The sequence below is a fragment of the Sorex fumeus genome, unplaced genomic scaffold (assembly GCF_029834395.1).
Source record: "Sorex fumeus unplaced genomic scaffold, SorFum_2.1 ptg000019l, whole genome shotgun sequence".
Taxonomy (NCBI): Eukaryota; Metazoa; Chordata; class Mammalia; order Eulipotyphla; family Soricidae; genus Sorex; species Sorex fumeus.
In genome coordinates this window covers 12,965,653-13,026,600 of record NW_026606076.1, presented here as the reverse complement: position 1 = coordinate 13,026,600, position 60,948 = coordinate 12,965,653, and the positions used below count along the sequence as shown (strand labels likewise).

Sequence of the window (60,948 nt, the reverse complement as noted above, 5' to 3'; positions counted from 1 at the left end):
GGAGCCGGAGTGATAGATAATCCAGCAGGGAGGGTGTTTGCCTTGCACACAGACAACCAGGTTCGATCCAGGCGATCGGGTTCAATTCCCGACCGGGTTCGATTCCCGGCATCCAATAAAGGGTTCCCCCAAGCCCTACCAGGAGTGATGCCTGAGTACAGAGTCAGGAGGAACCCCTGAGCATTGCCGGGTGTGACCCAAAAAACAAACCCAAAGAAGAAGCAGCACCACTGAACTCAGAAGAGGTTGAGGACTTCTGATAAGACAGGCCCTGGCTTGGATCCTTGCAGCAACAGGAGAGAAATGGGGAGGGCAGGGAAGGAGAGGAAGCAGGGGGGAGGGGAAAGGGGAGGGAAGGGGAGGGTGGCAGGAGGAAGAAGGGCGCCCAGAGAGAGGTATATGGGTGGGGAGGCAGCACCCCAGTTTGTATCTGGGGTCCTGGAGGAGAACATCTGGTTCCCCAGGGAGGTAGGGCACTCTGGGGGTGTGCTGGGGTCCAGGCAGCACTGAACCCCTTAATCATTGACTCAGGAGTGCTCATCCTCCTGGAGAGGTCTGAGTTCCTGCATTTTTAGGGTGCCCCTAAATGGGTGCTGTCCACTAGCTGGAGAGGCTGTTCCTTCTCCTCATTTGTGAAGCACTTGCTGTTGACCTGGTCCTGGAGATCCAAACAGGCTCCACAAGTTCCAAGGAGAATAAGACAAAGACCCACGATTGTGATAATACGGAAACAGAAGCGAGGCTAGAGGGGGCCCCAACGAGAACAGTGCTGAAGTGACTGTCCAGGGGACTTTCTCAGGAGGTGGCCTTTGAGGGAAGGCCGGAAGGCCAGGTAGCAAGGAATAGTGATTCAGGCAAGGCACAGCCTGTGCAAAGGCCCTGGGGCAGGCTGATGCTGCTCCCTGGCATGGGCTGTGGGGAGGAGGAGAAAGTTTTCCTGTGAAAGAAGGGATGCAGGGAACTCTCCCTGCAACACAACACACAGACCACACATTCATGCTACACACCAAAAACATACAAACATACACCACACACATACCTGCCCAGCCAAACACGCAGACACACCAGCTACATATGTACCACACTCCCACATATCAGGCAGGCCGAACATATCACACCAAATACACACCTGCCAAACATACACACTACACCCGGACACACTGTACACAGCATGCATGCACACAAACATACACACACACCACACACAGATATATGACATGGGACAAACGCATGCACGTCATCATACTCATGCGTGCCACACCCCCATACATATATCACATGCATATACACGCAAACATCACAGACCATACATACACCCCACACAGACACCTATACCAAACACATCAATGATACACACCACACAGATACCCCCTAAACACATACACACTATGATCAACACCGTGTACACACAACACCACCATACCACACACATGCACGCATACACAGCACACATACCACACAGACTACACAGACCACAAAACACACAGCACACACACAACACACAGTACACACATATGCAGCACACACGTACACAATACACAGCACAGGCACAGCAAACAGCACATACACAGCACATACAGCACACAGTAAATGCACAGCACACAGACAGCCACAGCACACACACACACAGCCACAGCACACACCACACACACATACCACACATCCACAGGTTCCCAAGACTTTCCTTTTTTAGTTTATCTGGGGGCCGCACCTGGCGATGCTCAGGGTTGACCCCTGGCTCTGCACTCAGGAATCACTCCAGGTGGTGCTCGGGGGACCCTACGGGATCATGGGAATCAAACCCAGGTTGGCCATGTGCAAAGCAAGCGCTGTCCCCTGTGTCCTATGTCTCGTTTTTTGAGTCACACCTAGCAGCAGTGCTCAGGGCTGACTCCTGGCTCTGCACTCAGGCATGACTCCTGGGGGGGGGGGGTCCAGGGGATCCTATGGGATGCAGGGGATCGAACCTGGGTTAGCCGCATGCAAGGCAAGAGCCCTCCCAAGCACCCTCCCCGCTGTGCTGTTGCTCCAGCCCTGAGAAAATGTTTTGATTTCACTTTGGGGCCACACCTGGCCTTGCTCAGGGTCAACCCCTGACTCAGTGCTCTGGGATCACTCCTGGTAGGGCTCGGGGGACGCTATGGAGTTCCCAGTGCAAGGCAAACACCATCCCCACTGTCCCATTGCTCTGGCCCCAGGACCTCGAGTCGAGTCTCTGCTTCCCTCACCCCCAGGGTCGACCTCCAGACACCCCATGCTGGAGGCTCCCTCTTGTTATTCTCACTGCTCCGGAAACTCTGGCTTATTTATTTATTTATTTATTTATTTTTGCTTTTTGGGTCACACCTGGCAATGCTCAGGGGTTCCTCCTGGCTTTGCACTCAGGATCACTTCTGGCTGTGCTCTGGGACCCTATGGGATGCTGGGACTGGAACCCAGGTTGGATGCGTGCAAGGCAAACGCCCTCCCCGCTGTGCTATGGCTCCAGCCCTGGAAACTCTGGCGTTGATGCTCCAACAATCCCACTGCCGCTGAACTCAGCCTGGCATGGGCTGGGTCCCTCCTGCGGTGCCTCAAAGTGCCCTGTGGTGAGGTTAGAGCTCCCCTGCCCCAGACAAAAACTGGGAGCAGACCCGGGGCAGACTGAGGGTTGGTCTGTGTCAACAGGTCCCAGCTCCAATCTGTGATTGTTTGCTCGTTGACTGACTCAGCGACCTTGAGGTTTGGCTTTAGTCCAGCCAGCCGGGGACCAAGGACAAGGGCGGCATCCTGCCTCCAAGCCTGTGCCGGCATTGGGGTGGATGTGGATGGAGCCCCCAGCCCGTCTGTCTTCTAGGAGCAGCATCTGTCTCTCGGGGAGTTGCGTGTGCGCCCCGACTGTCCTCCTGTCTTGGGGTTCATCGGATGCCAGACTGCCCTTCTTTTTGCTTTTTCTTTTTTGCTTTTTGGGTCACACCCAGCGATGCTCAGGGGTTACTCCTGACTTTTGCACTCAGGAATTACCCCTGGTGGTGCTCAGAGGACCAAATGGGATGCTGGGAATCGAACCTGGGTCAGCTTCGTGCAAGGCAAACGTCCTACTCGCTGTGCTATTGCTCCAGCCCCTGCTTTTTTTCATTTTAAGACTTTCTGGGGCTAGAGCGATAGTACAGGGGGAGGGCTTTTGCCTTGCACATGGCCGACCTGGGTTTGATTCCCAGCATCCCATGGGGTCCCCCGAGCACCACCAGGAGTGATTCCTGAGTGCAGAGCCAGGAGGAAGCCCTGAGCACAGCTGGGTGTCACCCAAGAAGCCAAAATAAATAAATAAATAAATAAATAAACTTTCTCAGGTTTGGGGGCCATACCCAGCAGTGCCCAGGGCTTCCTCCTGGCTCTGTGCTTGAGGGTCCCTCCTGGCGGGTCTCAGGGATCCCAGCGCATGCCTGGGACAGAACCGGGCCTGGTATGTGCATGCCTCCTCCTTTCAAACCAGTCCCCTTGGGGCCACTCCGCAGATGCGAAGACTGAGACCCAGAGGGGCTGAGGTTCTGGTTCTGCCTCCCAGGGGTCCCCCTTTTCCTGGGGTTCAGGGGTGCAACACCCCTTTTCCCTCTGGGCGCCCTGCACTTCCTGCCAGCTGTTGGCGGGGAGGCTGAGTGTTCCCCCAGTTCTCAGGTGGGCCTCCAGTGTCTCTTCCTCAGAAAGGCCTTTCGTGACCCCCCCAACTGCTCCCCTACCACCTGCGGTAACTAAGTATTTATTGGTTTCCTGGTCCCTGTCCCCTGCGGGAAGCGGGGAGGTGGGGGGCAGGGGGCAGGAGCGCCCGGAGGGGTGCAGGCGAGGAGGAGTGGGGGGAGCACGGAGGAGGAGCTGCGCCCGAGCCTCAGTTTCCCCAGCGGGCGCCCGCGGCAGCGAGTGGGTGGGCTCCCGGGGGCGGCGCGCGGGGTGGGCGGGCCGGGCCGTGCGTGTGTTGGGGGGGCGGCGGCGCCACCTTAAGGCGGCTCAGCCCGCGGCTCCCAGCCGAGCCCCGCCGGAGGGAGGCGGCTCCGCGCGGGGCCCGCCCGCTGCACCGGCCGCTGCTCGGCCGCCCTCGCCGCCCCCTGCGCCCCGCTCCGGGAAGGGGGTCTGGGCGCCCCCGGACCGCGCTCGCGCTCCCGGGGGGCGCCGGGGACTCCCGGGTCCCTGCCCCAGCCACCCGCCCCCCACCGTCGCCCCTTTTCTTCGGGCAGCCCCTGCCCGCACCCCTGCCACCCCGCTATCGCCGGGCTCCCGGATCGGCAGGATGTACCCCCAGGGAAGGCACCCGGTAAGAGTGGGGTCCGGGCTGCCGCGGGTGCGGGGAGCCCCCGGGGGTGCCCCCCTTCCTCACCGCTCCCCGTGCCCCCAGACCCCGCTCCAGTCGAGCCAACCCTTCAAGTTCTCGATCTTGGAGATCTGCGACCGCATCAAAGAGGAATTTCAGTTTCTGCAGGCGCAGTACCACAGGTGAGGGGCCTGGGCACCCCGCAGGGGCACCCGGGAGTTCGTCCGCGGGCCCGGGGGAGCCGCTGGACCCCGCAGGGGTGAAGGGCGTGGCTACGGGCGCGGGGGCGTGGTCGTGGAGACAGGCGGGCGTGGCCATGCGTGTTGAGGGCGTGGTTATGGGGTAAAGGCGTGGCCATGGGGCGGGGGTGGCGAGGGCTTGGGGGCGTGGTCATTGGGTATGTGGGGCGGGGCATGGACTGAGGTCCTAGTCTAGGGGAGGGGGGAAGCGGGAGCGGGGGCCAGAGGTGTGGGTAGGGTAGGGACAGTTCATGGTAGGACCCTGGGAGCCAGGGATGGAGCAGGGGGCATTGGGACCCTGTGGGGGGGGGGGGCAGGCACGGGAGAACCAAGACTTTCCTTAGAGGATCTGCCCCTAAGGGGCTGGGGTGCAGAACCAGAGGGATCTCTGTGCTCCTTGTGCCTCCCCAAGCCTCAAGCTGGAGTGTGAGAAGTTGGCAAGTGAGAAGACAGAAATGCAGCGACATTATGTTATGGTGAGGGGGTGGCCCGAGGGTTGGGGGTTTGAGAGGGGCACACACTGCTTGTCTGGGGCCCAACCCTCTCCCACTCCCTGCCTGGCGCTCGCCTCTGGCTGCCATCTCTCCCGGGGTCAGCGCCCTGGCATGACCTCCTGCCCCCTCCCTGGAAAGGGGCGCAGCTTTCTCCTCTGGGCTTCCTGGGGGATGCCATGGAATGCAGTGGGGGATCCCAGAAGACCCAGGGGCCCCGGGCCAGGCTGAGCACCTGTCCCTGTCGTTCCTTCCAGTACTACGAGATGTCTTACGGACTCAACATCGAAATGCACAAACAGGTGAGGAGGGGAGGGTCTCCAGGGTGGGCGATGCCGGGCTAGGGTCCCAGGGGCTTCTCCAGGAAGCGCTTGGACCAGGGTGAGGGTTCAGCCTTCTGCAAAGAAACGGGTTCTGAGATTCCAGCGCGCTGGGCCCGACAGACAGGGGCAGGCGAGAGCTGACTGGATGGAAGGAGGATGTGTGGGTGGACAGACAAATAGATGGAGCAAAGGAAAGATTGAAGAAAGGAAGGATGGATGGATGGTTGGGCGGATGGGTGGGTGGGAGGATGTGTGGGTGGATGGACGGACAGATGGGTGGACAGATGGATGAATGGATCAATGGATAGATGGGTGAATGTGAGAGACGGATGGATGGACGGGTAGATGAGTAGATGGACTATGGACAGACAGGAATCTGGAAGGTCACTTCCGGTGCAGCAGCAAGGTTGGCGGGTCTGGGTCCAGGGTGCCTGCTGGCGTGAGGGTCGGAGATTATCCAGTGTAGGGTGAGTCCAAGACTGTCCTCAAATCTGGGAGGGGGTGTTTGTTTGGGGGCTGGAACCCGGGCTCGCACTCAGCCCTGTGCATCTCCCCCGCCCTGGCCCTCGCTGGACCCCGAGTCCACTCTGGGTGCTGAGGTAGACCCACTTGCTTCTCACAAACCCCAAGATCCTGGACTCAGGGTCCTCCAGCAGCTTCTGAAGGGGTGGACGGAGAGATTCGGAGGGTGATGGGGTCACTTTCCGGCAGCTCCCGAGGGCGAGCGAAGAAGAGGGGTATCTTTGGGGGTATCCCCCGCCTTGGCATGCTCTTCCGGTATATGTGGGCTCTGCCATGTCCTGGGGGGGGGGACAGCCGTGTCTGGCCTGCCTGCAGCCCAGTGTGGTCTCCTGAGAGCCCCGGAATAGGCTGTTTATGGGGGATCCAGGCCTGGGAACCTGGCTCTGCCTTCCTGTGTGTGTGTGTATGGGGGGCACCCAGCCTGCCAGACACACAGCACGTGGCACCCCCGTAACTTCCAAGCAGGGGCTGATGTCGCCTTCCCCCTGCGCCCAACGTTTGCGGGCCGCCTGTGCCCATTGCCTGCTCTGGGGAACCCACGGTTTGCTGGGAACCTACGGTCAGCTGCCCTGCCCTACTACCAGGGTGGTCGGGGCTCCCCACGTTTTCCTTGGGGGTTGCTCCTGGCAGTGCCAGATCCCAGCCATCCCCTCACGCAGAGCCTTGCTCAGCCCTCAGGGTCCTTCCTGGCCCTTCACACGCCGGGTTGCGCCACCTCGGCCTCTGCTCGGTGCCCCCAGTACTATGCTCCCCAAAGGGGCTGTCCTCCAGCTCCTCCCTGGGACAGTGCTGGAGCCCTCGGGAAGAGGCTTATCTCATCCCCATTCATGAGAAAACTTCAGGGGGGTCATCGGAAGAAAGAGTGGCACTGGGCAGGGTGCCCTGTGAGCAGGGGTGAAGTAGGAGGGTGTGCTGTGCAGGCAGGATAGCGGGCAGGGTGTGTTGTCCGCAGGGGTGTAGGGAGTAGGGTGTGTTGTGGGCAGGGGTGTAGGGGCAGGGTGTATAGAGGCTGCGTGCAGGGGTATAGCGGGCAGGGTGTCCTGTGGGCAGGGGTGCAGTGGGCAGGGTATGCAGTGGGCAGGGGTGTAATGGGTGAGTGTGTTGGGGGGCGGGGTGTGCTGTGGGCGAGGGTGTAGAGTCTGGCTGTGCTGTGGGCAGGAGTATAGCGGGTGAGCGTGCTGTGTGCAGGGGTGTAGTGGGCAGAGCCAGGAGTGCTCCCTGAGCACCAGTTGTGGCCCAGTGAAAAAGCCCAGAGCCCAGAGTGATGCTCTCCCCCCAGGCAATATGTAGGGGTGGCAGGGGGACCCCTGAGCTGGCCGCCTCCTCCCAGGCCCTCTGCTCCCTGGTCCCCATTTACAGTATAAGGGGATCCCCCCATCCCGCCCCGAAATTTTGCAGACTCTTGAGGTTCTGGGGCTGCTGGCAAGCCCAGCAGCTGAAAGAGCCTGTCTAGGTGTCCTCCCGAGGGAGCCTTGGGCCTCACCCCCCCTGGCCCCCAGGCCCCCCCTGCCCGCTAGGAGCCAGCCCTGAGCACAGGGCCAGGAGCAGCCCCTGAGCCCAGCTGGGTGTGGCCCCCCCCAAACCCGAACCCAAACTAACCTGCTGCTCCCGCAGGCGGAGATCGTGAAGCGGCTTAGCGGCATCTGTGCCCAGATCATCCCTTTCCTGACCCAGGAGGTGAGCTAGCGCCCTGGGGCGGGGTGGGGGGGGGCAGGGGGCTCCAGGCCCTGAGGTGCCTGCTGGCCTCAGACCCTGGCTGCTGTGTGCCTTGGGGAGGCCGCTGGCCCTCTCTGAGCCATGTCAGCACCTCCAGAGTCTGCCCTGATTGAGGCCCCGTGCTGCCCCCATCCCGGCTTTTATTTTGCCAGTGTTGGGGTGGGGGGGAATGTGTTCAGAACCACACGCGGCGGCGCTCCGGACTGATTGGGTGGTGGCCTGGGATCGAACCCCGGTCGGCTGTGTCCCGGGCGAGTCCCCACCCACATGCTGTCTCTCTGGGTCTTTTCTCCCATTTCTGGATTGAAGGTGGGAGAAACCACAAGAACTGGGTGGGTGGGGCTCCCCGGAGTCCCTGTGTACCCCCTGAGCCCCCCTGAGCTCCGTGTCCCCCCGCCGCGCCCCCCAGCCCCGTGTCCCGCCCCCTGTGCCCCCTGAGCCCCTGTCCCACCCCCATGAGCCCCGTGTCCCGCCCTCCTCAACCCCCTGAGCCCATGTCCCACCCCATGCCCCCATGAGCTCTGTGTCCCGCACCCTGCGACCCCCTGAATCCCGTGCCCAACCCCCGCGAGTCCCTGAGCCCCCGCCCCGCCCCCCGCGACCCCCTGAGCCCCCTGCTCCGCCCCATCCAGCACCAGCAGCAGGTCCTGCAGGCCGTGGACCGCGCCAAGCAGGTGACCGTGGGGGAGCTGAACAGCCTCATTGGGGTGAGTCGCGCCGAGTGTGGGGGCTCTCTCGGCCCCCGGGGGTCCCGTGGGGGGGTCCCCCGCTGGGCCCGGGCCCACCCGTCTCCTCTCCAGCAGCAGCAGCTCCAGCCTCTGTCCCACCACGCCCCCGCGGTACCCCTGACGCCCCGCCCGGCCGGACTGGTGGGCAGCAGCGCCACGGGGCTGCTGGCCCTGTCCGGGGCTTTGTCCGGAGCCCTGTCGGGGGCCCTGGCGGCCCAGGCCCAGCTGGCTACCGCGGCCAAGGAAGACCGAGGCAGCGTGGAGGCCGAGGGCTCCCGAGGTGAGTGAGCAGGTGGAGGGGGGCGTCCCTGAACGGAGGGCACGGTGGAGAGAGGGGTACAGCTGCTCAGCCCTGGGAGGGAGGCGGCCGGGGACCCTGACATCCCACCTGGTTCCCTTCCTGCTGTGTGTCCTGAGGCAAGTCACTCAACCTCTCTGGGCACCTGCCAGAGTGGCTCAGGCTCCGTCTCATCCACTCCCGGTGGGGGTGTGAGGAGGAGAGTGATGCTAAGCTTCCTGACTGCTGGGCCCCCTTTGGCACTGTGGGATGAAAACTGGGGGGCTAGCAGGGGGCTCTGTCGCCATGTGGGGGGTCTCTGCCGGTCCCTGGGGGTCCTGTGTGAGGGTCTCTTGCCTGGCTGAGTGATAGCACAGCCAGGAGAGTGCTTGCCTTGCACGTGGCCAGCACGAGTTCAGCACCCCATAAGGTCCCTTGAGCCCGGCCAGGAGTGATCCCCGAGCCCAGAGCCCCGAGTAACCGCCGAGCATTACCGGGTGTGGCCCCCCCAAACGAAAACAAAACCAAAACAGAAAGGGAAAATGAAATGAGAAAAAGGACCCAGGGCTGGAGCAACAGACCTGTCTTGCACGCAGCCCATTTGGGTTCAATCCCCGGCATCCCATAGGGTCTCCTTGAGCACTGCCAGGCGTGACCCCTGAGCACAGAGTCAGGAGTCAGCCCTGAGCATCGACGGGTGTGGCCTCAACCAAACCAAACCAAACCAAAAGACAGAGAGAGAGACAGAGAGAGGGAGAGAGACAGAGACAGAGAGAGACTGCAAACGATCCTCTCTCTGGAGCATTCTGATGAGCCATGGAGCTGGGAAGGGAGGAGGATGATTTGGGGGAGCTCTGGAGGGACCCTGGGGCAGGGGTGTGGGGGGATGGGCGGGCACGACACCAATCCAGTGTGCGGTGGGGTTGGGCCAGCCCCGCAAGTGTGCACAGTGATTTCAGTACAAACCTGAGACTCCAAACGTGGATGTGAATCGCTGAGAATGAAACCCTCGCCCCCTTCCCTTCCCTTCTCTCTGTCCCGCCCTCACCTGGAATCCGCCAGTGGAGAGAGCCCAAAGCAGGGTGAGTGAAGGGGTGCGCCGGGCTCTCCCCTCTTTCCTGAGAGTTGTTTTCTGTTTGCTTGTGGCTGATGAGCCTGGGGCTGAGCTGATGGGGGGAGGCCCAGAAGGGGACACCAGGGGCCCTGCCCTCACACGGGGCAGGTGGGGGGCTTTGCATGTGGGAACACACTTCTTTTTTTTTTTTTTGCTTTTGGGTCACACCGGCGATGCACAGGTGTTACTCCTGGCTCATGCACTCAGGAATTACTCCGAGGTGCTCGGGGGACGCTATGGGATGCTGGGAATTGAACCCAGGTTGGCTGTGTGCAAGGCAAATGCCCTAACCGTTGTCCCCGGGGAACACACTTATAAACTAGCTTCTGATTATATTTTTGCTTCTTTTGGGGGGGGTAGAGGGCATCTCTCAAGTGGGCTTAAAGGCTCTGGTCAGCAGGTCACTACCAGGGCCACTTGCTACTGCCCTGAAGTCCAGGCCCCACCCCCCAGAACTCAGAGCCAGGCAGAGCTGGGAATGTAACCCAGGTAGAAGACTGGAGCCCAGTAGCCCAGCGGGAGGGTGCTGGCCTTGCATGTGGCTGACCTGGGTTCGATCCCCGGCATCAATTGACCTTTGTGTCTTTGCCCAGCCCACTGATCTGTCGTTTTGCCTCCCATTCATGGACCAGTCAGACCCCATCCTCCCTCCCTCCTCTCTCCTCTCTCTCGCTCTCCCTCTTGTACTCTCTCCCTTTCCCTCTTTCTCTCTCTTCCTCTCTCTTCTCTCTCCCTTCTCCCTCTCTCCCCCTCCCTCTCCTGTCCCTCTCTCCCCGCCCTCCCTCCCCCACCCACCTCTCTCTTTTTAGTTTTTGGTCACACCTGCTGGTGCTCATTGGTGCTCCCAGTGCAGTGCTCCATTGTCGTGCTGTCTCTTCTGCCCCTCTGTGCCCTCAGTCGTGTGCTGCCCCCGGAGCTGCCCTGATTGGGTCCCTACCAGCCCTGAGACCAGCTTGGCAGATCCGGGTTCTGCCCCGGACAGCCCGTGCTGGGCTCGGCACCGCCAGGCTCCCAGGGGCCGGGCTGTGTCCTAGTGCCAGCCTGTGTCTGGCTGGGTAGTGCCCAGGGCGTATCTGCCTCCCTCAAGACTGTTCCCCTTGGCATCTGGTGTGCTTACTGAGGGAGTACTCAGGGCTGACTCCCGGCTCTGTGCTCAGGGCTCACTCCTGGCTCTGTGCTCAGGCCTGACTTCTGACTCTGTGCTCAGGGCTGACTCCCGGCTCTGTGCTGAGGCCTGACTGCCGGCTCTGTGCTCAGGCCTGACTTCCAGCTCTGTGCTCAGGGCTGACTCCCAGCTCTGTGCTCAGGGCTGACTTCTGGCTCTGTGCTCAGGCCTGATTTCTGGCTCTGTGCTCAGGGCTGACTCCCGGCTCTGTGCTGAGGCCTGACTTCTGGCTCTGTGCTCAGGGTTGACTCCCGGCTCTGTGCTCAGGACTGACTCCCGGTTCTGTGCTCAGGGCTGACTCTTGGCTCTGTGCTCAGGGCTGATTCCCGGCTCTGTGCTCAGGAATGACTCCTGGCTCTGTGCTCAGGAATGACTCCTGGCTCTCTGCTTAGGGCTGACTCCTGACTGCATGCAGGACCAGCTCCTCACAGGCTGTGTGTGTGTCCAGCTGTTATTGGGCTGGGATGCGGGTGCTGCCTGGCCACGACGCATCCGTTGTCCCCTTGTTGCAGAGCGTGTCCCCCTCACCCCCAGAGTCGGTGGATGAAGAGCGACCGAGCGGCCTGGGGGGCAGCGGGAAACCGAGAGTGGAGGAGAAGGAAGTGGCGGGGCCCTACGTGAGTGGGGGGCTGGTGGGGGCTGGGGGTTATCTGCAGGCTTGGGCTTATCTCTCTCCTCTCCCAACTTGGGGCCCCCTGAATCGTCATGTGCTGAGACCCCAGAATCCGGCACACCAGGGAGGGGGCACTCTGAATGGGTCCCTGCACCCTGTCTCAGATGTCGGGGGGCCTCTGACCAGGATGCCCCCCCTCTGCCACCCCTCCCCTCCAGGAAAGTGACGAAGACAAGAGTGATTATAACCTGGTGGTGGACGAGGTCAGTGGAACGGAGGGCTCAGGGGAAAAGGGGCAAAATTCCTGAGTTGTGGGGGGATCCCTGGTCCCCTCCCTACGGTGGGGGGTGTGAGGGGGAGTAAGGAGGATGCAGGACCCTCCCCAGGGCGATGGAGGCCTGTTCACAGTGCAACTGGGGAAACTGAGGCCCGGCAGTGATCAGACGTGGGCTGCAGCCTTGGCGAGGTGGCTCAGGTTGTGCAGGCGGGCGCCCCGAGTTCTGTCCTCGGCATCCCCTTCCGGGTCTGGCTCCCTGTGTGACCTTGAGGGTGTGGACCCCCATTGCCCCCACTGTGGGTGTTGGTCCAGGGCACTGTCATACCCATCATGCAGATGGTAAACTGAGTCACGGAGCTTCCCACAGCCATGGTGGGTGCCTGATCTACAGATTTATGTGGGGTTGGGGGGTGCTTGGGGGCTAGGGGAGGACCTCTCCTTTCTACTTCCTTGCCCACGTCATCGCCTCAAACCCAAGGACCAGCCCTCAGAGCCCCCAAGCCCAGCCACCACCCCCTGCGGAAAGGTGCCCCCCTGCGTCCCCACGCGGCGTGACCTCGTGGACAGTCCGGCTTCCTTGGCCTCCAGCCTCGGCTCCCCGCTCCCCAGAACCAAGGAACTTGTCCTGGTAAGGAGGAGTGGGCGCGGCGGGGTATGACACCCACACGTTTGTTGGGGTGGGGGTGTCCGGAAACAGATTCTGGCTCCCCTTAGCCACGAGGCGGTGAGGGACCACCAGGGCTGGTCTGGGGGCTCTGTTGGGGTTCCCAGCACCCCAAGGGCCTATGAGCACAGCCAGGACACCTGCTTAGCACAGACCTGGGAATTAGCCCCCAGGGACTGTGAAATGTGGCCCCAAGTCAGAACCACAAGGAGAGGGAGATGGTAAGGAGACCCGGATCAGGGTCAGAGCAGTAGCACAGCAGGGAGGGCGCTTGCCCTGCACGTGGCCAACCTGGGTTCCATCCCCGGCACCCTGTAGGGTTCCCTGAACCCCACCAGGAGTGATCCCTGAGTGCAGAGCCAAGAGTCAGCCCTGAGCACTGCCGGCTGTGGTCCCCAAACCAGATCAAAGCCCAACCCAACCTCTCCCTACCTTCCCAGGAAACCAAGTGCCCCACACCAATTGGAAATGCTTGGGAAATATTAGCACTTGATTAAGGAGCCACACCCAGAAGTGCTCAGGGATGACTCCTGGTTCTGTGCTCAGGGGATGCTAGGCAGCGCCGGAGACTGAGCCTGGGTGGATCATGGGCAGGGCAAGTCCCCCAAGCCCACTGCCCAGTGCTCTTTCTCCAGCCCTCAGTTGCCTTCTTTAGGGGACCCCATCTCCCCTATGGGCACATCCCCTCTGGTACCCCCGGGATTCCACACTGCAAGCCTGTGCAATTCTTTTGGTTGGTTTTGTTTTGGGGTCACATCCAGCAGTGCTCAGGGCTGACTCCTGGCTCTGCACTCAGGGGTCACTCCTGGTGGTGCTCAGGGGACCCTGTGGGTTGCTGGGGATTGAACCTGGGTCGGCTGCTTGCAAGACCAGTGCCCTCCTCGCTGTGCTATGGCTCCTACTTTGAGTGTGTGTGTGGATGTGATTGTGTGTGAGTGAATGACTGTGAGTCTATGTGTGTGTATTTGTGTTAGTGTGTGTGATTGTGTGTGAGTTGTGTGAGTGTGATTGTGTGTGAGTTGTGTGTGTGATTGTAAGTTGTGTGTGAATGAGTGTGGATGTGTGTGAGATTGTGTGATTATTTGTGAGTTGTGTGTGTGAATGAGTGTGTGAGTGTGTGTTTGTGTGTATGTGTGAGTGTTTGTGTGTCAGTGAAAGTGTGAGTGTGAATGAGTGTGTGTATGTGTGTGTTTGTGTGTTAGTGGTTGTTATTGTGTGTGCATATGTGTTTGTGTATGAGTGTGTGTGAATGAGTGTGTGTATGTGTGTTTGTGTGTGTTTGTGTGTGTGCTTGTGTGTGTGTGTGTGTGTGTGTGTGTGTGAAGGGGGAGAGGCCCACTCCTGGCAGTGCTCACGGCTTCCTCCTGATTTCTGTGCTCGGCATTTAGGCGCCTCCAGCCCCCTACCCGGTTCGGCCGGCCGGGCTGCAGGCACGTGCAGCGCGCCCTGTCTCCTTGTCTCCGCAGAGTGACCTTCCCGCCGGCACCCCTGCCCCCAAGTCCTGCGACTCCTCCCCGCCCCAGGAGGCGTCCACGCCCGGGCCCAGCTCTGCCAGCCAGCTCCGCCAGCTCGCCGCCAAGCCCATGCCCTCCACGGAGAGCGTCGGTGGGTGCCGCCCGCAGTACCCCCCCACCTGCTAGCTGTGTGTGGGCCTCCCGCCCAGCCTCCTCAGAAGTGGTCTGGGAGCCGGGTGGGAGGTGGGAGGCGTGCGATGGCACCTCTGTCCCAGCTGCCAGAGCGACACTTGCCTTGCCCAGATGATGAGGGCCCTGGGTTCCATCCACCACATCGCCACCAAGGAAACCAAAGAGAGGCTGGAGCAATAGTACAGTGGGGGAGGGCGCTGGCCTTGCTCGTGGCCCACTTGGGTTCGATCCCTGGCATCCCATAGCATCCCCCACGCGCAGCCAGGAGTAATTCCCAAGTGCAGAGCCCTGCGTTCTCCTGAGCATTGCTGGGTGTGACCCAAAAAGCCTGTAGCACTGTCCTCCCATTGTTCATCAATTTGCTCAAGTGGGCCGAGTAACGTCTCCATTGTAAGACTTGTTGTTACTGTGTTTTGGCATATCGAATACATCACGGGGAGCTTGCCAGGCTCTGCCGTGAGGGCAAGGTAGCTTCCCGGGCTCTCTGAGAGGGGCAGAGGAATCAAACCCGGGTTGGCCGGGTCCGCTGCGTGCAAGGCAAACGCCCTACCCCCGTGCTATTACTCCAGGCAAACTCAAAAAGCCTAAATTAATAAATTTTTTTTTAAAAGAGGGAAAAACAAACAGAGACACCTCCCCTCGGGGGGCTGCCTTCCCATGCTGTTTCCTGGTCTAGGCTGGATGTGTGAGGAAACTGAGTCCCTGAGAGGGGAAAGTGCTAGAAGGACAAGACTTCTTTTGCTGAGGGGGGCCTCACACCAGGCAGTGCTCAGGGCTGACTCCTGGCTCTGTGCTCAGGGATCACTCCTGGCGGTGCTCGGGGTGAACCTATGGGATGCCGGGGATCAAACCCAGGTCAGCCTCATGCAAGGCCAGAGCCCTCCCTACTTGCCTATTATTTCGGTCCCTAAAAGGATGAGCTTTCTTTGTTTATATTTGACTCTGGGGGCCAAGTGAGGTGGTGCTCAGGACAAAGTGCTCCCTGCTCTTGATGCATGCGAGTCACTCCTGGTTGTGCCAGGGATTGAATCCAGGTCCCCTGCGCTCCAGCCCTGGGGGTAATCTCTCGGACTCCTCTGAAGACAAGCTTTGCATCAGACAGGCAACAGCCTCGCAGAAACTGTGATCTAGTCCCTCTGCGTCAGTTTCCCCAGCTGTAATATGGAGAGGATGATGCAATTTCTGATGGTTGTAGGGCCTGACTGTTGGTTCTGGGCATTCAGAAGATCAGTCCCCTGAAACCTGCCCCTTCAGAATCTTGTTGGTGGAGGAGGAGGAAATTCTCCCCTAACTTCTCCCTCAATGCAACACTCCCACCATTAACTCTGCAAAATACAAAAAGATCAACAAAGCAACAGTCTCAGAGCCTTGTATATAGAACAGAGACTGGGTCCAGATGGGCTGGGTCAGGGCTGACAGGTGAGCAGACAGGTGTGAGAATGTCCCAAAATGCTGCCAGTTATCATCGTTGTTTTTTTTTTTTTTTTGCTTTCTGGGTCACACCCGGTGATGCACAGGGGTTACTCCTGGCTCATGCACTCAGGAATTAACTCCTGGCGGTGCTCAGGGGACCATATGGGATGCTGGGAATCGAACTCGGGTCGGCCGCATGCAAGGCAAACGTCCTACTCGCTGTGCTATTGCTCCAGCCCCTCTGGTTTGGGTTTTGAGGGATAAGTAGGAGTTCGTTTTTTTTTGCTGGAGGGGTAGGGAGCAGCGGGTGTCTCCCCAGAAAGACCCAGGGGCTGTCCCCCAGGGCTGTGGGAAGTGAGAGCAGGTGTCTGAACACTCTCTGTCTCCCCTTCCTCAGCCCTGAGGAGCCCCCTGACCCTGGCCAGCCCCTTCACCACGTCCTTCAGCCTGGCCTCCCACAGTGCTCTTAATGGAGACCTCTCTGTGCCCAGCTCCTATGTGAGTCTCCACCTGTCCCCACAGGCCAGCACCTCTGTGGTCTATGGACGCTCCCCCATGGTGAGTCTGGGTCGAGGGACGCCTGCAGGGTCCAGGCACTGGGGCGACTAAGGGAGACCAGTCCCACAAGGACGGGCCACGGGCTGGGCAAGGGGATATGAGAGGAAGGTCTGAAGGTCTTAGTGGCTCCACGAGCTTGTCCCATCCTTCCACGGGGAATAGAGTGCCTGGCACTGGAGACCGGGTGGGCATTTGGGAGGGATGTGGTCAAAAAAGGGGTTGGCAAAGGTTCTCTGTAATGCATCAGAGAGAAAGTATTCTTGGCAGACCCCAGCTGTCGGTACTCAGAACACTGCCTGCCAGTGGAGTCATGTGTCAATAAAACTTTATTGACAAAACAAGCAGGGAGCCAACGTTTGCTGATTCATTCTGAGCACCCTCAGAAGGCTGCAGGAAGGCTGGAGCAGTAGTATGTTTGAGGATGGGGCCAGGGGTAGCAAAAAGGCTTTCTGATTCTTTTTGTTTGGGGGCCACACCAGGGCTTATTCCTGGCTCTGTGCTCAGGGATCATTCCTGGCAAGCTTGGGGGACCTTATGGGGGGCCGGAGAGCAAACCTGGGTCGGTCTCATGCAAGACGGGTAGCCACCCCGCTGTACTACTCTTGCTCCATCCCTGACTTCATGATTCCAGCCGCTGGAGTATGGCTAGAAAAGGAACATTTTGCTCTCAGGGGAAGGAGGGGTAGACAGATGGGGGAAGGCGGGGGTTGAGCAACAGGGTGTGCATCCATACCTACCACCACAAACGGGTGGATATGTGAGGGTACACGAGGGTTGGAGTCACCCGCCCTGTTACCCCCACTTTGGCGTCTTGACAGATGGCATTTGAGTCTCACCCACATCTCCGCGGATCATCCATCTCTTCCTCCCTGCCCACTATCCCTGGCGGCAAGCCGTGAGTACCGGGTGAGGTGGGGGATACTACTCAACATCCTACAGGGCTCCCCACAACCCCCTAGAAAGCACACTGCCTCCAAATACCCCCAGAACTCTGCCCTGCGGGGAATGTTCTCCACCCTCCTGGCGGTAGGTGCTGAATGCCATCTGAACTGCCTCTCGCATGCCTCTCGCAATGGCAGTGCCCAGAGGAGGGCACATTTCCTCGAGGTTGCCCCCGGGTTTCCAGCAGCTGCATCTCCTGGAGGTGCTGCCTGCCCCTCCCCCCTCCTGTGTTCCCCCACATTAATGACCGCTGAACTAGGCACCCCCCAGCCCAGCAGCAGGCGCACCTCCTGCTTCCTGGACCCCACCCTTGCAGCATGACCCTCCCCAGCAGGGCCTACTCCTTCCACGTGTCGGCAGACGGCCAGATGCAGCCCGTGCCCTTCCCATCTGACGCGCTGGTGGGCACGGGCATCCCGCGGCACGCGCGGCAGCTGCACACGCTGGCCCATGGCGAAGTGGTGTGCGCCGTCACCATCAGCGGCTCCACGCAGCACGTGTACACGGGTGGCAAGGGCTGCGTGAAGGTGTGGGACGTGGGCCAGCCTGGAGCCAAGACCCCGGTGGCCCAGCTGGACTGCCTGGTGAGAGGGGCGGAGCCTGCCGGGCAAAGGGGCAGGGCGTATGGGAAAGGGGCGGAGTTATACGAAAGGGGGCGGGGCTTGCAGAGCACCGGCCCTTTGCAGGCAATGGGACTGCTGATCTTACAGTGAAGAGGAGCGGGGCTTAGGGGGAAGAGGGCGTGGTTACAAGGAAGTTGGGCAGGGCGTGTAGTGGAATGGGTGGGGCTGCAGGAAAATGGGTGGGGTCACAGAAGAGTGGCCGGGTTTCCAGGGCATAGGCTCTTTCAAGGCAATGGGGCAGGGCTTAAATCACAGGGGGGCGGGGTTTAAAGGAAAGAGGGCGGGGTCAAAAGGAAGTTCAACTCAATGGGTGGGGTTTACAGTGCGAGGGGCGGGGTGTGCAGTGAAGGAGGGTGGGGTCACAAAGGAGAAGGGCGGGGCTTGTAGGGCAGAAGCCCTTTCAAGGCAATGGGGCGGGGCTTGAGAAGTGGGGCGGGGCTTGCAGGATTGACAGTACAGAGGGGCTTACTTGGCAGGGGTCCTGACATGGCAATGGGGTGGGCCTGCATTGATGTGGAGGCTTCAGGTCCCAGGAAAAGGAGTGGCAGAACAGTGGAGAGGGGTCTGGATGGCAGTGACAGGGCAAATGGGGTGGGGCGGGACTTATAGACCATGGGGGTGGGGCCTTCGGATAAAAGGGTGGGGCCATAGGAAAGCAATGGGTGGGGCGTCCTTTGACACAGGAGACCAGGCTGGCCAAGGTTCCTGCTGGGCATTAAGTTCGGGGATCCAACCCCCCACTCCCTCCCTCCCCTCACCGCCCCAGAACCGGGACAACTACATCCGTTCGTGCAAGCTGCTGCCGGACGGCCGGAGTCTGATCGTGGGCGGTGAGGCCAGTACCTTGTCCATTTGGGACCTGGCGGCGCCCACCCCCCGCATCAAGGCCGAGCTGACCTCCTCAGCCCCGGCCTGCTACGCCCTGGCTGTCAGCCCGGACGCCAAGGTCTGCTTCTCCTGCTGCAGCGACGGCAACATCGTGGTCTGGGACCTGCAGAACCAGACCATGGTCAGGTACCGGTCATCCCTGGCGGGGGGCGGGGGGTGATGGAGGGGACGATAGGGCTGTGGTGGGGGGCATGGTGGCAGGGCTCAAGCGAGCCCCTCGCCATTCCCTGGGATGCTTTTGCGGGGGGTGCCCGTGGCTGGCGAGGAACATTTCTGGGCTCTTCTCCACCAGGCAGTTCCAGGGCCACACGGATGGTGCCAGCTGTATCGATATTTCCGACTATGGTACACGGCTCTGGACAGGGGGCCTGGACAACACAGTCCGCTGCTGGGACCTGCGGGAGGGCCGCCAGCTGCAGCAACACGACTTCAGCTCCCAGGTGCCACCTGCGGACGGAAGCCTGGGAGAGGTTCCCTCCTCACCTTCTGGGCCCCTGGGGGGCAAAGGCTGGTTCCATCTACCCCTGTCACAGCCTGAGGGCTCCCCCTGGCATGCCCGAGGGCGCACGTGGGAAACCCAAAGCGTCCCAAAGTGTCTAATTCTTTCTGGGTTTTGTTTTCGGGGCCACACCCAAGTATGCTCAGGGCTTGCTCTTGGTTCTGCACTTAGAGATCTCTCCTGGTGGTGCCGAGGAACCAGATGAGGTGCCGGGGATAGAACTTGGGTCAGATATGTCTCAGCTGACCTTGATTGAACCTGGGGCCACTCAGACATGCAGATCATCTTATTCTTTTTTTTTTTTTTGCTTTTTGGGGTCACACCCGGTGATGCACAGGGGTTGTTACTCCTGGCTCTTCACTCAGGAACCACCCCTGGTGGTGCTTGGGGGACCATATGGGATGCTGGGAATCGAACCCGGGTTGGCCGCATGCAAGACCCTACCCGCTGTGCTATCGCTCCAGCCCTGTAGATCATCTTCTTGCTGTTGGTCCTTCCCCCTTCCCGCCCCGCGCCATTTCCCCCCAACCCCTGTTCCTTTGTCTTTCCCTGATTTTGAACTTTTTTTTTTTGAGTGTTTCTCACCCTCTCTAGTCTGGACGCATCATGGGGGAGCCACTGACCCTGGAGAGGAGAGCAGGAGTTGGCCAGAGAATCGAGGGTGCTGTGGGAGGCTGGGATGGAGGATGTGGTGGATGCAGGGAGCATCTCTGGACTAGAGCACAGATGTGGGCCCCTGTCCATCCCGTCCCCCTAGAATTTAGAAGCAGGTGCCAATTCCTTAACCTGTTATTCAGGTCCTCCCAGAGGTCAAGCACCATTTGACCTGTTTACCTGTTTCCTCTGGCCAATATGACTCTTTTTTTTTGCTTTTTTGGGTCACACTCAGCAATGCACAGGGGTTCCTCCTGGCTCTGCATTCAGGAGTTACTCCTGGCGGTGCTCAGGGGACCATATGGGATGCTGGGAATCGAACCCGGGTCAGCCGCGTGCAAGGAAAACGCCCAACCCACTGTACTATCTCTCCAGCCCCACCTTTTTCCTTTCTTTTCCTACTCCCCGACTCCTGTTCATCCTTCAAAACCCATCCCAGGTACCCCTCACTTGCCAGGGAGCTATAGTCTCTAGCTTTAGCTCTATGCCTTTCATAAGGAAATGGGGTGGGGAGTGGATACAGTGCCTTATGTCCCAGTTCCTGGACCTTAAATGGGTGTGTGCTTCCCTGGGGATCCCAGAGCAAGCACCAGGTCCTACTCACCTCTAACCTCATCTTTATTTTTTAAAAATTCTGGGGGAGGGACCCCCATAAAATGACTATTCCTGGCCTTGAACTCAGGGACCATTTCTCGCGGTGCTCAAGGGACCCGATGGAGTGTCTGGGATTTAGCCTGGGCCGGCCACGTGCCAAGCTAGCACCCTCCCCACTGTCCTATCGCTGGGCACCCCCAGGCCTGTCTTTACACAAGAGCACTTATCCATGGCTGAGAATCTTGTGGAACCTTCTTTCTGTTTGTTTGTTTTTCGGCCACACTGGGCAGTGCTTAGAGCTTACTCCTGGCTCTGTGTTCAGGGATCACTCCTGGAGGGGCTTGGGGGAGCCCCTATGGGATGCCGGGGATCAAACCCAGGTCTGCTGCGTGCAAGGCAAGCACCCTCCTCTCTGTCCTATGGCTCCGGCCCCTGGTTTTGCCCCCTGGCTCTGGTAGGGTGTAGGGACTCTCTCCTTTCTGCACCTGGCCAGGAGCGGAGCGTGTTAGGGACAAGGCTATGGGTCTGTGCTAATCAGAGCCCAGGGCGCCGTGAGGCGAGTCGGGAATGTTCTGGGCTGGGAGTTGGAGGGCCTGGCCTTGGACAGACTTGCAGTGGGTGACCTTGAGCTGGCCATTGTCTCAGCCTCCGGGCCACCATCTGCTTACGGGAGCCGCTGTCCCCGGCCGGCCTCCCCCTCCCCCTCCCTGGTTGAGCTCTTGGTGCAGTTCAGGGCGGATAATGGATGTGAGGCCCCAGGGTTCCATGTAATTCTGATTAATATGAATGAGGTGACACGCAGTTGCCTGCTGCCTCCCAGGCCCTGGGCCAGCTGCCTCTCCAGTGTGGGGTGCGCTCCAGTGAGAGTGGGCAGACGGCCTCTCCTCAACCCGCTCTCCCCACTCCGCGGCCTGGGGGGCAGGTCTGTGCCCCACAATGCTCAGGGCCCGCTCCCAGCTAAATTATCACGCTCAGCTAGGCTGGGGGTCGCCAGGAAACAAACTCAAAAGTCCCACATACATAGCAGAAGCTCAGCCCTTTGTGCTGCCCCCCCACTTTTTTTTCTTTTTCTTTCTGAGTCACACCCAATGATGCACAGGGGTCATTCCTTTCTCTGCACTCAGGAATTACTCCTGGCGGTGCTCAGGAGACCATATGGGATGGTGGGAATCAAACCCGGGTCGGGTGTGCAAGGCAAATGCCCTACCACTGTGCTATTGCTCCAGCCCCTCCCCACTTTTGGGGGGTGGTGGTGGGGGAGAGCCATAACCAGTGATGCTCAGGGCTGACTCCTGATGGGGCTCGGGGACCCCTATGGGGTCCCAGGGATCAAACCTCAGGTCGTCTGCACATAAGGTAAGGTAAGCACCCTCCCCTGTGTCCCATCACTCTGCCCCGCCCCAGCTCCCTGCTTCTTCCCTCTTTGTGTCCCCAGATCTTTTCCCTGGGCCACTGTCCCAACCAGGACTGGCTGGCCGTGGGCATGGAGAGTAGCAACGTGGAGGTGCTGCATGTTCGCAAGCCAGAGAAGTACCAGCTGCATCTGCATGAGAGCTGCGTGCTCTCCCTCAAGTTCGCCTCCTGTGGTATGTGTGTGTGTGTGTGTGTGTGTGTTTTGGGGGGGGGGTGTGGAGAGCCGGGGCGCATTATATGCATGTCCACGCACACACTGACAAAACCAACCCTCCCCCCCGGCAAGCAAGAGATGACTCAGAGGCTGCACTCAGCCTTTGCCTGCAGGAGCTGGGTACCATGCGCTCCCCCAGCACTGCCAATAGGAGTGATCCCTGAGCACTGTCCAGTCAGGGAGAAAAACAAAACAAAAACCACTCAAGTGGCAGGGAAGGACACGTGGCTCAGGAGTAGAGCACCTGCATGGCGTGACCGAGGCTGCGGGTGTGATGCCAGCCATCGCCAAAAACAACCCCCTTTCCCCACAAAAAGAAAAAAACACATATCAGAGAGATTGCAGTATGGTAGGTAAATGCTTGCACGCAGCCGAACTGGGTTCGATCCCCTCCCTGGCACCTCATCAGGTTCCCCATCATCACCAGAAGTGATCCCTGGGAGCAGAGCCAGGAGTTAGGTCCTGAGCTGTGCCAGATGTGGCTCCAGAACTCAAAACCAAAATACCCACATCCAGGAGAGATGGATGCTTCATCCAGTGTGAGTGTCGGGGAAACCCCACAGCTTTTGTTCCAAATAGGTCTGTCATTGACTTAATGCTGAAATGAAAAAAGCAGGACTGGACAGATAGTACAGAGGTTAGTGCTGGCGGGCCACTCCCCCAGCCCTGCCAGGAGTAAGCTTGGATCACAGCCGGGTGTGGACCAATAACCAACACTGTCACTGTCCTCCTGTTGTTCATCGATTTGCTAGAGCGGGCCCAGTAACGTCTCCATTTTTTTTGAGACTTGTTGTTACTGTGTTTGGCATATTGAATACGTCACGGGGAGCTTGCCAGGCTTTGCCGTGTGGGTGAGATACTCTCGGTAGCTTGCCGGTCTTTTGCCTAAGATCAAGTGTAGTGTCTGTTCTTATCAGTTTAATAACTGAAAGGGAACAAAAAGAAATAGGGATCTATTTTAGGACACGCCTGTCACTGAAGGTGACTCAGCTTTTCCTGAGTTGCAGGTGTGACTGGGTCTTCTTTTGGCGGGGGAGGGGCATCACATCTGGCTCAGTGCTCTGGGGTCACTTCTGTTGGTGCTCAGGATGAAACCAGTGGTCTCTGCAAGCAGGCACGTTCTCTGGCCTTTTCAAAGGTCTCCCTTGCCCCATGGGTATTTAATCTGGCAACGCCCCCAGCCATGGGCGCCCCCTTCTTGAAAGCCATGGAGAATTTCACCATTCTGGAAAGTGAAGGGAAGGACTGAGCCTTTGCAACTCAAGAGGTGGCTGAAGGGGAGAGGCCAGACACAGCTGGTCCTGAGCCCTTCACCCCCAATGCCTCCCGGGAACTCTCCTGAGCAGAGCCCCCACCCCACTCCTGGAGCCATCTAGGAACCCTCCAGCGCCCCTACCCTGCCCCAGGTAGTCCTCTGGGACCTTCTAAACTCCGCTTCTGCTCCGCCTCCTGGCGTCCTCTGGGACCTGGTTCAGCCTTAGCCTCGCCCCCGAGACGCTTCCGGCCACGCCCCCGAGGCCTTCAGGGCCTTGTGCCCCGCCCAACCCCGCCCCTTGGCCACGCCCCAAGGCCCTCTGGGACTTGCGCTCCGCCCAGCTACGGTCCTTAGCCACGCCCCCGGACTCGTTTGGCCACGCCCTTAAGGCGTCCTCGCTTTGCTCCAGCCACGCCCCCCGGGGCCTCCCGCAACTCCTAAAGCTGGGGTCTTGTCTCTGGAGCGCCCACCTGGAACTGTCCCTATGCTGGTTACCACAGGGCGGTGGTTCGTGAGCACCGGAAAGGACAACCTGCTCAATGCCTGGAGGACACCATACGGAGCCAGCATTTTCCAGGTAAGTCCCGCGCAGGGACACGGAGGGGCTCTGCAGGAGGGGACCACACTTTTGCAGCCTTCTGCTTTTGGTGTGGATGCTGGCTTTGGGGGGCCCGGAAGCACGCCTGCTTTACTGGGGCCGGGTGGGGGGGGTGTGTCGGGACATCAGGGCCGCAGCCTGGCTTGTGTGTGTGGGCGCCGTGGTGGACCGAGGGTGGAAGCCAGGGCTCACATGTGCAAGGAACTTGCCTTCCACTGCCCCACGTTCGCCTGGCCCTGTTTTGATATTATTTTGGGACCACACCCTGGCAGTGCGTGATCGGTGTCCAGGATCCTTTGGGATGGGTCATCGAACTTGCGAGGCAGGCGCCCTCCCCGCTGGACCATCTCCCGGGCCCTGTGCACCGGCTCATAAGCAAGCAAGTTATGGGCCTTCCCCGGAGATTCAGCTCTGAGAAGCGACCATACCCTGACCTTGCTGTCACCTCCCCCCATCCTAAACCCTGCCTTGGTCCCAGCTGGAACCAGTCCATGGCCAGGCTAGGCTCTGACCCTATGGCTTTTCTGCTTGGTTCTGCAAGTGAAGCACCATAAGTGCCCGGGAAACTGGGGGGGGGGGGGGGTACACCTCACCCCCTCTCGCCTCTCCTAACCCCCGTTCTCATTCCTCCACCCTTTCCTGCCCACAGTCCAAGGAGTCCTCCTCCGTGCTCAGCTGTGACATCTCCGGGAACAACAAGTACATCGTGACAGGCTCCGGGGACAAGAAGGCCACCGTGTACGAGGTGGTCTACTGAGGGGGTGCCCTGCCCCGGCCAGGCTGGTTCAGGGGCTCTGCAGTGTCCCCCAGCATCTTCCTTTGTAGACTGTGGAGGTGAACACGTTGTACTCCCCCCTGTCCTCCCCCCCACCACCTTCCAGGGCTGGGTATGGGAACGGGAGGGGTCGGGGGCCCTTTGGGGGAAATAAATATTTATCACAGACACTGTTCTGTCACCTGGGGCCGAGACCAGGCTGCCTGCCGGGGATCCAGCTGCTCTGATGTGTATGAGATCCAGACCAGGGGGTGGAAACTAGCTGCATGGGTGAGATCTGGTGATATGTAGGATCCAGCTGTGTGTGTGTGGTGGGAGGGGATCTGGTCCCAGGGGGATGGCATTGTGTGTCATTGTGCCTATCTGGGAATCAGAAACTGCATTGGGGGATTTAGTCTTTTAAAAACCATGAGGGGCTGGAGTGATAGCACAGCGGGTAGGGCATTTTGCATTGCATGTGGCCAACCCGGGTTCGATTCCCAGCATCCCATATGGTCTCCCGAACACCGCCAGGGGTAATTCCTGAGTGCAGAGCCAGGAGGAACCTCTGTGTGTCGCCGGGTGTGACCCAAAAAGCAAAATAAAACACGGGAGGTCAGGGGGCCCATGCTGTGCTGTCAGGTAGGGACCCCCCTACCTTGCTGTTTCATGCGGGAGCCCTCACCCCCCCGCCAATGTGGCAACTATGGGTGTCCCCAGCAGTGGTTGGGTGTTCCCTATCGGCAGGGGAAAGGACAGGAATGGGGGAGGGGAGTGAGGATATAGGTTGATGGCTGGTGGCTTGGATCAGATTCCCTGAGTATGAGGAGGGCTGGGAGATGCTTGGGGGGAGGGCAAAAGTATCTACCTGGTTCCAGGGTGCAGTTGTGTCATGAGCAGTCCCTTGAGTGGTTTCCAGGTGCACACCGCACCTGAAGGGGGGTGACCCCCCCTCCCTGCTCCTGACAAGCGCCTCAGGAGTGGCCCCCTGGTGAGGAAGTGTACAAGCACTGTGTGCATGCGCAAGAAAGGCCCGAGATAAGGAGGAGAGGCCACAGCCCACCCTGGGGCATCTTCCCCATGGTGAGGAGAGGGCAGTGGCACAGAACCAGCCCAGCCCTGCCTTTTTCCAATGCTTTTATTGTGCAGACCCCAGTCTGCTGAGCCATCAGTACTGAATCTGGTATAAGGTGCAGTGGTTTCTGGAGCCCGTGATAAGGAGCCGGTCGTTCTGAGCCACATCACAACACACGATGCTGGAGGACCTGGCCACCTGCATAGCGAGGGTGCGGGGTGAGAGCCGGGGACCGCCCGTGGCCCCTTCTTCTTGCCTCTGCCCAGCAGTTCAAGCCTGGGTGCTCCCTGCTCCCCAATATCCCTGCCCTCCCCTATAGGCCTCCTCCACTGGCGCCCCGAGGTACCTGGAGCCCCGGCGTCCCTGCGGGCATGTGGTAGATACTGAGCAGGTTGTCCATCCCCACACTCACCCACCACTGGCCTGTTGGGGGCGGGGAGGGAGAGCAGTTATGGGAGAAAGGTGGAGGCTGTGGGTCAGGCCCCCAGGGACCCTGGAAAACAAGTGCCCCTTCCCTCAGGCCCCTGCAGAGAGTTTGTGGTTCCTGCTGGCCAAGGACTTTGGAGGGGCAGTTTGGAAATCTGAAAGGGTAGGGCCTGGTGAGAGGCTGGGGACCCCAGGGAACCCCACCTGCCTGGTTCCCAACTGCTCACCCTTCGGGGAGAAGGTGAGGTCCAGGATGGTGTCTTCCTTGCACCCCACCATCTGCCTCAAGCCCCCCGATGTGGGCTGCAGCCACTGCTGGCCGCTGCTGAGACCCACCAGCACAAAGTCCTCCTGGGGGTGGGGTGACAGGGCCGTTATCTGTGGACACAGGGGCGAGGGTACTAGTCAGGCCCAGGAACGTAGGTGCCCCTCAAGTTGGCGAGGACCTGCCCACCCACTGCCCATCCCTCCATCTCCAGCCTCAGCCCTGGGGGCCAGAGATAGGACAGTGGGGGAAGGTGTTTGCCTTGCAGACGGTGTACCTGGGTTCGATACCAGCATTCCTTACGGTCCCCCATGCACTGCCAGGACTGATTCCTGAGTGCAGAGCCAGGAGTAACCCCTGGGCACCAAAACCCAGACATTGGCTCTGGGGGAAATTTCCAGACATGTGTGGAAGTACCCAGAGATTACCCAGTGATCATCTGCTTGGTGTGTAGTGGTTTCAGAGATTCTTTGCTTCTTTGAAGCATCTCTGGGAATTGAAGCCACCCTCATCACAAGCAATCAGGTCCCCCCCCCGCCCCCCACACACCCACTTCCCACCACTTGCTATTCTGGTCTGTGCTGAGAGGCTCCAGAATTCACTACTGGCGTACCTGAGAATCAAACTGGTATTTCTGGGGTTCGGTGAGGTTCTGCAGGTCCCAGCACTGCAAGGATCCCTCCTGACTTCCTGCCCAGACCTGCTGATCCATCACCACTATCTTGGTGGCTGGGCTGGGGTTCGCCAGGTTACTGAGCAAGGAGAGACAGGGAACAAAGATACAGCTCGAGCACCTAAGCTTTGGGGCCCCCGGGACATCCCACCACAACTCCCAGTGGACAGAGGAGATCTGAGACCAGGCCTGAGGCTGGGGGATCTGGCTCAGACGCAGAGGAGCCGCGCGCAGGTACTCAGGGCTGTACCTGACCACCTGCCCACTCCGTAGGTCCCAGATCCTGATGATGCCGTTACTTAGGCTGCCCAAAGCCAGGTTGTTCTCGAGGCTGGAGGCCAGGGCCTGACAGGCGAAGCCTGAGGAGGGCAACTTGCTCTTCATGTGCAGGGTGGGCGCCTTCAGGTCCCACACACTCACGCCCGCCACGCTGTTGCCAGCCATCAGCAAGGTAGTGCTATCAGATGTCAGGTGACAGGTGTGCACCATGGAGCCCTGGGTCTGAAACAGGCATCCCAGGGTGAGCCAGCCCCGCCCCCAGAGAAGCCCCACCCAGCCAGCCCCACCCCCAGGGACACAGTCCCGCCTCCCAGGTCAACCCTGGCCAGTCAGACGGCCCTGCCAAGGCAGCCAGCCCCACCCCTGAGAAGCCCGCCCACTTACCCCCACCCCAGGGACAAAGCCCCACCCCCAGGGCCAGCCTAGCCACTCAGACAGCCTTGCCCCGAGAAGCCCCGCCCCCAGCGCCAGCCCCACCCCACTCACCTGTATATGCAGATGAGTTTCTGGCACCGGGTTCTCCACAGTCTGACTGGCTAGGCTCCACACCTTGACTCCATCGCTGCCACAGGTGAATGCATGGCGTGTGAAGCTGCTGAGTGCGGTGGCCAGCACGGGCGTCCCGTGTTTCAGCTTCCAAATCTTCTCCAACTTCTGGGGCACACGGACCTTTGTGGATTGTGAGGACAGACTATGCGTCCTTCCCCACTCTTCATCGTTGTCTTCTGAGTCCCAGGATCTGTGGGTGGGGAGGCCCTGGCGTCACTGGCCTGCTCGTAAGCCCCTGTGCCCGGAGTCAGGCACTTATTAAACCCCATGTAAAAAAATCTTGGGGCTGGTGCGATAGCACAGCGGGTAGGGCATTTGCCTTGCATGTGGCCGACCCGGGTTCGATTCCCAGCATCCCATTAGGGTCCTCTGAGCACCGCCAGGGTAATTCCTGTGTGCAGAGCCAGGAGTAACCCCTGTGCATCGCAGATTGTGACCCCAAAAAAGCAAAAAAAAAAATCTTATTTAACTTCTGGGTTCTCTCAGATGCCCTCTAAACACTATAGTACACTTTCCCCATGGTCCTACTCAGACCTTTCCAATATCATCCCCTCCCATAATCACTTTTCTTCTGTCTAGGAAACTGATGTCAATGCATAGGGCAGTAGGCCTTGCATATACCAGGTTTCAATTCCCAGGATCCTAGATGGTCCCTCAGGCCCACCAGGAGTGATCCCTGGCACCAAGCCAGGCGTAAACCCTGAGCACTATCAGGTATGGCCTGAAAAAAACACAAAACCAACACCCCCAAATAACCGGGCCCTATGCCAGCAAACGCCTATTCATCCTTCAAAACCTTAACCATCATGTCCCGCCTCACTCCCATCTGTCCCCTTCCCCTAGCTGAGGGTTGGGACAGCTTGCACCCAGCTCTGACACACCGAACCTCCATCCTCCTTCCCCAAAACCCTGGAGCCCAGAGCTGGTTTTGTGGGGCAGGGGTGGTTGGCACAAACAATTCAAGTCTTCTGCTCAGCCTCTTGGTGATCGGCGGGAAAAATGGCCATTCCCCTCCCACTCGGCTCTACCTGCCCAGAACTGCGGACCAGAGCGGAGGAGAAGCAGGCACTCACATGGATTTCGGAAGTTGTTGGAATATGCTCCCGGGCTCCTGTGGGTGGAGATGGTGGCAGCAGGGCCCATCCGCTCCATCCGGCCCAGCCCTCCCTCCCTCCCCAGCTCTATGGGGCATGGCCCGACTGCACCTCACCGTGACCCGGGGAAGGGTGTCCCCACCCAAACCTCCTTGGATGCGGTGTCCCCTAAGCAGGTCCTCTTGGTGGGGCTGGGTGTGATGGGTGCTTGGCGGGACTGGGCAGAGACAGGATAAGCGGCAGGGCTGCCGCACACCTGCACCCCTCCAAGCCGGGCCTCCTGCCCAGCTGCCCCTGACCATGAGATTACCAGAGTAGCGGCCGCTGCATGGCTTCTCTCCTGAGCAGGAAAGTCCAGGGGCTTGGTCTTCGTGCCCTTGAGAGACTGGAGAGAAGCAGGTCAGTAGAGCAGAGCACCTGTCCTAGGCAGACCTCAGCACCGGAGGGAAAAGCCCCCGAGGGGAGGCCCGGGCAGGGGCCCTGCGGGCTGGCACCAGCTCTCAGGAGGCGATGCTAGCTGTGGGAGGTGCTGGGGTAATCCTGGGGCGGGGCCTAACAGAGGGCGGGGCTGACGATGCAAGGGCGGGGCCAGGGAGTCCTGGGGGCGGGCCGGCTCAAGGAGCTGGCCTATGGGGTAGGGCCTGTTAAAGGAGGCGGGGCCTAATAAGGGATGAGGCCAACCCACGGTCCGAGGATGTGTCCCTGATCCACTGATCAGCCTTCCTGGGACCAAGTATTGGGGTCACTTACCGTGCCTGGTGCCTGTTCTGCTACCGAGGAAGCTAAGGGTGAGAAGGAGCAGGGTACGGTTCAGACATCCTTCCAGTGGACACCCCCTGTACCCCCACCCCACCACTTTCCCTTTATTCTCAGGGACACTCACGACCTTCTGCTGGCAAATCCCTGTTAGGAATTTCAGTAAACTGCGACCGCGGTTGCTTCACGTCCGGCTTGGCATCTGGCTGCTGGGGGCCCATAGCCCCTCCACCCTCTCTGGATGGCTGCCCGGAAAAGGGGTACATTCTTGTGGTCAGTTCGTGGTTGTAATCTTGAGGCTGAGGTTGATGGGAGGCCAGACCCTGAGCTCCCCGGGCTGTGAAGCTTGGGGAAACAATTGCCCCCCACCACACACACCTGTTGGTCTGTTCCCCAGGGAGAGTGGCTTTGCTAGTGCCAACTTCTTGCAACCCAGAACCTACCTGTCCAGTCTGGATGGTGATATATTGGCTGTGGGCATTCAAAATTTGCAGGAACCCTTGTGCCTAAATGTAAGGGATGGGATGGTCCGCATTAAGAGGTCAAAGCAGGGCTGGAGTGATAGCACAGCGGTAGGGTGTTTGCCTTGCACGCAGCCGACGCGGGCGACCCGGGTTCGATTCCTCGGCCCCTCTTGGAGAGCCGGCAAGCTACCGAGAGTATCTCTCCTGCATGGCAAAGCCTGGCAAGCTACACATTATGTATTTGATATGCCAAACACAGTAACAAGTCTCACAATGGAGACGTTACTGGGCCTGCTCGAGCAAATCGATGAACCCAAAAAGCAAAAAAAAAAAAATAGAGGTCACAGCAGGGAGGGCGCTTGCCTGGCAGGGACCCAACCTGGGTTCAATCCCCACTGGGTCCCCTCTCCCCCCCCAGCACCACCAGGAGTGATTCCTGAGTGCAGAACCAGGAGTCAGCCCTGAGCACTGCCAGGTGTGGCCCCAAAAATAAAACAAAGAGTGGGGGCCAGCAGGGAGGGTGCTTGCCCAGGTTCAATCCACAGCAACCAATTAGGTCTCCTGAACCCCACCAGCAATGATCCCTAAGCACAGAGCACAAAGTAACAAAGTAAAATGCAATCCTGGACCAGGGAGATGATGGACAGGGCAAAAAGCCCAGGCCGATGGCTCCCTGAACACTGGCTGCCAAGCCCTGAGCACTGCTGGGGTGACCTCACAAACCAACGAAGAAAGATGTGTTCACGTGACTCCCCCAGTTCAAACCTTAGGGTTTTTTTTTTTTTGCATCAGGTTAGTTCTGGCTCTACACTCAGGAATGACTCCTGGCGGTGCTCAGAGGACCATATGGGATGCTGGGAATCGAACCCCAGTCATGTGCAAGGCAAACACCCTACCCACTGTGCTATCACTCGAACCTTAGAGTTCTTGGGCTTAATGGGAATAGGGTTAGGTCTCTTAAGTGCCCCTTTCCTCCTGGCCATGCCCACTGTCTCCCAGCTGCGCCCATTCTGAGGCCCAAAGGGCTGTTAGCTAGAACTGGAACAGGAAATGAGAGCCCCACCCCCTGGGGCCAGGATTCACCCCTTCTGGCCTCCAGGAGCACAGTGCAGGTCTCCAGCCTGTATGGGTATCGTTTTGTACCCCAGAAGCATTGGGGGGTCCCCCAAGTTCTCCAGTCCTGGACACATGGTCCTGGTTCAGGGAGAAGAACTGCTAGTGAGATCAGTTCCGTGGGACCAAGGTCCAGAGGACCCAGTTTCACCAGTCAGAGAGGGGTGATGAGTGGAGGGCCAGTGGCCAGGATGAGAGCGTTCCCCTCCCCCTCTCAAGTCCTCAGCTTGCCCCAGGCTGCTGCCTCCCAGGGGCCCTGAATGATGGATTCCCCAGCGGGGCCTCCAGGCAGCCTGCCCCACCCCCCCAGCCTTCCCCCAATTCACCGGGGCTCGTTAATGTGCAATTTACTGGCACTTTAATGCACTCAGCAGGAAAAGCTCGGTTGCTCCTGCCTGCCCAGGGCCTCCCGGGGGAACTGCATCCAGAAGGCAGACACACACACACACATGCAGACACGCAGAGGTGGGGTATGGGGCAGGGGGGCCAGGCTGTGGAGGTTTGAAATGCAGTCAACCTGAGGCTGAACGGAGAGAGAAACGGGAGGCGCACGTGGGGTGGGGTGTTCTGTGCCTTGGGAGGAGGTAGAGGATGCAACGTAGCTCCTGAGCGTGCAACCCCCCGGAGGTTGAGGGAACACAACAGCAGCTCATCTTGGGCCTGACCCCCACCACGTCCAGGAAGTACCCAGGTCCCTCCACAAACTCACCGCCAATCTGACCACGGCTCATTTGCCCAGATCCACCCGGCAAGCCCCACTCCAGCCCCTCTGCTTGCCCTCCCCGCGGCTGCCAGCAGAGAGCGCCAGCGAGGAGCCGGGCCGGGCCCCGCACTCCGATGCTCACCACCCGCCCGGCCGAGACCACCCGTGTACCTGTGCCCACCAGGCAGGCCCCGCACCAGCCACCCAGGCTGTTCCTAGATCCTCCCAAGCGCCAGCCCCCTTCCTGCCCCAGGGCCTTTGCAGGGCCCTGATCTCCTTCAGGGGGAGCTGGTTTATGGCGCCAGAGTGATAGCACAGCAGGGAGGGCATTTGCCTTGCTCATGACTCACCCTGACAATCCCGAGGGTCCCCCCCACCACCTCCAGGGGTCAGCCCTGAGCATCACCGGGCGTGGCCACCCAAAACAGGCTGGAGGGAGAGTAGAGAAAAGGGGGCACTTGCCTTGCACGCGGTTGACCCAAGTTTGATCCCTGGTGGCCCATATGGTCCCCCTGAGCGCCACCGGGGTGATTCCTGAGCACATGCGTGCACGCGCACGCACACACACACAGATATAGATACACACACAGACAGACACACAGACACACGGACACCCCCAGCCCCCACCCCCACCGCCTGCTGCTTCTGCCTTCACCCCGCCCGCTGGCGGCCCTTCTGTGCTCTCCGCTGTTTCCCTGGCGCCTACAACAGCACTTGGCAAGCAGATGGATAAGTATCTGTTGAATGAAGAATCGTGTTCCTGGGGCTCCCCGCCTTGCCCCCCTCCCACCCCCCCGCGGGCCCCACGCCGGATCTGACTCTCTGTTCCCAAGCGGCCCTCCCGGGGCCCTGCGAAGGCACAGACTCGGGGCTGGCTCCCTGCCAGTCACATCTGGCACCAGCAGAAAGTTCTGCCAGCTTCCAGGAGGAAAGGGCCAAGTGGTGGGAGGCAGGCGGCCTGGGCCAGGGGCCCTGGGCCAACAGGCAGGAGCCCAGGTTCCTGGTGATGGGGGCCCCCCCACCCCAGAGCCCACCTGGGCCTTGAGGGCATCCAATCCACCAGCCTACTGAGTCTGGGCTCCTCCTCTCACTCTTTCCTGGGGGGGGTCACACCCAGTGGGGGGCAGGGCTCACACCCAGAAGTATTGGGGTGTCCGGGGGCCTCACATGGTGACCCCCAACTCTCTCTCCAGCCCCTACCACCTACTTTTCTTTTTGGGTCACACCCGGCGATGCTCAAGGGTTACTCCTGGCTCTGCACTCAGGAATTACTCCTAGCAGTGCTCAGGGGTCCACATAGGATGCTGGGAACCCAGGTCGGCCACGTGCAAGGCAAACGACCTACCTGCTGTGCTATCTCTCCAGCCCCCCCACCACCTAGTTTTTCAAAAACACACTTTTTTGTTCCAGTGTTTTTGTTTTTCTGGCCACACCCAGTGTAGCTGTGGTGGAGTCAGGGGTTACTCCTGGCTCTGCACTCAGGGATCACTCCAGGCGGGGCTCAGGGGACTCTATGGGGTGCTGGGGATTGAACCCAAGACGGCTTTGTGCAAGGCCGGCACCCTCCCTGCTGTTAAAACCTGTTTTCTTTGGGGCTAGAAAGTGTACAGGGGGCCGTGGCCTTGCATATAGGTCACTCGGATATCTCCAGCATCCCGTAGGATCCCCCAAGCACCACCCGGAGTGATTCCTGAGCATAGAGCCAGGAGTAACCTCTAAGCATCAGTGGGTGTGCTCCCTCTCCCCCCCCAAATAAAAACCCCAAGAACAAAACATAAAATAACTTTAAATAAATAAAATTGGCTTTGGAGCGAATTAGAGAGTGCAGTGGGAGAGAGAACAGCGGGGAGGGCACTTGCATTACAAGCAGTGACCCAGGTCCAAACCCCCAGTTCCTCCTAATGTCCCCCAAACCCCACCAGGAGTGATCCCTGATTGCCGAGCCAGAAGTAAAATCGAGGACCACGGAGTGTGCTCACCCCCTACAAAAAAAACAAAACAAAACAAAACAAAAACAAGCCTTTGCAGGGACTCTGGAACAGGTCAGGACGAAGAAGCTGGGGAGAGGGTGGGATAACCCAATTGCTCACTCACCTCCAAAATGTAGCTGTCCACCTCCCGTACAAGCTTCTTGAGCTGAGAAAGAAGGGGGTGAGGGGGGAAGCCAGAAATCACCCAGGGGGGAAGAGTTCTGGGTGAGTTCTGAACGGAATGCTGTGTGACCCTGGGCAGGTCACTCTGCTTCTCTGGTCCCTACTCTCATCACACACAGGTGCTGCCTGGTTAAGGAGACCCTGGGCTTCATTCTCAAGGTGAAGTTCAAGGACTTTCCCTGTGGCCTCCCTGCCCGCCCCTCCAGCAACCCCACAGGCCTTCGTCCTCCCTCGCCCCGCCCCACCAGCCTGGGTCTTAACCAGGGTCTTGCATGAGCTGTGCTCACTGTTAACCCACCCTTTCGTGCTCTGAGAGCTATAGGGGGGTTTGCAGCAGCCCTGTCTGAGCAGATTCCTCCCAGCTGGTGCCAACTCTCCTTCCCAAGGGCTCGTCTCCACCATCACACCTTTACCTGCTTATATTTCCTCAGTTGGCTTTCTCCACTTTTTTTTGGAGGGGGGCATGGGGGCAGAGTGGGGCCACACCTGACGATGCTCAGGGATGACTCCTGGTGGTGCTTGAGGGACCATAGGGGGCGCCGGGGATTGAACCCAGGTTGGCAAGTGCCCTCCCCGCTGCCCTATTTCTCCAGCTGCCTCTTATTTCTCTCCCAGCCAGAGCTGCACCGCCAATGAGCTAGCCATGAGCCCAGTGTGGCGACTGAAATTAAACTGTGAATGCAGTGCCACGGGTCCAGCAGGCACCAGACTGGATACGGCGGTTACAGAGCACTAGCACTGGTCAGAATGTTCTAGAAGACTGCAGCTCACCACCCCCACCACCACGACGGCATGCATCCTCGCAGGCAGGGCATCCGGGCATGAGCTCTAACCAGGAAACACGGGCCTAGGGCCAGACAAGCCCCTCCTGGGCATCTGAATGAAGAAACACTCCCCAGAAGATGGTGGGAACCAGAGCACAAAGCCTAAGAAGAAAGGGTGGCCCTCAACTTGGCTGTTAAGGCCTAACAGGAGGCTGGGGAGCGACTCACCATGCTCTCCATCTCCTGGATCACTAGGATCAATCTGAGAAGGAAGTAAAAGTTGTTGGAGGGAGGCAGGAGTGGAGCGGAGAGGGTGAAGAGTAATTTACGGAATACTGGCAAGTGGGAGCCCCGCCCTCGGAGACCACGCCCCCGAAGCCCCGCCCTTCCGTAGCCCCGCCCCCGCGAGGGGTCCCAGCGGCATCTGTCAGCCAGCCAGGCCAATAATGGTTCAATGCATGGCAGTGCTCTACTGCTCAGGCCCTGGGGTGCTGGGGCTTACCCCAGCCACACCTGGTGGTACCGGGGAAGGGCGGGGGCAACTTTCGGGATTGCACACGCGCGCTCACGCGCAGCCACGCACGCTCTGGAGAAAGAGGCTGTGGAGAATGTCCGCGTGCTGGGGACTGAACGCAGATCAGGCACATGTGAGACAGCACCCTGGACTATCTCCTCGGCCTAGGAAAAAGACTTTAAAGTCCTCTTTTTTCCTTTTTTTTTTAAAAAAAAGAAAAACTTTGGGTTACTGGGGGCTGGAGAGATAGCACAGCGAGTAGGACATTTGCCTTGCACGCGGACGACTGGGGTTCGATTCCCAGCATCCCATATGGTACCCCCCCCCCCCCCGAGCACCGCCAGGAGTGATCCCTGAGCAACGCAGGGTATGACCCAAAAGCAATAAACAAACAAACTTTGGGCTACAACCAGTGATGCTCAGGGATTAATCCTGGTTTTACACTTAGAAATTACTCCTGGAGGTACTTTGGGGACCCGGGGACCCCTGCAAGGCAAGTGCCCTTCCCGATCCCTCCAGACGCTAATGCCCCATTTTGCAAACATAACAGAGCGAAAGCAAAGTCATGCCGAACAACTCAAAAATCTTAAACAGCAGCTGTGGCGTTGCTGGTTGCCTTTGGCCTCTGCCCTCACCGGGGTTTTCCAATAACCGTCCCTTCTGCATCTGGGGAGGGCAGGTGGGATGCTTTCTGGGGCCCCAGCGGAGCGGCCAGCTCCGAGAACTCAGCCTCACCTGGAGATCTGCCTTTGGGTTTCCTTCACGACGAGCGCAGGCAGTTCTGCTGGGTTGGTGCTGGGGAGAGCCTAGAAAAATCGGGGTAGTGGTGGTGGTGAACCCAACACCCAACACCTCTGCCCCTGCCTCCAGGAAGCTCTCAGGGATCTACTCAGCACAGGTTTAAAAGCTGGTGGCAATTTGGAGGGACAGGGACTCTGGGCTATACCCAGTGGTGCTCACTGGGGCTCACTTGTGATGGGGTATGGAGAACCTTATGCAGTGTTGGGGCCAGCTGTGTGCATGACAAGCAGTTTAACCCCTGTGCCATCTCTCGGGCCCCACCACTCCGCGCAAAAGCCAGCACCTTCAACCGCACAGTCTCTCTGGCCCAGAATGGGTCCTTCTGGGAGCTGGTGCCATAGGAGATCCAGGGGGGCGCTGGCCTTGAAATCTGGGGTTCGATCCCTCACTGCCCATAGAGTCCCTCAAGCAGAGCCAAGAGTCAGCCCTGAGCACAGCCAGTATGCCCCCCCCCAACCAAGGAAAAACAAACAAAAAACAAACAAATGGGTCTTATTTGAGGGGCTGGGGAGATAGATGCTCTCTGGGCTGAGCCTTGGCTTTGTATGCTGGGGGGGCAGGGTCCAACCCTCAGCAACATTCCTGGAGCACTATGGGGAGCATCCCAGTTCCTGGAGTAGCGCCAGGAGTAACCCCTCAAGTACAGCGCAGGGGACAGCCCCTAAGCACACAGATATCCAGCGCCCCCCTCCCAACAAATGAAAGGAGAAATGGTCCTCTTTGCAAAAGCCTAGAGGGAGGGAGATTTTGGTTGTAAAACAGTGACCCATGAGGAACTTCACTGAACAAGGGCCAGAGCTGTAGCACAGTGGGGAGGGTGCTTGCCTTGCATGTGTGACTGACCCGGGTTCGATCCCTGGCATCCCATAGATCACTCCACCTTGAGCACGGCCGGGAGTAAGTTCTGAGCATCACTGGGTGTGTTTCACCTGCCGCCCCCCCTCCACCAAATGGTGCCCTGGCACCTGGTTTGTGGATTAGTGTCCCAGGCCACAGGTGTGGCTTGCAAACCCCATGTCCCCGCCAGAAATAGGTTAGCACCCTCCCCCCCCACCTCCAGGCGCCTGGAATCTCACCATTTTGGGGTGCTCTGGGGGGCCCCCCAAGGCCATCTTTGTGCCGGGAGTCACAGGGGCTTTGGCTGGACATGAAAGAAGGAAGAGCCTGATGGCAGGTCCAGGGACAGAGCACTGGGGCCGGGTCACCCCAATCCCTTCCCGAGTTCCTCCCATCCCCCCACTGCTCCTCCGTGCGTGCTATGCTGATGGAACAGCCTAGAAAATGCGGGGCGGGGGTGGGGGTGGGGGGCGTTGAAGGTGGGAGGCGATGGGAGATACAGACACACCAGGACTGGTGGGCTGAGGGCTCAAGTTCAACTGGAGTTACTGGGCTAGGTTTTGAAGGATGAGAGAGAGTTGGCCTCTCCTGTCTCATGAGTCATCATCCATCCCTCCATCCCTCCACCTCTCTTCCTCTCTCCTCTCTTTCCCTCTCTCTCTTCTCTCTCCCACTCTATTCCAATCGCTCCTGCAGTTCCAAAGCCCCCTTTCGTAGTCTTGCTTCTCAGTTCTCTGCCAGCCCCGGTCCTCTGGCGACCCCCAGGCACCCGGCTGGAAACACCCACCCACCTGAGCGTGGGGCCAGGAGCAAGGCCCAAGATACCTGAGCACGCGGGGTCCCCGAGAGGCCGGCGGGAGGGAGCGGCGAGGGTCGGCCAAGTTCAGGCCCAACGGAAGCGCCTCCCCCACCTCACCCCAACAGGGGGGTCCTTTTGACCCATCAGCCCCGCCCCGGCACACCCTGGGCCACTCCCGGCTGCCACCTGCCCGGGGAAGCCCATCAATGAATTAAGCAGCAGCTGCACGTGGGCCCAGGCTCTGCGGGCGGCCGCCAGAGGCCCCGACCAATCACGGGGCGGCTCCTCCCACGTGGGCTGCGGTCCTCGTCGCTGATTGGTCGGATTGCCGCGGGTCCAGGCCGGGCTGTCAATCAACGCGCCGGCCGCGCTGCAGCTGCTTAACCCTTGCGGTGCTGCGGGCAGCCCAGGGCGGGCAGCCTCTACCCAGACTGGAGGAGGTTTGGGAGGAGAGGGGCTGGGCTTGGTGAGAAGCTGGATAATAAAGAGCTAAACCCAGGAGGGATCTTCGGGTCCGGGCGTTAGGGGAGGTGCCGAGACGCTTAGAAGTGGCCCAATAACCTTTCTCTCCATATTAAATAACGTGCAGAGCGAAGGAAGCTTCACGCTTCCTTTCTGGGGAAAACCCAAGAGCGAGCTCCCTTTCATCCCCAGATTCCTGGGAGCCAAGCCCCCCCACGCCCCCCCTTGCATTTTATCAGAGAAGCCGTTTTGGAACTGCAAAGGCTTTGAGGCTGCTACATTCTTTCCAGATTCAAGGCCAGGGTGGGGAGAAGTGGTGTGTATTCATGATGGAGGAGGAAGAATTGTGTTTGTGTGTGTGTTTGTGTGTGTGTGTGTGTGTGTGTGTGTGTGTGTGTGTGTATGTTTTACAGAGCCCGTTTTGAAAGCCTACCTACTCCATACACTGAAACGTCTTATGGACAGAGAGCTTGCATGCTTGCCTACCCCAGGACCTTTGCACTGACCATTTCCCACTTCCCCTAAAGACATTCCCTTTGACAGCACCCAGGCTGGCTGACTGACTTCATTCTGCTCTGGCTTCCAACACCACCCCCCTCCCAGCCCCATCTCCCTTTCTTGATTTACTTTTCTCCAAAGGTGACTGAAACTGGAGCTAATCTTGTCAAGTCAGGGGCTGGAAGCCCTGCTGTGTTGGAAATTCATGGAGGAGAAGTTGAGGTTTTCGAGGTTGGGCTGTGTGCCCCGACACCACCACCCCACCACCAGCAACCCGTGCCAGAGGGGTGAGATTAAAGCATAAAACTTGGGGTTTGTGGCTATGAGGAGGAGGAGGAGGAGGAGGAAGAAGAGGAGGAGGTTAGGTCTGCTGGGGTCTGAGCCACAAGAAATGGTTTCCACCCATGATCCCTCCGCTGACCCTTAATTGAAGTCTATTTTATTTATGGGCCAGACTGCTAATTGCCTCCCTCTGTGCTTGGCACGCAGCTCTGCGGTTGTAAACTTTCAGGCCGGCAGGAGACACCGGTTTCTCCAAGGCTGTCTGCTCTCCGGGCTACCTGGGCTACCTGCGGCTGCTCAGAGATGAGGAATTCAAGGGAAGTCAAAGGGAACCCTCAGGCAAGCACTGGACAGCTCAGCCACCCCACTGGCCTGCCCACTCGGCAGGGAGCTGGGCTCAGGCTATTCAAACTCAACATGACCAAAGGCTGGAAAAAAAGTTTAGCCCTGAGGGCACTTGCCTTGCATGCAGCTGACCTGGTATCTGACCTTGCATGCAGCTGACCTGGTATCCCCTAGTGATTCCTGAGTGCAGAGTCAGGGGTAACCCCTTAGCACCGCCAGGTGTGTGCCCCTCCCCCCAACAAAGAAACAGAAGCGTTCTGGGGCCTGAGCCATAGGACAGAGGGGAGGGTGTTTGCCTTGCATGTGGCTGATCCTGGTTCAATTCCCGGAGGTCCCTTGAACACTGCTAGGAGTAATCCCTGAGTACAGAGTTAAGAGTAAGCCCTGAGCACCGCTGGATGTGGTGAAAACACACACACACACACACACACACACACACACTGTGCATGGGTTAACCATGGCGTGTGTGTGTGTGTGTGTGTGTGTGTGTGTGTGTGTGTGTTAGGCTACACTAAGTTCAGTGACTTCCAGTGATGGGAAGGGGCTTCACTATGGCTTTCTCACATGTAAGGCCTATATTCTGGCCCTTTGAGTTCAGAAACTTTTTTTTTTCTTTTTGGGTAACACCTGTCGATGCACAGGGCTTACTCCTGGCTCTGCACTCATGAATCACTCCTGGCGGTGCTCAGGGGACCATATGGGATGCTGGGAATTGAACCCGGGTTGGCTACGTGCAAGGCAAAGGCCCTACCGGCTGTGCTATTGCTCCACCCCGTTTTTTTTTTTTTTTTGGTTGGGGGGAGCCACAACTGGTGTTGTTCAGGGTTTACTGAACTCAAAAATCACTCCTGGCGATGCTCGGGGATGGTATGGGATGCTGGGACTTGAACCTGGGTCAGCCACACACAAGGCAAACGCCCTTCCCACTGTCCGGCCTTAAATCAGAAGCGTTTTCTAGCAGCAGTTCTGGTTGCTCAAGTGAAGCTGGGGTGGTCCGGGGCACCACCATGGCAGGACTGGGCTGGACTTCGGTCCTGTCCCCGGGGACCAGAGGCCCCCCTGCTTGAGCCTGATCTAGAGGCTGCTTGCCCCAGCGCCCCGCGGTGAGAGCCAGAAGGGGAAACCTGGGTTTCCTTCTGGAGTGGGTGCGGCTTCCTTGGAAAAATCCAGTACCCGTGTATGACTAAGGCCCGGGCGAAGTGGCTGTCCAGTGGAGCGCACCCCTTTTTTTTTTTATTTTTCTTAGTGAAACACCATGGGGTACAGTTGTAGACTTAGAAATTTTTGTGCTTGGGTTTCAGTTATACAATGACCGAGTACCCATCCCTCCACCAGTGCCCATCCTCCCCCACCACGGGTCCCAGCATCCCTCCCACCCCCCATCCCCCCCCATCCCACCCTGCCTCTGTGGCAGGGCATTCCCTTTTGTTTCTCTCTCCTTTTGGGTGCTGTGGTTTGCAAAAGAGGCACTGAGTAGCAATCATATTCGGTCTATAGTTTACTTTCAGCATGCATCTCCCATCCTGGGAGGATCCTCCCAGCACCCTTTATTTGGTGCTCCCTTCTCTATCTGAGCTGCCTTTGCCCCTAGCGTGTGTGGCTGTTGTGGAGCGCACCCTTGCATGAATAAAACTTGGGTTCAGTGTTCCATGCTGGGGAGCTTGGGGGCAGAGAGAGAGAGACAGAGAGAAACAGAGAGACAGAGAAGAGAAGAGGAGAGAAGAGAGAAGAGAGGGGAGAGAGGGAGGAGAAAGGGGAGAGAGAGAAAGAGAGACAGGGAGAGAGAGAGGGAGAGGAGAGGAGAGAAATTATATTTCAAAAATTGGGGCAGCTGGGTTGGAGAGATAGTACAGTGGGGAGGCATTTGCTTTGCATGTGGCTGACCCGGTTTCAATTCTCAGCATTCCATAGGATTCCCTGAGTACTGCCAGAAGAGATCCCAGAGCCAGGAGTAACCCCTGAGCCCTGCCAGGTACGGCCCCCAAACAAAACAAAACAAAACAAAAGAAAAACTCCACTAAAAAAGAACAGCAACAAAAGAGTTGGGGAGATCCCTTGCCCTGTGCCCTAGAGAGACCAAAGTGTGTGTGTGTGGGGGAGCAGGTAAATGCCCCCGTCAAAAAAAAATCCGGTGCTGGAGCAATAGGACAGCAGCAGGGAGGGTTTTCCTTGCATGGGGCCAACCCAGGTTGATCCCCAGCATCCCATAGGGTCCCCCGAGCACCGCCAGGAGTGATTCCTGAGTGCAGAGCCAGGAGTAACCCCTGAACATCACTAGGTGTGACCCCAAAAGCCAAAACAAATCCTGAAGTGTGGGGGCCAGAGAGATAGTACATTGGGTAAGCTGCTTGCCTCGTACATGGCCAACCTGGGTTCGACACCCAGCATCCCATAGAATCCCAGGAGCACTTCCAGGAGTGTGATCCCCAGCACAGAGCCAGGAGTGGTCCCCTGAGCCCCGCTTGGTGTGACGCCCCCAAACAAACTAAAACCCCAAACAAAGAAAATCGAGGTGCAGACAGGTCTGCGGAACCAGGGCAGGGAGGCCACAGCCAGAAGAGAGAGACGGCAGCCCCGCCCCCCTTCTTCTCTCCGGGTCCCCAGAACGTCACAGCGACCCCACGTGGGCAGCTGTCAATCAATCATCAAGCGACTGAGAAGCCAGGAGGCTTCTAGAAGGACAGTGCTCCCCTGGAGTGGCTGACCACGCCGGGGTGCAGAGGAGGCTGGGCTGGGCTGTGAGATGCTCAGGGCCAGGACCCACCCACCCCCGACCCTGCCCAGCAGCCCCCGCTCAGACCCGGGCTCTGGGGAGCGGGAATTGATGGTGAACGTGGGGGAGTCAGCCTGGGCAGACGGAGCTGCCTCACCTCTGCCCCCTGGCGGCGACAGGCCGAATGCGCCTCCAGGGCAGCCCCTACTGATGGCCTCAGCCTGAATGTCCCAAAGGGGAGAAATGTCCCTCCCAGACTCAGGTGTCCCCCGCCCCTCCCAGGGGTGGTGCTGGTCCTGGGCACCCGCTTCAGGGGCTCATCTGTGCCAGGCGACCTCATTTAACTAACCCGGCTGCTGGTGACCTGTTTTCCAAGCACGGGGAGGTGAGCTCTGAAGCAGATTTTGTCCCGGGGTAGGATCCAGCCCTCTAAAAGGAGAGTCAGGACAGCAAGTTTGCCTTGAACACTTGGGTTCGATTCCCGGTACCCCATAGGGTTACCGAAGCCCTGGCAGGAGTGATCCCTGAGTGCAGAGCCAGGAGTTAGCTCTGAGCATCTTTGGGTATACCCCCCACCCCAAATTAAAAATTGAATAAAAGGTTCATTTTTATTTATTTTTATTTATTTATTTTGCTTTTTGGGTCACACCTGGCGATGCACAGGGGTTACTCCTGACTCATGCACTCAGGAATTACTCCTGGCGGTGCTCGGGGGTCCCTATGGGATGCTGGGAATTGAACCCGGGTCGGTCGTGTGGAAGGCAAATGCCCTACCCGCTGTGCTATTGCTCCAGCCCCTCATTTTAATTTTTTTAAATAAAAATGGGGGGCTGGAGAGATAGTGCAGCAGGCAGGGCGTTTGCCTTGCATGCAACCACCAGGGATTCTATCCCCCAGCATCCCATAGGGTCCCCCGAGTGATCCCTGAGCACAGAGCCAGGAGTCAGCCCTGAGCACTGCCAGGTCAACAAATAAAATATAAAAGTTGCAATCCGGGTAGCAGAGGAGGTAAGTAGGGTGTTTAATGATGCGCAGCTGACCTGGGTTTGACCCCTGGCACCCCTTAGGGTTTCCAGAGCCCCAGAGTTTCCCTGTCAGGGGGGATCCAAGCATGCAGAGCCAGGAGTCAGCCCTGAGTACCATGGGGTGTGAGCCCCCCAAGTCAGAAAAAGATGGTGAGCTCTTGGGCTAGCAGTGCGACCCCCCTGGGAACACAGGCAGCCCCTAAACCTAGGACTGCACCCCACTAAGCAGGTGAGCCGGGCGAGTGCCACAACAAGCTCCTGTGAGCCCCAAGACAGAGGGACGGGGAAGAAAACCAAAGGGGGTCCTGAGGCACGGGCGAGGGTCTGGGTTCATTCCGCCACCACACGGTCCCCAGAGCACCTCCAGGGGGTACTGTGCAGCAAGGCTGGTCCAGGCTCCAGACTGTAGCCAGGATTGGCGGGGAAGGGGGGAAGGAAGGAGGGAAGGAAGGAAGGAAGGAAGGAAGGAAGGAAGGAGGTAAGGTGGGTAGGAAGGAGAGAAGGAGGAAAGGAAGGAAGGAGGAAAGAAAGGACAGGGAGGGAAGGAAGAAAGGAAGTTGGAAGGAAGGAGTGAAGAAAAAAGCTGGAAGGAAGGAAAGAAGGAAGGAAAGAAGGGAGGAGGGAGGGGAGGAAGAAAGGAAGAAAGGGAGGAGGGAGGGAATGAGGGAGGGAAGGAAGGAAGAAGGAAAGGAATGATGGGGGAGGAATGAAGGAAGGGAGGGAGGGAAGGAAGGAAGGAAGGAAAGAAAGGAGGAAGGATGAAGAAAGGAAAGGAAGAATGGTGGGAAGGAAGAAAGGAAGGAAGGGAAGGAAGGACAGAGGGAAGGAGGGAAAGAAGGAAGGAAGGGAGGGAGGGAAGGAGCGCAGCGCTGGAGAGAGTATACAGCTGCAGAACACATGCCTTGCACACAGCCAACAGTCAGTTCGATTCCCGGCACCCCGCAGGGTCTCCGGTGCCCCACCAGGAATAGTCCCTGGGCCCAGAGCCCAGAGCAAGTCCTAAGCCCCACCAGGTGTGGCCCAGCCCCTCCCCCACCAAGAATGAAGAAATCAGGACATTTAAAACTAAGAGCAGAGGCCCGGGAGCCATAGCACAGCGGTGAGGGCGCTTACCTTGCACGCGGCTGACCAGGGTTTGGTCTCTGTCACCCCACAGGGTCCCCCAAACCCTGTCAGGAGCGATTGATCGCTGAGTGCAGAGCCAGGAGTCAGCCCTGAGCATCGCCGGGTGTGGCCCCAAGCAAAACAACTCCCTCCAAACCCAAGTGTATTAAGAAATATGTGAGTGAATGAATATATATTTATAGACAATATAGCATATAATTATATAAATATATTAGATATAAGACACATTATATATAAAATATGTGAATATTGGTTTTGGGCCCATGCCCAATGATGCTCAGTAGCTCCTCCTGGTAAGACTCAGGGACCTGTGGGATGCCGGGGATCGAACCCGGGTCAGCCGCATGCGAGATAAGCGCCCTCCCCGCTGTCCTACACGCCGGCCCCTGTGTGTATCTTTTTTTTTTTGACTATTTGGGTCACACCGGGAGATGCTCAGTGGTGACTCCTGGCTCTGCACTCAGGAATTACCCCTGGTGGTGCTCGGGGGACCCTATGGGACGCTGGGAATCGAACCCGGGTTGGCCGTGCGCCAGGCAAACGCCCTACCTGCTGTGCATCGCTCCAGCCCCCTGTAAGTATCTTTTGTTGGTGTCACACCTGGAGCCGCATGATGACGGTGTTTGGTACGCAGGATCGAACTCAGGGTTTTACGGAGGCCAGGAATGAGCTCCACCCTTCTGAGCCTTCTCCCTGGTCCCTAAGCAAATTTCCTGACAGTTAAATAATGAATATGTGAATGGATCAAGAGTCCGTGTTTGAGCAGGAATTGTAGAGTAGGCGTGCTGGGGCCGACAGACGCCTTCCTGTGCGATGCCCTGAGTTCGATCCCTGCCTCAGCAAGGCTGCGCGGGGCCGGGGTGTCCTGGTACCTCTGCCTGGCTCAAGTGCTGCCTGCTGGCCCAGCAGGAGTGACTCCCAGGGGCCCTGATCACTGCTTGGGGGCTCCCTGTCCCCTCAGACAAATAAAATAAGAAGAAATAAAACCAGGGCTGGGGCCATAGTCTAGTGGGGAGGGCATTTGCCTTGCATGCGGCCCACCTGGGTTTGATCTCTGGCATCCCATGGGGGCCCCCGAGCCCCGCCAGGAGTAATTCCTGAGTTCTGTTCTTTCTGTACTTTTCCCTTTCAATTTTCTTCATTTTTCTGTTGTTTTCAGTTGGAAAGACCGAGATTTTGAAACATATGTGAGGGGAAATAAAGCATATTAAAGATTTTAAAATTCCAAGGTTGCACTGAAGAGCTGTTTTCTCCATTAAAGTAATCAAAATTTCGAGGTTGGAGTGATAGTATAGTGGGTAGGGCGTTTGCCTTGCACGCAGCTGACCCGGGTTTGATTCCCAGCTTCCCATATGGTCCCCCGAGCACCGCTAGGAGTAATTCCTGAGTTCAGAGCCAGCAGTCAGCCCTGAGCATTGCTGGGTGTGGCCCCCAAACAAAACAAAACAGTAAAATCAAATCAAATAAGGCCCTTGGTGTCAGTGGGGTGAGTGCTTTGCCAAGCACATATGGAGTCAGGAGAAGACAGAGTGCCAAGTGTGGGCCCCCCTAGACCCCCACATAAAAAAGAAAAAAGTGCTTGTCTCCTGCGGGTTCAAATTGCTGGGAGTCTGGGGTGTCTTCCATGGGTTCCCACATTTCGGCCTCTCTCTTGCCCCTCTGTTATCCACGCTCGTTCAGTCTCAGTGGAATCTCTCCTCAGAGGGGCTGGAGCCAGAGCACAGTGGGGAAGGTGCTTACCTTGCCCGGGTGGCTGACCCGGGTTGGGTTCCCCACTCCCCAGAGTGTTCCCCCACCCCTGCTCTCTCCCAAGCACCGGCAGGAGGGAGACCCCTGAGCGCAGAGCCAGGAGTCAGCCGTGAGCACTGCTGGGTGTGGTTGCACCCAAAAGAATCTCTACTCAGGAGGCCGCCCCTGATCTCCTCACAGTTCCGCACTGCTTGCCCCTGCATTTTAGCTTATTCTTCTCTGTCCAGGGTGGAATGGGTGCTACAGATCCCCTCCCCCGCCCTTCTTTTGGGGTGCTGTTCCTCTTTGGAAACTTTTGTGTCAGTTGCAGGGATGGCTCTGATGTGGCTTCACCTTTCCACACTCTCCCCCCAGGTGTCGCTGTTCTGGGGGGGGGAGAGAAGGGGGTGGTCAACGGCCTGCTCGTGTTAACCTGAGGGTCCCCTTGGTGCCTTTGGGGCTCATCATCAGCCCGGCCAGTGACAACGGACAAATGAAGGAACGGAGGCCACCAGGCCGGTTGGTAGGTAGTGGTCTTTTATTCAAGTCTTATGGTTAGTTATAGAGAAATCATGAAGGGTTAGGGGTAGTAATTACACGTAGGTGTGGTAGAACATTATCATAAGCAATGAGCAGCTGTAAAGCCCTTCCTTGGGGGGAAGTTCTAGGAGATACTCAAGGACAAAAATCTCATCTTAAGGGCTCAGTACTCTAGATTCCAGCTAGGAGATCCGCCCAAGGGCTGAATTCCATCTAGGGATGTATAACTTTCTCCTTTCCTCAGCCAGTATCCATTGAAACAGTCATCTTAAATTCACTTCTTTTGTCATTTTTTTTTGGGGGTCATACCCAGGGATGCACAGGGTTTACTACTGGCTCTGCACTCAGGAATTACTCCTGGCGGTGCTTGGGGGACCCTGTGGGATGCTGGGAATTGAACCCGGGTCAGCCGTGTGCAAGGCAAACACCCTCCCCGCTGTACTATCACTCCAGCCCCCTTAAATTCACTTCTTAATAATATTTCTAGTCATTTTGTATGAACACAGTAAAGGTAAGGTAAAGGCCCTCCCGTTGATCGTCGATTTGCTCGAGCGGGCCCAGTAACGTCTCCATTGGAGACTTTGTTGTTACTGTGTCTGGCATATCGAATACTCTCGGTAGCTTGCCGGGCTCTCCGAGAGGGGCGGAGGAATCGAACTCGGGTTGGCCATATTGGCCGCTTGTAAGGCGAACACCCTACCGCTGTGCTATCGCTCCAGCCCATGAACACAGTAAGAGATATATTAAGTAAAGGGTGGCTCTCCTGGGGAAATCTCGCTATAGATCCCGGACTACAGTCCTCAGGCCAGGTTAGTCTTTCCTAACCCCAACAAGGTCCTTATTCAGTTACTTCTTTTTGGATCACGACAGAGATCATGACTGTGATCTTAACTTATTATACTTTTTTTTTTATGGCACTTAGCTGTCCCTTTTCGATGCTAGCATAGCTTATGGCTTGCCCTGGGTCCATCCTTGTCCCTCAGTGGGACTACCCTTTGGGGTGTTAAAACTAAGGGCAACTGAGGCTTAAGTCGAGTAAATATGATGGATGCCCAGGAATAAATATTATTCGGAGTCAGTTAACTCCCATGTTACAAAAGCACAGCCTTAACTGTCTTCCTGCGCCTATACACACAGGACGTTGCATGAAAATAAACAATGCAAAAGACATAAAGGTAAGAGAAGAACAATATTTCACTATATATATTGCTAGAACCTCCAAACAATATTTCACTTACACACACAAAATCCAGAATCCTCAGAAGAATTTGACTTACAAGTTACCGGGTCTGACTTGGGGATACTTGTGATTAACAGATAGGGGAAGCAGAGCACAAAGGAGAGGTTAAAGATAAACACAGATAAACACAGATAAACACAGAGCATTGGGAGTTCCTGATGAAATTGGGTGTGCTATGGGAGCACTGTGATGAGAGTAACTCAATAAACCTAAGCTCCCTGAGTGGGGAAGGGTGGAGAAAGTACAAACCAATATTATTTCTTTCTTTCTTTTTTTCTTTTTGGGCCACACCCGGCGATGCACAGGGGTTACTCTTGGCTCTGCACTCAGGAATTACTCCTGGTGGTGCTCGGGGACCCTGTGGGATGCTGGGAATCGAACCCGGGTTGGCTGCGTGCAAGGCAAATGCCCTCTCTACTGTGTTATCGCTCCTGCCCCGCAATGTTATTTCTTTTTTTTTCCTTTTTGGGTCACACCCGGCAATACACAGGGGTTACTCCTGGCTCTGCACTCAGGAACCATTCCTGGTGGTGCGCAAGGGACCATATGGGATGCTGGGAATCGAACCCAGGTCGACCGCGTGCAAGGCAAACGCCCTACCCGCTGTGCTATCACTCCCAGCCTGGGTGTTCTTGTGCACGGCCGGCGTCCTCCCCGTCGTCCTACCGCTCTGGCTTGCACCGGAAATTTTAGGCTTCAGGCTGCATCACCGTCTCTCCCTGGTGTCCTCCCGGAGGACAGGCAGTGCCTGTACCCCAGGGGGATCCCGCAGGCCGCGGGAAGCGCAGGGCTCGCCGAGCGGGTCCCGCACCTGGTCTCTGTCGCCTCCTGCCGGCCGCCAGGGTTACTGCAGCGCGCGGGGCCTTTACGTAATGCGGGTCCCGTCCAACTCCTGGGGCTGTCCCCGACCTCGAGACACCGTTCTTGCCCTGGGAAATGGCCGCGCAGCCCCCGGGGTCAGAGGTGCTGGACTCAGGACTCTGATCCCTGGGCTCAGTGGTCCCTGGGTTCAGGGAGGCTGTGTTCCGAGGCTTTTGTGTGCGGAGTGTTCCCTTCCTCCCTCCTCTTTCCCTCCCTCCCTCCCTTCCTCCCTTCCTTCCTCCCTTCCTTCCTTCCTTCCTTCCTCTCCTTTTCTAATCAATTTTAATTTTTTTTTTTTTGCTTTTTTGCTTTTTGGGTCACACCCAGCGATGCACAGGGGTCATTTCTGGCTCTGCACTCAGGAATCACCTCTGGCGGTGCTGGGGGTCCATATGGAATGCTGAGAATCGAACCCCGGTTGCCGCGTGCAAGGCAAATGCCCTACCCACTGTGCTATCACTCCAGCCCCTCAATTTTAATTTTTTTGTTTATTTCTTTGAAATTTGGTCTCAGTTTTCTTCAATGTGCTTTCCTTCCCTTCTACCTTTTTTCTGTTGTGTTGTTGTGGTTGTGATTTGGGGGCACGCCCGGCAGTGCTCAGAGTTACTCCTGGCTCTGCACTCAGGAATCACTCCTGGATGTGCTCAGGGGACCCTCTGGGATGCTCAGGGGTCATATCTGTGTCTGTACTCAGGCATCACTCCTGGTGGTGCTCTGGAGACCCTCTGGGGTGCCAGTGGTTGAACCCAGGTCAGCTGTGTGCAAGGCAAGCGCCCACCCTGCTGTCTTGTATCTCCGGTCCCCTAACATCCTCGTTAGGCTCCAAGTGCAGAAAACGGTTGCAGATAGGCAGGAGTTTTTTCCGCCTTCCACTTTTATCACTTTCGTTTCTGCCAGCATCCCAGGACACCATCCCCGAAATCTGGGGAGTGTCTGTTTCCCCAGACAATGAGAAAGGGAGCAGTTAGATCTGGATAGAGGTTTTGCGGTGTGTGATGGAAAACAAGAGGCTCTTCAGGATCCGGGGATGATTCTCGCAGTTACTCTCCTGTCCCTGCGGAACGCATTATAGTTATTACGTGAGCCATTAGCAACATCCTTAATACACAGTTCCTCTCAGCTGGAATCAAAACAGGAGGAAGACTAGGATGTCTGTGTATGCTATTGTTTTGCTTTTTATTTTGGGCCACACCCAGCAGTGCTTAGGGGTTCCCTGGTGGCTCCTAGGGGTGCTTGAGGGACCCAGTAGTATCAGGGATGAAACTGGGGCTCTGTCAAAGCCCACACTTCAGCCCCTGAAGGCATCTCACCAGTTCTGCTTATAATTTCTTTGGTTTTGATTGGTTTTTTGTTTTGGGGCCACACCCCGCAGTACCCAGGACTTACCCCTGGCTCTGCATTCAGAGATCACTCCTGGCAGGGCTTGGGGGACCATATAGAGAATTGGGGATTCTACTTGGATTGGCTGCATGCAAGGAAAGTGCCCTACCCACTGTACTATCTCTCTGGGCCTTGTTTTTATTTTTAGTTTTTTATTATTATTACTATTATTATTTTGCTTTTTGGGTCACATTGGTGATGCTTGGGGGTATTCCTGACTCTGCACTCAGGAATTACTCCTGGTGGTGCTGGGGGGGGCCTGTGGATTCTGGGGATTGAACCCGGATCTGCCGCGTGTAAGGCAAACGCCCTATCCACTGTACTATAGCTCCAGTCCTAGTTTGTTATTTTTTTATCTTAAAATATATATGCATAATGAGGTTCAGATACATTAGTAATATCCTTGACGTATAAAGGTATAATTAAAGGCATAATTAAAGGATAAGGACTCATATATTTTATTTTTTTAAAAAAATTAATTTAGTTTTAAATTGAATCACCAGTTACAGAGTTGTTCATGACTGACTTTCAGTCATACAATGTTCCAACATCCTGCCCTTCACCAGTGTACATTTTCCACTACCAATGTCCACCAGTTACCCTCCTGCCCCCTTGTTTTATTTATAAACCTGTTCTTTTCCCACTACAGAGACCAAAGTACAGAACATTAAATGTCCTTAATGAGTGTTTCGTGGGGAAAACCCACATTCATTTTCCCGGGATCTAGCCAATGCGAAAAAAACAAATTCGTCACCACCTGAAAATGTGAGCTAGGCTGCCACCCAGTGGCCAGAACAGGATACAACATGCACCAATAAGAAAAGGCACCAGCCGGGAAATGTATAAAAATATGACCTAATTTCAAGAAGAAATTCGGGGAAGAAAAACTCCAACAAGGGGATGATCTTAATACACCAGTCACCTTTTCTTTTTTTTTTCTTGCTTTTTCATCTTATTTTATTTTATTTTATTTTTTCCCCTTTATTTTATTTTATTTTTTTTAAAGTTGTAGATTTACAATTTTTTGTGCTTTGGTTTCAATTATACAATGATCAGATACCCATCCCTCCACCAGTGCCCATTTTCCACCACCATGGATAATATCCCTCCCATCCCCATCCCCCCATCCCCCCTGTCTCTGTGGCAGGGCAATCCCCTGTGTTCTCTCTCTCCTTTTGGGTGTTGTGGTCTGCAAAAGAGGCATTGAGTGGCAAACATGTTCAGTCCATAGTCTACTTTCGACCAGTCACCTTTTCTAGGGCTGTGTGAGACTCATGAGAGCATTGGTGGGGAAGCTTACAAGAAACGGGTGACTGTTTATCACAGAAACTGGGACATAGAGATTGCGGGGGAAACCACGCCCCCAGCCGCACCCTGAGCCTCGGTCTGGTTTTAACCACGCCCCTATAAGGGTGTGTCCTGTCTAACCACGCCCACAAAGCGGTCCGGGCCCTAGAAGGCCGTAGGGGCGGAGTCATTCGTCTAGGTCCAATGAGATCCCAGGAGCCCCGAAGGTTTCTTTGCGCTCTGATTGGAGAACACTACTCGCCCACCCTGCAGGTTTCACCAATCCCAAATTCTGAATCAGCTTCCGCTTCCGCTCCCGGCCCTTAAAGGGATCCCGCGGCGGGTGGTAGTCCCTAGTCCAGTGTCAGCTGGGCTGGGTTCGGGGGCTTGTGGTAAAGGCAGGTTAAAGGTGCAGAGGTGGTTTGTTGAACTGGCACATACTCAGGGTATCCTTCTGGGGTTATGGTGCAGGCGGGGCGCCTTTCTGATCCTCTGGACTTTAAGAACCAGGATGAAGCCACTCTAGTGGTTGGTAGGAGTGAGCAGAGGGGAGAGTTAACACCGGAACGCTGTAGGGTCACTGTCTTCTCTCTTAATAGCAGGATTTCATTGACCGCTGTGCCTTTTTTCTTTTTTTTTCTTTTATTTTCTTTTCTCTTTTCTTTTCCCTTTTTTTCTTTTCTTTTTTCCCCCTTTCCTTTTCTGTGGGTGGGGCTTCACACAGTGATGCTTGAGGCTTATTCCTGGACTCAGGGATCACTCTTGTCGGGGAGAGGGGCTCCAGGGACTCTAGGGGTGCCAAGCCCCAGTCAGCTGCATGCAAGGCAAGCGCCCTGCACCCTCTACTATCCCTCTGGCCCTACTGATGTACTTTCAATGTCATTTTTTTTTTTTGCTTTTGGATCACACCCAGCGGTGCTCAGGGCTTACTCCTGGCTCAGTGCTCAGGAATTATTCTTGGCAGTGCTCAGGGGACCATATGGGAGGAGGGAGGATGAGGGGGGAGGGGAAGAGAGAGAGAGAGGAGAGAATGGCAGTGAGGGGGGGAGGGAAAGGGAGATAGGAGGGGTGGGGTAAGGGAGGAGAGGGAGAAAGAGAGGGGGAGAGAGGGGGTTTGGGTTTGGTTGCTGGAGGGCTGCAGAGTGTTCTTGGAGGTCATGTTTCTGGTCAGTTCTGCAGCTGCCCGCATGTACTGTGTGTCCTCCCGGCCCGCGAAGGTCAGGGCAGGTATTTATTTTCCCAGCTGATGTTTACTGTGCCTCTTGTGATCTGTGTCGGTCCCACCCCCTCTACGGCTTTTTGCACCAGCTGGGTATTTTCAGTCTTGGCCCGAGTCCTCCTGGGCTCCCTGGTGATATCTGGGCCACTTGACACCGTGGGGCACTTGCAGAACTGGGGTACTGAAGCAGAGACCAGTGGCTCTCAGGGAGCTGAACGGAGGGTGTGGCTGGAATTTGGAGACAAGATGCTCTAGGATCAGAGTAAAGGGTGACCGGCAGAGATTCACACCCCAGGGGGAGGTTTTTATCCACAAGGTCCTGGCGGAGTGTGGAGCCGGTTTGGGTAGTCGCAGATGTTCTTGGCACTCAGTGGGCGACTAGTGATGCCGTTTTGCTCAGCCCCTCTGAGGGATGCAAGAAAGATACCCACCTTGAAGAGTCTGTGTTTTTTATTTTTTGGTTTTTGGGCCACACCTGGCGTTGCTCAGGGGTGACTTCTGGCTCTGGGCTCAGGAATTACTCCCGGTGGTGCTCGGGGGACCCTATGGGATGTGGGGGATCAAACCCGGGTCAGCCCTGTGTAAGGTCAGCGCCTGACCCTTCGCACTATCACTCCGGCCCCGAGAAGCTGTGCTTATTTAATAATTAATTTTATTTTTTTGGCCACACCGGGCCATGTTCAGGGCTTACTCCTGGCTCTGCACTCAGGAATCACTCTTGGTGCCTTGCATGCAGCTGACCTGGATTTGATCCCCGGCATCCCATATGGTCTCTGAATCTCCAGGAGGAATTCCTGAGTGCAGAGCCAGGAGTCACCCCTGAGCACTGCTGAGGTGTGGTCCTAAAGCAAAAGCAAGCAAGCTAACAAACAAAAATAAACAAAAAGAGCAAAAGCAAGCAATTTAACAATTTTCAGATAGTTGTACATAGAGATATGTAATATTCTGTTACAAAAACGAGGAGTTTAGAAATCTCAGTGTCATTTCCAGGTGATTGGATTTGCAACCATTCTCTAATGGTAAAATAAACATGGAGATTATGTTGTCTTTTTTTTTTTTTGCTTTTTGGGTCGCACCTGTCAATGTACAGGGGTTACTCCTGGCTCTGCACTCAGGAATTACTCCTGGCGGTGCTCGGGGGACCTTATGGGATGCTGGGAATCCAACCCAGGTTGGCCGTGTGTAAGGCAAACACCCTACCCGCTGTGCTATTGCTCTATCAAAAGATTATGCTGTCTTATTGAGAAGCTTCTGGCAGGCCTTTTTGATGTCCTTGTTTCTAAGGCTATAGATGAAGGGGTTCAGCATGGGGACAATCATTGTATACACCACTGAGGATACTGCCCCCTTCCTGGGAGAATGGGACACAGCTGAGCTGAGGTACACCCCAAGACCCGTTCCATAATATAAGCAAACAACGGACAGGTGAGAGCCACAGGTGGAGAAGGCTTTGGACCTCCCCACTGTGGACGAGACTCTCAAAACAGAGGACACAATTCTTGTATAAGAGTACAGGATCCCTAAGAATGGTATGCCACCAAAGATGGCACCAATAACATATATTAATAGGTTATTGGTGGAGATATTGTCACAGGCGAACCTGAGGAGTTGAGGGGGGTCACAGAAGAAGTGAGGGATTTCCACACGGGTGCAAAAGGTCAGTGGTAGCATCATCCAACAGTGCACCTGGGAATTCAAGAGAGTCACAATGACCGATCCCAGTGCTAGGGTGTTACAGAGGTGGGGGTTCATGATGACGGGGTAGTGCAGGGGATGGCAGATGGCCACAAAGCGGTCATAGGCCATCACGGTGAGAAGCAAACTGTCCAAAGAGGCAAAAAAGGCAAAAACAGACAACTGCACCAGGCAGCCGGCATGAGGGATGATTCGATGCCGAGTGTGAAGGTCCCAGATCATCTTTGGGATGGTGGTGGAGGTAAAACCAATATCACTCAGGGACAAGTTAGAGAGGAAGAAGTACATGGGCGTGTGCAGGCGGGGGTCAGAGCTGACAGCCAGGATGATGAGCAGGTTCCCGGTGATGGTGACCAGGTACATGGACAGGAAGAGACCGAAGAGGAGGGGCTGGATTTTGGGATCATCTGAGAGACCCAGGAGGAGGAATTCCACGGCCCCTGTTTCATTGTGTGGGTTCACGGTGCAGAGACATCTTGTGAGAAATAAATAAGAGCGGGTGTACACAAACAGGGCTCCATTACTGGGTCTGTAGACTTGATTTAAGAAATTAAAAAAGTCATTGAGGGGCTGGAGTCATAGTACAGCGGGGAGGGTATTTGCCTTTGCCTGTGGTCGACCTGTGTTTGATCCCTAGCATGTTATATGGTCCCCCGAGCACCGCCAGGAGTAATTCCTGAGTGCAGAGCCAGGAGTAACCCCTGAGCATCGCTGGGTGCTTGAAAAAAAAAGTAATTGACCTTGAGTTCTATCCATTTTTATCCATGTTTCTTGGTTGTGATAAATATTCTTTTTTTTTATTTTTGGGTCACACCCGGCGATGCTCAGGGGTTACTCCTGGCGGTACTGGGGAGAACATATGGGATGCTGGGGATCGAACCCGGGTCAACCACATGCAAGGTAAATGCCCTACCCACTGTACTATTGCTCTGGCCCATAACAAATATTCTTAAAACATTTTTTCTCATTCACTTTGATCGATCTTCCTATTTCAATAGTCATTCATTTGAAATGACAGCACTAGTAGAATAATACTTAAAATGTACTAAAACTGTAAATTAATGCTAAATAGCTGTCCAATACTTTATAATTGGGGACTAAGATATATTCTGATTCTCCATTTAAAAAATATTTTAGGAATTTAAAAAAATTCTAGAGGTCTGGAGTGATATTACAGTGGCTAGGGCATTTCTCTTGCACATGGCGGACCCAGGGCATTTGCCTTGCACACAGCCGACCTGGTTTTGATCCCTGGCATCCCAGAAGTACCCTAAGCACTGCCAGGAGTAACTCCTGAGTGCAGAACCAGGAGTGACCCCTGAGTATCACTGGGTGTGACCCAAAAAGCCAAAAAGAATTTCTGGGGACCAGAGAGATAGTACAGTGGGTAAGGTGTTTATCTTGTATGCAATAGACCCCAGTTCAATCTTTATCACCTCATATGTCACCTGAGCCCTGCTGAGTGTGATATCTGAGTGCATACCCAGGATTAAGTCCTGAGCACTACCAGGTGTGGCCTGAAAACCAAATAAAATAAAAAATATATTCTACAAAAATAAACTAATACGGGATAGTTTTTACTCCAATAAAGGCCAATTAATATTCTTTGCATACCTATTTATGAAAACCTCAATACAGTCTCTGGTTCTATTGTCTCATCACCATTGTTTACTTATATCTGATGCTAACAATGGAATGAATGAATTTTTGTTTTTTTGGGGCCATGCCTGGTGTTGCTTAGGGGTTATTCCTTCTTCCACACTCAGAAATGACTTCTGAAGGATGGGAGCAATAGTACAGTGGGCAGGATGTTTGCCTTGCACATGGCTGACCTGGGTTCGTCCCCCAGCACATCACATATGGTCCCCTGAGCACCGTCAGGAGTGATTCCTGAGTACAGAGCCAGGAGTAACCCCTGAGCATCGCCGGTGTGATCCAAAAAGCCAAAAAAAAAAAAAGAGTTTGAGGGTGGGCTGGAGCGATAGCACAGCGGTAGGGCGTTTGCCTTGCATGCAGCCAGCCCAGCTGAGCCGGGTTCGATTCCTCCGCCCCTCTCGGAGAGCCCAGCAAGCTACCGAGAGTATCTTGCCCGCAAGCAAAGCCTGGCAAGCTACCCATGAGGTATTCAATATGCCAAACACAGTAACAATAAGTCTCAAAAAATGGAAACGTTACTGGGCCCACTTGTAACAAATTGATGAACAACGGGAGGACAGTGACAGAGTTTGAGGGTGCTGGGGATCAAACCCAGGTTGGCTGCATATAAGACAAGTGTCCTAACTTCTGTGCCATCACTCCAGTCCCTGCCAACAGTTGTGTGAAGAAGCCTGACACCTGCAAAACAAGTATTCTATCAAGAGTCACATCCCTCATTCCATTCTGTCAAAACTTAAAACTGTGTCATCACTCATCTCTCTCTGCCCAACAGTTGGGATAGTTGTGAAGAAAGTCTGAATTCTCTGTATAGAAAAAAAAGAATTCAGTGGCTATTTATATACCATGAGAACTAGAGTTAAGAATCCTGGGTTGTGGGGCTGGAGCAATAGCACAGCGGGTAAGGCATTTGCCTTGCATGCAGCTGACCTAGGTTCGATTCCCAGCATCCCATATGGTCCCCCGAGCACCGCCAGGAATAATTCCTGCGTGCTTGAACCAGGAGTAACTCCTGTGCATCGCCGGGTGTGACCCAAAAGCAAAAAAAAAAAAAGAATTCTGGGTTGCAATGATACTGGTTTGACGTTTCCTGAAAGTGTGGACACCAGTAGTCTGAGGCTATCACAACAGAATCTGTGCAAGATTTATATGGTGGTTCATGGAAAGGGCAATATTTGAGGTGATCCTTTTGAAGTATACAGAAATAACAGAGCGTTGTTAGTCAACTTCAGGTGAAATCATATTATCTTCCTCAAGTTTTAATTAATTAGTTAAATTAATTAATTTGGGGGGGCTACCTGATGATGCTTGAGAGTTATTCCTGACTCTGCACTCTGTAATTACTCCCACATGTAAGGCAAATGCCCTATGTTATGCCCTGTACATAGTGCCTGAAAGGAAAATGAAAGCGAGAGAGAAAGAGAGAGAGAGACATATACATGTAAGTATAACAAATAGAAAAGATAAACCTGGTTTGGGAGAGAAAAACAAAACAAAACAAAACAGAGGCATACCCCTTACCATACTGGAACTCTTTCATAAAAAAGGTGAAAAATAAATCAAATGCTTTTAATCATAAAATCAGATGACAGATATACATACCTTGCCTTGATCATCGGGCCTATTATCTTGGTTAAATTCTCCATTGCAACACCATCTGCAATTCTCAAGAACCCAATGGTGGTCATTGTACACTTGTACCCTTGAAATTTATTATTTTCTTGTTACTCCCAGGGTGCTTTAGGGAATTCTTAGTTTTGCTCTCAGGGGTCACTCCTAGTGGGCTTGGGAGACCACATGGGCTATCTGCTGCGGATCCAATCCGGGTGCCTGCTGTACCATTACTCTGGGTCTATACCCTTGAACTCTAAGTGAAAATGGTCTTATCCTTGGCATTGAGAGGAAAAAAACCCTACTAATCTGCTCATTTGTCATCTCCAGTATGCTTTTCCTTTTACACAGGACCCTTTGGATGTTCCTTGTCATTCAATATATAAGCTTTCCCTCTTAACCATTAATGTTGCATGAAGTAGCATAGAGTCCTGCCACTTAAGTCAGCTATGATGCTGTACCTCTGTGGACTCAAGACTCCTCCCACGCCATCCCATGCAGACCCACATCTCTCCAGTGGCTTTTAACCCACCAAACAGGTAGATGTCCATTCCATCAAACATTTTTTTCTTTTTTGCTTTTGGGGTCACACCCAGCGATGCTCAGGGCTTACTCCTGGCTCTGCACTCAAGAATTCCTCCTGGCGGTGCTCGGGCACCATATGGGATACCGGGGATTGAGCCTGGGTCGTCCCCGTGCAAGGCAAATGCCCTACCTGCTGTGCTATCACTCTGGCCCTAGATGTTCATTTTAAACAGCAGTTCCATTGTTAACATCTGCCATCAGTTTGGTTACGAATTTGAGTTTTAACATAACCCTTTCCTCGGGGTTAAATTAAACTCACTCTGGGAAGAAGATTTGCAGGGAAGTGATAAATTAGTATTTTTAAAAATATTATCATGAATAATGATGCAAGACAATAAAAATCACAGGCACAAAAGTCCCACAGTACCTGGAAGATGTAATGCAAACTGTGTTCCTGTGAAGTCAGGAAAATCAAAAGGAATCAAAGGATTTTTAATTATTTATTTATTAATTTTGGGTCACACCCAGCCACCCTGAGGGCTTTCTCCTGGCTCTGTGCTCAAAAATTATTCATGGGGGCTGGAGCTATAGCACAGCAGGTAGCGTGTTTGCTTGCAAGCAGCTGACTGGGGTTTGATTCCCAGCATCCCATGTGGTCCCCTCCCCCCATCCCCAACTCTTCCAGGAGTAATTACTGAGTGCAAAGTGAGAAGTAACTCCTGTGTATAGCCAAGTGTGACCCAAATGGCAAAAAAAGGAGAAAGAATTATTGCTCTAAGGACCTTATGGGGTGCTGGGGTCTGTCATCTCCTCATCTCCAAGGCAAGTGCCAAACCCTGTTTTAAAATAAGTAACTTTTAGTTTCCTAAGCCATGACCAAGCCCACAATGCTAGTTGGCTGTTTTCTTGAAGTCAGTGTACTTGGAGGGACTTGGGGAAGGAAAGGGAGATTGTAATGGTAGGACAAAGTTCTAGGTGTCCTGCTTAGGTCCAAACTTGACTTCATCTATGTACATATATATATTTTAATTCTTATTTATTTAAATTTTTAAAAATATTTTTAAATTTTAATTTTATTCTTATTTTTTGTTTTTGGGTCATGATACTCAGGGGTAGCTCTGGACTCAGGAATTATTCCTGGCAATGATTGCTGAATGGGATAACTGAGGATTGAACCCAGGTTGGCTTCGTGCCAACAAAATGTCCTACTGGTTGTACCAACCCTTGATTTCACCTATTTAAAAAAATGCCAGGACTATATAAAACTAATAAATGATGGGATGGCAAGATTGTATTGCTAAAACAGAAAGATTTACACTCTGAGAAATATGATTTTCATAAAAGAACACTAGGGTTTTTTCACTGACTGTAAATTACTGAATTGTAAAATGATAATGATGCCCAGATATCTGATGTGTGATCATTCACAAGCAAAAGGTTAAACTATACAGCATATGATCAAAGACTGTCACAAGTCTTTGATCACAAGCCAGAGTGATTTTTTTTTTTTTGGGTCACACCCGGCAATGCACAGGGGTTTCTCCTGGCTCTGCACTCAGGAATTACCCCTGGCAGTGCTCAGGGGACCATATGGGATGCTGGGAATCAAACCTGGGTCAGCTGCGAGCAAGGCAAATGCCCTACCCGCTGTGCTATCGCTCCAGCCCTCCAGAGTGATTTTTTTTAAATGATTAAATTAAAAAAATTGGTATTATTGTGACTCATCATAATGATGAGCATTGTCGAGTCCATGAGCATTTGGGGTTCTTGGGAAGGAGTTTGGGGGAGATACATTTCGGGTCTACTGGACAAAGTCAAGTAGCTGGTGGGAGAGCAGGATTCTCCAAGAGGAATCTGAGACCCCCAACAGAAAAGCAAACATGGACTCCCCATGTGTCTGCGCAAAAATGAGGCACATGGCACCCCCATGTCTATCTTCAGGACCCACCTGCCCAGGTGAGCAGACAAGAGTTGGGACCATCTTCCCACCCACCCCCGTCATGACCCACTCACTGGTCTCTGCTGGGTCTCTGCTGGCTCATGCTTGGAGCTGGGGCCCCCCAGCTCTCTCCCTCATGAATGCTGAGACCTGAGACTCCGTGCTCGGGATGGGGAGGAAGGCCAAGTCAGGCATGAACCCGCACAGGTGATGGTGATGAAAGGGGACACAGGTAGGATTTCACTGAGAAATACCCTCCAGGCTGTGGGGCTGACTCCTTATTACTCCTCCATGGTCTTGGGGGATCAATCACAGGACTCAGGATGAGAGCCGGTGTTTCTTGTTAGCCCAGTCCCTGAGGGCCTCTGAATAATAAGTGACAAAGAAGAGGGGAATTGAATTTAATTGTACATGAGGCCTCCTGGCTCCTAGAGAGTCCTCTTAGGTTCTGTACCAGGAAAGGACAGAATACAATAGTTTTGAGTCTTTTAGATGTAGAGGGCAACATGGGCAAAAATAAGAAGAGGGGCTGGAGCAGTAGCACAGCGGGTCGGGCATTTGCCCTGCACTTTGCCGACCCGGGTTCGATTCCCAGCATCCCATATGATCCCCTGAGCACTGCCAGGAGTAATCTCTGTGCATTGCCGGGTGTGACCCGTGTGACCCACAAAGAAAAAAAAAAGTAGAAGGGGAAATTGTCTTGACTTTACTCTCTCTGTTAAGGTGCCTGCTGATAGACTGAGTGAAAGATCCCTCCATTGCTCTTCCAGTACCCATTCCTTTTTTTTTTTTTTTTTTTGCTTTTTGGGTCACACCCGGCATTCCACAGGGGTTACTCCTGGCTCATGCACTCAGGAATTACTCCTGGCGGTGCTTGAGGGACAATATGGGATGCCGGGAATCGAACAGGGGTCGGCCGCATGCAAGGCACACGCCCTACCTGCTGTGCTATGGCTCCAGCCCCACCCATTGCATTTTGATGTGCTCAGTAACTGTCCCCAATGTTTCTGTCAGCTTAAACAAAGGCTTATGTGTTGGGAGTCACAGTGGAGAAGAGATATTTTATTGAATAAATGGCCAACCCGTGAGT

The 60,948-nt window shown here is 56.0% G+C and overlaps 3 protein-coding genes and 1 pseudogene across 6 annotated transcripts; 2 read left to right on the top strand and 2 right to left on the bottom strand.

The window, feature by feature from the left end:
* The first annotated feature begins 4,017 nt into the window (after window positions 1-4,017).
* Window positions 4,018-24,599, top strand: TLE2 (TLE family member 2, transcriptional corepressor). Of its 4 annotated transcripts, none has more exons than XM_056112913.1 (20): window positions 4,018-4,288; window positions 4,370-4,467; window positions 4,937-5,000; window positions 5,273-5,317; window positions 7,475-7,537; window positions 8,209-8,283; window positions 8,380-8,584; window positions 9,644-9,663; window positions 11,373-11,477; window positions 11,692-11,736; window positions 12,229-12,378; window positions 13,881-14,019; window positions 15,871-16,031; window positions 16,850-16,926; window positions 17,305-17,557; window positions 18,363-18,610; window positions 18,777-18,924; window positions 21,667-21,817; window positions 23,614-23,690; window positions 24,361-24,599. In XM_056112913.1, the coding sequence occupies exons 1-20, from the start codon at window positions 4,265-4,267 to the stop codon at window positions 24,466-24,468; spliced, it is 2,256 nt and encodes a 751-aa protein (XP_055968888.1). In that variant the 5' UTR covers window positions 4,018-4,264; the 3' UTR covers window positions 24,469-24,599. The 4 variants fall into 4 exon arrangements, with proteins under 4 accessions (XP_055968888.1, XP_055968886.1, XP_055968889.1 ...); XM_056112911.1 differs by having other exon boundaries at window positions 8,377-8,584; XM_056112914.1 differs by having other exon boundaries at window positions 4,019-4,288; window positions 17,308-17,557; window positions 24,361-24,598.
* Window positions 22,724-22,885, top strand: LOC130022544 (uncharacterized; annotated as a pseudogene).
* Window positions 24,600-25,633: 1,034 nt separating the features above from the next.
* TLE6 (TLE family member 6, subcortical maternal complex member) lies at window positions 25,634-35,019 on the bottom strand. Its single transcript, XM_056113289.1, has 10 exons — window positions 35,008-35,019; window positions 33,957-33,998; window positions 30,026-30,088; window positions 28,943-29,043; window positions 27,670-27,922; window positions 27,143-27,405; window positions 26,845-26,965; window positions 26,194-26,344; window positions 25,887-25,963; window positions 25,634-25,738 (listed from the first exon to the last, which is right to left on the bottom strand). The coding sequence occupies exons 1-10, from the start codon at window positions 35,017-35,019 to the stop codon at window positions 25,634-25,636; spliced, it is 1,188 nt and encodes a 395-aa protein (XP_055969264.1).
* An 18,643-nt stretch (window positions 35,020-53,662) lies between these two features.
* On the bottom strand, window positions 53,663-57,471 carry LOC130022525 (olfactory receptor 18-like). The gene is made up of 2 exons (XM_056113288.1): window positions 57,386-57,471; window positions 53,663-54,605 (listed from the first exon to the last, which is right to left on the bottom strand). Exons 1-2 carry the CDS (start codon window positions 57,469-57,471, stop codon window positions 53,663-53,665), a joined length of 1,029 nt encoding a protein of 342 aa, XP_055969263.1.
* Window positions 57,472-60,948: the final 3,477 nt, after the last annotated feature.

What these genes read in the sequence shown, in the direction of transcription:
- TLE6 (XM_056113289.1), bottom strand. An exon ending in TCACCATCCAGACTGGACAG is followed by an intron (nt 29,044 to 30,025) that starts GTAGGTTCTGGG and finishes GTCTCTGCCCAG; the next exon opens with TCCCGCCAAGCACCCATCAC. An exon ending in AATACCAGTTTGATTCTCAG is followed by an intron (nt 26,345 to 26,844) that starts GTACGCCAGTAG and finishes CTGTGTCCACAG; the next exon opens with ATAACGGCCCTGTCACCCCA.
- LOC130022525 (XM_056113288.1), bottom strand. Translation starts at nt 57,471, where the DNA reads ATGACCACCATTGGGTTCTTGAGAATTGCAGATGGTGTTGCAATGGAG. An exon ending in GGCCCGATGATCAAGGCAAG is followed by an intron (nt 54,606 to 57,385) that starts GTATGTATATCT and finishes ATTTCTCACAAG; the next exon opens with ATGTCTCTGCACCGTGAACC.
- TLE2 (XM_056112911.1), top strand. Translation starts at nt 4,265, where the DNA reads ATGTACCCCCAGGGAAGGCACCCG. An exon ending in ACATCGAAATGCACAAACAG is followed by an intron (nt 5,318 to 7,474) that starts GTGAGGAGGGGA and finishes CTGCTCCCGCAG; the next exon opens with GCGGAGATCGTGAAGCGGCT. An exon ending in CAGAACCAGACCATGGTCAG is followed by an intron (nt 18,611 to 18,776) that starts GTACCGGTCATC and finishes CTTCTCCACCAG; the next exon opens with GCAGTTCCAGGGCCACACGG.